The 64,921-nt window shown below is 53.3% G+C and overlaps 2 protein-coding genes across 3 annotated transcripts; one reads left to right on the forward strand and one right to left on the reverse strand.

Moving 5' to 3' along the window:
- Window positions 1-693: 693 nt before the first annotated feature.
- Window positions 694-22,590, forward strand: ALS2CL (ALS2 C-terminal like). 2 transcript variants are annotated; one of them, XM_044253717.1, is made up of 26 exons: window positions 694-735; window positions 4,501-4,626; window positions 5,330-5,528; window positions 5,850-5,915; window positions 6,356-6,521; window positions 6,998-7,129; window positions 7,767-7,886; window positions 9,355-9,413; window positions 9,552-9,618; window positions 10,076-10,272; window positions 11,303-11,368; window positions 11,769-11,867; window positions 11,969-12,130; window positions 12,862-12,973; window positions 14,085-14,162; window positions 15,022-15,152; window positions 16,429-16,602; window positions 16,818-16,914; window positions 17,127-17,284; window positions 17,826-17,894; window positions 18,791-18,964; window positions 20,192-20,234; window positions 21,042-21,103; window positions 21,194-21,343; window positions 21,568-21,664; window positions 22,086-22,590. In XM_044253717.1, the coding sequence occupies exons 2-26, from the start codon at window positions 4,524-4,526 to the stop codon at window positions 22,164-22,166; spliced, it is 2,862 nt and encodes a 953-aa protein (XP_044109652.1). In that variant the 5' UTR covers window positions 694-735; window positions 4,501-4,523; the 3' UTR covers window positions 22,167-22,590. The 2 variants fall into 2 exon arrangements, with proteins under 2 accessions (XP_044109652.1, XP_044109651.1); XM_044253716.1 differs by lacking the exon at window positions 694-735 and adding an exon at window positions 1,484-1,765.
- A 15,838-nt stretch (window positions 22,591-38,428) lies between these two features.
- Window positions 38,429-43,159, reverse strand: FAM240A (family with sequence similarity 240 member A). Its single transcript, XM_044254866.1, has 2 exons — window positions 43,011-43,159; window positions 38,429-38,561 (listed from the first exon to the last, which is right to left on the reverse strand). The coding sequence occupies exons 1-2, from the start codon at window positions 43,151-43,153 to the stop codon at window positions 38,429-38,431; spliced, it is 276 nt and encodes a 91-aa protein (XP_044110801.1). The 5' UTR covers window positions 43,154-43,159.
- Window positions 43,160-64,921: the final 21,762 nt, after the last annotated feature.

Consider the following 64,921-nt stretch of genomic DNA (forward strand, 5'->3'; position numbering starts at 1 on the left):
GCGCTGGCTTCTCGCTCTACTGGACCATGTAGAGACCCAGCAGTTCGGGCAGGGGGACTTCCCTAAGGTCACACAGAAGGGAGTGGAGGCTGGCCGTACACACCTGGCCCAAGGGACCACAGGGCAGCCTCGGTTTCCCCCACCCTCGGCTTCAAGTTTCTTGTGATTCTTGTGATTCGGTATTGGTGGAGGGGGTAAGGGGCTGCACTCAGGCCCCAGAACGTCAGAACAGGGGCAAGTGCACTGAGAAGGCTCTGGCAGGACCAGGAAAGCCACGCTGCTTCCCTGACACTGCTTGCTACGCTGGGAGACCTTCCCCTGGGGAAAAGAGGCTGGCCCGGGCCTGAGTAAGTGAGTGAGTGGGTGTATGTGTGTGTTTCAGGGGGCGGAGGAGTCAGTACCCCTTCTCTCACTCCCATCGGGTCCCAGGAAACTTCGGACCCCAGAGAACTCCGGGTAAAGGCCGCAAGAGTAAACCTCTGGCGGGGGCGGGCCGACGCCACGTCCCACCTCCTGCCAGGCGGGCCGGTAGGCGCCAGCTCCAACTTCCACTGGCAACTCCCGGAGGTGGGGCGGGGCGAGGGGCGGGGCTGGCGCCGGGGGCGTGGCGGGGGCGTGGCGGGGGCGTGGCGGGCGCCGGAACCGGCGGGCGGGGGGTGCGGTGGGCGGTGTGCGGGCGGCGGGCTGCGAGCGGCCGCGGCGACACTCCCAGCTCGGGGTACCGGCACCGCACAGGTAAGGGCGGGGCGGAGGTCGCGCGTCTGTGGCCTGACTCCTGTGCTCCGCGTTCCCTCACTCCAGGTGGGACCTTCGCCTAGCGCCCCCTTGGCCAGCGCGTCGCCGTCCCTCCACGACTCCTCGGTCCCAGGCGGCACTCACGCCGGGGCTGTCTGAGGTTGTCCCAAGGCCCCCTCCGTGCCAGCGGACTTAAGCCTCGTCCTCCCCGCCCCATGGACACCCGGCTCGGTTTTAGGGGCAGCGCAGGGACAGCCCCCGCACCCCCGTGTGGGGTGCGAGGGCCGCCTCCTGGACCTCACCCAACCTGGGGGACTGCCAGGAGGAGGTGACGCCTGCAGTGAGACCGGCATGGGCAAATGCCTGGTGGCTGGAACAGGATCCCATGTTTGGGAAACTCTGGGGACTGCGTGTGCCCGGACAGGGAGGGGCAGGAGAGCTGTGAGAGCCTGGGAGTGGGGTGGGGGGTGGGGGGCTGTCTAGGAGGAGAAATTGGGAGCCATGGAGGGCCAGAAAAGGGGTGCGGGGGTGGGGGGGAGGCCCAAGTGGTGACTGAGGGGTCAGCTGTGGCAGTTGAGTGCTGCCTCCCTGGGGCAGCCCCCTTCTGCTCTACTCCTGTGCTTGCTGGTTGTTTTAGGGGGCCTGGGCAGCCCAGAAAAAAGTCACCAAGCAAAACTTCCTTGCCTGTCCTGACCAGGAAATACCAGAGTGGGTGCCATGACAGGGTGTGGCCCAGGGGCCTAAGAGGCCTTGGAGAGGGTAGGGGATGTCCCAATGACCCTGCCTGAGACCAACCTGGCTTGGACAGAGGCCGGGAATGCAGGGGAGAGAGCAGGTCTGGCTGCTGGTTAGATCGGCACGGGGACGGGCAGCTGACTCACCTGGGCACGCCGAGACTAGCCAGTTCTGTCCTCACCCGCCCCACAGAGAGCTCCAAGGCTGCCTGAGGAGGTAGGAGGCTGGGCCCTGCTGGGAATTTGCTGTGTGCCCTGAAGCAAGTTGCCCAGCCTTTCTGAACTGCCTAGCTCAGGTGAGCCTGGTGGGACAGGGAGCCAGAGGCCTGGGTCAGACTGAGCCTTGCACGTGCTCTACAGATAGTGTCTGGCCCTCCAGTTCCTTTCTAGGCCTCAGTTTCTCCATATGTACCTCCTGTGCAGCCTGCCACTAAGGGACCTTAAACCTGGGTAGAGGGCGAGGGTAAGGAGGCCATGCCCTTGACCACAGGGTGGGTTGGGGGTATGATGGGATTTGACCAGGGATTACTCCTGCTGGGTCCCTCTCATGTTATGGCTTAACACCTCCCCTCCACCCCTAAACACACTCATGTCTGGTCTGCTCCCTGCTCTCACATCCTTGGTTGCCTCCAGGATGAATCCCAAGCTCCCTAGCCAAGGAGTAGGGTCCCATGGTCAACACCAGGCCAGACCCCCAACCTCATCTACAGCCTTCCCCCCACCCACTACCTCACCAGTCATGCTTAACTTCTGGCCTGTCCTCTGGGCGATATGCCTCAGTTCCCTAGGGGTGACATCCCTTTGGGGCCACAGATCTGGAAGGGTCCTAGAGTCGTGTCTGCCAGTCTGGGTCTGTAAGACTCATCCTGAGGGGCCCAAGCAGCTTTGAGCCGGGAGGGAAGCAGAGGACCAGGTCTCCACACCCAGAGCAGCTCCCCGCACCTGTTTGTCCCTTCTAGGGAGGACTTACATAATTTGAAAGCTCTGATCTAATCAGACCCCCATTTCACAGAGGAGGTGACTGAGGCCTAGAGAGGAGCAGGGCTCTGGATAAGCTGGACCATGACCGGCACTGAGCAGTGGTGGGTGGGGAGTCAGCAGGGAGTCCCTTTGGGGTGGCTGAGGTGTGGGCCAAGGGTGCAGGCAGATAAGTAGGGAGGGGTAGCTGCCAGCCCTGCAGGGGGGAGGGTGGGGAGTCTGAGGTGGAGAGGGATAGAGAGCTCCATGTCCTGGGTCTGGCGTGGCTGGGGTGAGTCCCAGATCAGTGTGAGTGTGGGGCTGCTTGCTACTCAGGACCTCCCAGCCTCCGGCTATTGACAACAGGTCCACACTCGCCCTCATCCGGTTCCTATCCGCTGGCTTCGGAGGATGCTGGCTGCACCCTCTTCCTCTGCCTTTATCCTGTGTCCTCACCTCTCAGTTCAGACCCCGACTGACTGGCTGCCCACTGGAGATGGAAAAGTCAGCCCCAAAGGGTCTTTCCATTCCATCCGTTTCTGGAGATAATGGGGGAGGGTCATTCGGTCCCCACTTGCTGTACCCTGGCCCCAGGTTGGGGGAGGGTGCATGGGGATTTATAGGGCTGTCGCAGGGGCCCAGAGGGGCCCAGGGAGAAAGCAGGCCACAGCTGGGTGTCTAGCTGCTTCCCCTTCCTGCCTGTCCCTCCCGAGGCCTCGCCCTCCTGAAGCAGCAGCAGCAGGAAAGGTGGGGCAGGAATGCCGGGGCCTGGGCCCTTGGCCAGGGCTCTGAGGCGCCTGCCCCCCCTTCCCCAGAGTTGCAGGTTTTGCCAGGGGCCTGAATGCCTTCTGGTGCCACAGGGCTTGGGTTGGGAGGGATGAGACCCCTTCCTCTCTGCTCTTTTTGGGCTGTCTGTGTTGCCTGCCCATTCCAGAAGCTTCCATTGTATCTCCCACTCCACCCCACTCAGCTAACTGTGGAGCCTCAGAGTGTCTGAGCCAGGGAGAGGCAGTGTGAGGGTCTGGGACTAAGAAACCCTCCAGCTTTCACCCCTGAGACGTCTGGTCAGGTCATTTGGGCAGATGAACTTTGCTTGGTGAGGGCATCCAGCGCTGGTGGGAGAGGGCTGTGTCTCTGGGAGGCTGTAGCCTGGCTGGGGGTGGATGGGTGGGTGTCTTGGAGCCCAGGCCCCCTGCTCCCCCTGCCTCTCATCAGAAAGCCGAATTCCCAGGGGATCCCCTGCCTGCATGGTGGGCCCCTCACTCCGGGGTAAGAAGTCCATAGGCTCAAGCCTACCTGCCCACCCCTGCAACCCCCCCCCTTTCTTCCAGGCACAGCAGGGTCAGCCGGGTTGAGGGCCAGGGGGGTCTAGCTGTTACCCACGCTGACCTCACCCCCCCACTGCTCGGCACTGTCATCATGCCCATCTCTGCAAGTCTGACTCTGGGTCCTCCCGCTTCCTTGCCCTGAGGTCCTCCATGGCTCCTCTGATGACCACTTAGGCCACTCTTACCCTCAGAGCCTGGACCCTCAGGCCCATGATCCTTTGCTCTCATGGTGTCCCACCTGCATGCTTTGTCCATCTCTCTGCCTCTTTATTTCTTGCCCATCTGTGATGGCTCCGGCAGGAGAGCACCTCCCTACTCCCCTAGACCTTTCCTTGCTTACACAGCCCTTTGGGTGACAGGGGGTCCCCAGTCATGGTCTTGAGAAAAAGGCTGGGTTCTTCTGACAGTGTGTCCTCGTTTCAAGAGACTCGGTGGAGGGGGAGTGAGGTCAGAGCGCCATTAGGTATTACTGTGAGCCCTGGGGAGCCATGGTGGATGTTTGAGCAGGGGAATGACTAGGCCAGAACTGGGCTTGAGGAGCACCTGCTTGGTCAGGTCTCTCAGCTGGGCCCAGGGGCAGAGCAGAACAGGGCAGGGGTCAGTGGCCTGTCCAGAAATTCCTCTTTGAGGCCGCCTGGGCAGATTGCTCACAGCTGTCATGGGTGGTCCTGGGCACATGGACGGAAGGCATGGCACTGACCCTGCTCTCGCTGGGGCCCTCACTCTTGCTTGTGTCCCTTTCACAGGCCCCGAGGGCAGTGCCCTGGCCATGTGCAGCCGGGAGGAGGAGGCCCTGCGGCGGCTGGAGGAGGTCTTCTCAGCTACCCTCGCCCGCATCAACAGCCTTGTCCTCCAGCCCCTGCTCGAAACCAGTGAGTTTCGGCTCTGCAGTGGCGAGGGTGGGGGACACTGGAACCATCCTGGGGATCCGAGCCCTATCCTGTGAGACCTTCCGAGGCACAGCTTTCTCAGCCTCAAACGGGAGTGAGAACACTTGGTATCGGCATCCTCTGACAGGACTGGGGCTCTGCCTGTGGTCCCTGGCTGTCCCCTTCTCCGAGGCATCGCCCGGGGCCAGACTGTGAACCCCTAGCCTAGACCCAGCTATACATAGAGTCAAAATCCCACCTCTTCCAGGCCGCGGGCCTCATTCTCTGCTTGGATTCTCATCCCACTCTCACCTGGGCCATGACCCACTTGGGGGCTCACCTGTGAAGTGACCTTGGTTCGGTGCCTTCCACCTGGGGGCTCTGACCGTGCTTCTGTGGGTACCAGAGGACCATGGGATCTTACGGACCCCATATCCCAGACCTGAGAAAGCCCAGAGTCTTGGGGGATTTAGTGTACTTGGTGCCCCTAGGTCATGAGTGCTGACCCTGTTTCGTGAGGGGGTGGATTGGTCCCCCCGCCCCCGATTCCTCAAGGGCACTGCCCTGCACTCTAGCCTGCCCGTCCCTGCTGAGCTCAGGGTGCCACACCGGCTTCCTCTCCTGTCCTAAGGACCCCAGCTGCAGCTCCTGGGCTACAGGGCGCCGCCCCCCTCACATTGCATTTGTGCTGCCCCCCTTCCTCCAGCCCCAGAGCCCTCCGACCCCCAGGTCAGGGAGTGCCTGCGGCTCGTGCAGCAGCTGCACCAGAGCTCCCAGCGGCTCTGGGAGGTGACGGAGGAGAGCCTGCACTCGCTGCGGGAGCGGCTGGGCCACCACGACGCCGTGGGTCTGGAGTCCCTGCTGTTGCTGCGTGATGCTGACCGTGTCCTGCAGGTCCACGTGGAGTAAGACAGCGAGGAAGGCTGGGGCATGAGGGCTCACCTGGCTTAGGTCAGGCTTAGGCCAAGGTCTGGGTTCAGTCTGGGGTCGGGCTCTGCTGGGGTCGGCCTCAGGGCCTTGGGCTTCACCCCGCCCCCGGGCACTGGCTCAGAGACCCCAGACCTGAGCCTTGGGGCCTCCCAGGGAAGAAAGACTAGGTGGAATTATCTGGTCAGGGGCAGGGCTGCAGCCAATCAGTGGGTGGGATCTGGGGATCCTGGCAGGGCAGGGGTTGGGGTGCAAAGCTGCGGGCTGGGCTTGCAGGCTGTCTCCTGTGCTGCTGGCAGGTACATCGAGTCCTATGCTAGCTGCGTGGCAGTGCAGGCCTTTCAGAAGGCAGCAAAGAAGAGGAGGTGAGCCCGGGACGCTGCAGGGTAGGGTCCCTCTGCGTGGACAGGGACAGAAGGTCAGGGAAGTCCCATCCCCAGAGCGGGTGTCAGAGCCCGTGATTCATCCTGGTTCTGATAGTTCCACACTGCTCCACACCGGAAGAGAGGGAGAGAAGTCTATGGGGGCTGTAAGCACAGTCCAGACATCCAGTAGCCAGACTTGACCCTGGAAAGGGGAAAGAGGGGCCGTCCTGTTCAGGGTGGGTGCTTGGACTCAACAGTCCCTTCACATGGAGAAACTGCCATTGACTCTGCAATAGGGCGGCTGTATTAACCTGACGGGAGAGCCTTCTGGGGTCTGGGATTGCCCCTGGGATCTGGGGGCTCAGCTGGGGGGGATGGCCGTGGGTTCAGGAATGGAGGAGGGGAGTGAAGGTGGTGTGTGTGGCTGTCCATCCACCCAGGGAGTTCTGGCGGGGCCAGCGCAAGGCCCTGGGGCAGCTCCTGTTGGGCGTGAGCTCCGAGGCCTCGGTGGGCACCACACTGACCCAGGCCCTCCGCCAGCCGCTGGCCCACCATGTGCAGCAGTATGTGCTCCTTCTGCTGAGCCTCGGGGACAGTGTTACGGAGGTAAGTTGCAGGGGTGTCAGGGTGGGGGCATGGACCGCTCACCGGGCCTGTTGCTTGTAGGGGAGCCAAAGGAGGAAGGAAGTTGGGCCCTGGCTCTGGGGACTCACCTTACTTGGTTTGAATAAGACCCAGCCACATGTTGGGGATCATGCAGTGTCCTGGGCCCGGTGGGGGGAGTGGGGGTTAATGGGGCCTAAGGTCCATGGCTGTGCCCTAGGGGGGCCGGCAGAGACCCAGGAGCAGATGGAGAGCCGTGTTACCGAATGTGAGGACTCCTGGCCCAGGCCCAGAGCCTCTTCTCTTTGGCCTCTCCCTAAAGGAAGGGCTGGCAGGCAGAAAGGGACACACTTCGGCTTCGATCCAGACCTTTCGAGCAGCTGGGGCCAAGCCGGGGCTGGGGCAAGCATCACAGGGTGGGGGAGGCTCTGACGAGTCCCCCATCTCCCCGACTCACCGGCTGCTCTGTGTCCCCGCAGCCTCACCCCGCTCGGGAGCTGGTGGTGCACGCGGCCACCCTCTTTGGGAACCTGCAGTCCTTCATGAGGCAGGCACTGGACCAGGCCCTGGCCACGCAGGCTCTCTGGCACTCCCTGAGCAGCCGGCTGAGAGTGAGTTTAGGGCCCGATGCGTGGTCAGGGAAGGGGCCTGCTGGACTCGCTGTGTCTCCATTGCCCCATCTGGGAGTGGGAGCGGGGGCCGAACCAGGTGGGTGGGACGTCTGTCCATCCAGCAGTCCTCAGGCGCTTGCGGAGCACCTCCCTGGTCAGGGGTCAGGCACCTGGTGAGCTGGCTCTGGGGAAGGGGAGTCAGAATTAATGCCACCAAATGATCCCATGGTGACGTCACTGCTCGCTGTGGCATGTAGTGCCCCCACTGGGGTGGAAAGCCCCCCGTGCCCTGGGAGGGTGTGACAGGCCTGGGGCACAGGGTAGACAGTTAGGTGAGCAGGAGAGGGGACATGACTTGCTAGTGAGAGGCAGGGACTGCAGAGCCCCAGTGAGTGTTGTTGGGGGCTTGGTGGGGGCAGTGGGTCGAGGGGCGGTGGGCGTCAAAGCGAAACTTCAAGACAGGCTGTGCTGCCCCTCCAGACCTTGGAGCCCCGGTGTCCACCACCAAGCTGGGGGCCTCCAGGAGATGCTCAGACTGTGGGGGGCTGGCGTGCCTGGCAGAGGCAGGTGGAGGAGTGGGTACAGCCACCGGGAATGGGGGGTGCCTGAGCCCCTACCCCCCTGCTCTGCTCCCCAGGATGTGCTCTGCACCCCTGCACGCCGACTCCTGCAGGACAGCCAGGACATAGCCGTGACGGTCACTCCGTTGCGGGCAGAGCGTGTGCTGCTATTCAACGATGCCCTCGTCTTGCTGCAGGTTTGGGGGAGCTGACCAGAGGTCCTGGGGCTGCAGCGGGGGCCTGGGGCCTGACCGAGAAGCAGGAGGGAGATAGCTGGCAGCAAGGGAGAACTCAGGCTCCCTGGGTTTGGGGGGGGGATGGGGAGCCGAGAGGCTGGAGGCCGGGGTGGGGGCGGAGGGTAGAGTCATTCCTTCAGGAGGGGGACGCTGTGGGGCAAGGCTGCTCCAGGTGTGTCCCAGCCTCAGCCCTTGCTGACTGGCATCCCTGCTAAACATCCCCTCGGTTTCGTCCTCTGCAAAATGGGACGTTTGGGAGTGAGTTTGTCCTTCTGCGGATGCTGGACAACTCTTAGTTCTCTTCCTGGGTGGCTCTTGGTGGCTGGGAGGGCTGGATAAAACCTCAGGGCACACAAGAGGCTTCTAGAGAAGAGTGCCACATGGGAGCAGTGCCTAGGATTCTGGATATCACAGGCCGGGGGTTTGGGATTGCTCCCTGGCCGGTAACCTTGACTGTGCCTAGCTCCCCGTGAACTCAGACTGCCCTTGTGTTAGCCAGAGCACTGTCTTCTCTGTCCCCTCTGAATGTCAGTTGGGACTCCCCTGCACACAGGAAGGCTGAGGCCTGGCAGGGAGGCTACCTGCCCAGACCCGTGTCTACTGAAACCTGGTTCTGGGGTTCTGATACACTTTGAACTCCCCTCCACTCCCGACTTCGCTGTCTGTGCTCCAGATACACTGATGCATGTCACTTACATGCTCTGTGCCCTTTCCTACCTCTGAACCTTTGCATGTCCTGTGCTGGGCCCGCCCTTGTCCCTGCCTGTGTCTGGTCCCCTCCTTCTGCCCTTTGGGCCTGGACCTGGACCCCCTTTTCCTCCTGGAGCAGTGAGGCAGTGATCAGCCTGCCTAGGCCAGGCAGGAGGTTGCTGCATGAAATTTTTTAGAAGAAGGGATGTTCATCAGCTCTCAGAGCGGGGACTTCTTTCCAGGTAGAAGAAGCAGCATGAGCCAAGGGTCAGATTGAGGGGGACTAGGGGAGGCTTGAGATGGTGTGAGTGTGGCAGGGCCGTGGTGCCTTGGTGTGGAGGGGACAAGGAGTGGGGACGTGGGAGCCAGGAGTGGTCTGTGTGGTCTCGGGGGTCTGGCTTAGCAGCGAGGTCCCCATCCCCCAGACGGTAGGAGCCTGAGAGGTTTCTAGCAGGGGCTGATGGTATCCGAGCTGTGGCCATGATGGAGCGGGATGTGGGAGCTGTGGGATATGGGGGAGGCTGCTCCCGAGGTCCCCACCAGCCCTCAGATGGGAGGGGAGACGGAGGAGCTGCCGTGGAGGTGGGGACCAGTCTCAGTGCTGGGCATGCTGGCCTGAGCAGCCAGGGGACACTCAGTGGTGTGGCCGCAGGTCAGTGCCTGGAGCAAGCCTGGGCCAGATCAGTAGGGGAGCGTCTGGGCTGGGCCCTGGGTGACCTGGTGCCCCATCTTCTTCCAGGGTCACAGTGTCCACACCTTTGATCTGAAGCTGGTGTGGGTGGATCCTGGGCAGGACGGGTGAGCAGCCCCCTCCAATGACACCCCGGGCCTTCTCTCCCTCCACCCTCATGAAACTGCCCGCACCCCAGGGCTGGGGCCTCCCGGAACACCCTCCTGGACAGAGTTGGGGCCTACTCGTCACCTCCATCTGTCTAGGTGCACCTTTCACCTCCTCACACCCGAGGACAAGCTCTCCTTTTGCTCTAAGAATGCTCAGGACCTGGTGAGTGTGGGTGGGCTGTGAATCAGGGCAGTGGGGGGGAGAGGAGTGAGGGGAGATACCAGGAGGGGTGGGGGAGGGCACTGGTGTGGCACCCTGGAGGCTCCCTGGGAGTGGCCAGGCCTCTGGGGTCATGGTCAGAGGGCGGCAGTTGTCAGCCTGGGGTCAGGCATCAAAATGCCAAAGCCCAGGGCATTTTCCCCCATGAAGCCGGGATTGGGGCCTATGCGGGTCCTGGTGGTTCTGTGTGGCCCCTCTGGGCAGACCCTGAAGCCACACAAGAGGAGCTCAGGTCTGGATGCGGGGCCCTGGGGTGCAGCATGCGGTGAAAGTTCCCCCAAGTGCCTGAATAGGTCAGGGGGTGGGGGAGGCAGTACTATCTGGAGCTACCCCACAAGGCTTCCTAGAGGGGCCACTGGCACAGCAGGGACCTCTCCTGTGTCTCCCCTGTCCCCACCAGATGGTCTGGCAGTGGAAAGTGACTCAGGCCGTGTGCCAGGCCCTACGTGGGAAGAAGGACTTCCCTGTGCTGGGGGCGGGCCTGGAGCCCTCCGAGCCCCCCACCTGCCGCTGCGTGGCATACACCTTCCGTGCTGAGGGCCGGCTCTGTCAGGCCACCTACGAGGGCGAGTGGTGTCGGGGCAGGCCCCATGGCAGGTGAGCGACCGGGGCTCCTCCTGGGAGTCGGAGGGGCGGACAGGACCCAATCACCTCCAGCCACCACCAAAGGCTCTTCCTTCCTACATGCGTCGGTCAACTCTGTTTGTCTCCCATTCTGTCTAACGCGCCGTCGGACAGGACCTGGCCCACAGTAGGTCTGTGCCACGTGGAGTGTAGATGCTGGTGATGAGCCCCGGGCACGTGGGACAGACTGTAGGTCTGCAGTTGCTGTTCTCAGGAGGGCCGAGGGATAATTTTCATGTCCCCGTGACACTAGCTGGTGATGGAAATGGTTGGCAGACCTCCTGTCTTCACCAGTCTTTACGAGAACACGCCGGGGGAGTGTTACTGCCCATTCTGTAGGTGCAGAAGCTGAGGCCAGAGACTGGCATGATTTGCCCAAGGCCTTAGGGCAGGTTGTAGGGTGAGTCCACAGGTCTGTGTGACCCCACGAGCAGGAGGGCTTTGGGAGCACATGCGCTCCCGCTCCCCGACCCCCAGGCCACAGCTGGGAAAGCCGAGGCCCAGAAAGCAGAAGGGACTTGCCCAGGTGAGCTCACAAGTGTGTTAGTCTCTGAGACCTTGCCTACTTCCAGAAGGGGCTCGAGGAGACAAATGAACAAAACACAACAAACAAGCAAACAAACAAAACCCAGAAAACATGAGGCCATATCAGAAGAGGAGAGGAGGGTGCTAGAAACCACTGAGGAGCGTTTGACTTAAGCTTGAAGTTTAGCTTGGACCTTCCTGTTGATCAAGGGGGGAAAGGGAACCTGGATGTTTCCAGAGCCCTCCCTGTGGGGTGTGGTGAGTGTGCTGGCGGCTGCTGGGGCCATTGTGTCAGGAGTCGAGAAGGACTGGGAGCCCCTGTGGGTCAGAGAAGGAGGCTGGGTGGGGGCAGAGAGTCCGCTCCGGGGGGAACGTAGACCTCTGAGGGAGCCCGCGATGGAGGTCAGCCGGGGGGCCTGTGTTTGTTGAAGGGTGGGCCTGGCAGGACTGATACGCATGGACCTCAACTGTCTTGCAGGGGCACCCTGAGGTGGCCAGATGGCCGGAATCACGTGGGGAGCTTTTGCCAAGGCCTGGAGCATGGGTAAGGCGGGGGGTGGGCAGACAGGTAGCTTTCGTCCTCGCCACCGTCCCCAGCCTGGCCCCATCCTCGATTCCCAGACCTCGGGCAGGAACTTAAGGCGATTTGGTCCGGCTCCCCTTAGTGCACAGAGGGGAAAGCCCAGAGAGGGGGCGGGCCATGGAGGGCGTGGTTGGGGCCGGAAGGTGCTCCGGGGATGTGTGATGGGTAGGGACGGGGGTGTCCCGAGAGTGGCCCTTGGGAAGTAAAGATTCCTGAGCACCTAGGACATTCTCCCCGTCGTCTGAGAAGGCCCTTTGGAGGCAGGGACACTCTGGGGCAGCATGGAGGGGTGCCGTGGGGTGTCCTGGGTCAAGGGGACAGCCAGGTGCTGACGGCACTCCCCATGCACCCACACTGGCAGCTTCGGCATCCGCCTGGTACCTCAGGCCTCCGAGGACAAGTTCGACTGTTACAAGTGCCACTGGCGGGAAGGCAGCATGTGCGGCTACGGCATCTGTGAGTAAGTGCCCCTCGGCCGGGCGGCAGGGCGGGTACGAGGGGCGGCCGCGTGCCCCGGGCTGAGCTCAGGGAGGCCGGGCCAGCTTTGGTGACCCTCCGCAGGTACGGCACCGACGAGGTGTACAAAGGCTACTTCTGGGCAGGCCTGCGGCACGGATTTGGGGTCCTCGAGAGCGCCCCGCAGGCCCCACAGCCCTGCAGGTACACGGGCCACTGGGAGAAGGGCCAGCGGAGCGGGTATGGCATCGAGGAGGACGGCGACAGGTGAGCACTCCGCTGCCGCCCCTGCGGGGTGAGGGCAGGGTTAGAGCTAGACCCCCACACAGACCGGGGTGCCTCAGGGTGCAGCACTGTCATCAGAGGATCTGGTCCATTTGTTCCCCCAGAGCCCCCCTGAAACCTCTCACTTCCTGTCCACAACCTTGGTTGATGCTGAATCTCTGAATGAGGGGGCCCTGAGCTCGCTGACCAAGGAGCGTCCCCGGTCTGGCCTCTCCTTGCACTGTCCGGGAGGAGTTTCTGTGCCCTGGTCTAGTCCATGTAAGGACCACAGCCCTTCCCGGCTCTCTGGGCTGTGAGACAAAGCCCAAGGCCCTCAGCCTGGCATTCAAGACTTGCCTGTTTCTCTGACCTCACCCCTGACATGCCGCCCGTGCACCCTGCCTGCCTTCTAGACCACCAAACGCCCCCTCGTACATCGTTTCAGTTGTAGGCTCCTACCTCCGTGACTTTGCTTTCCATCTGCCCTTCCTGCCACCGCTTCCAAGAAGCCTGCCAGGATACCCTCCCCCAGGCAGGCTCCCTCCTCCTCCACCCTCTTTTCCTCTTGGAGGTCTTGACCTCTCACCCCATTCATGAGTTGAGTGGGTTCAGGCGATGTCATTGCTCCTTACCTGCTCTCCACCCCCATCCCAATCCCAACCACACCGGCAGAGCACACAGAAGTGCCCTGTCGTGCCGGGAACGATTCTGACCCCACTCTGGCTCCTCTCCAGGGGGGAACGCTATATCGGCATGTGGCAGGCTGACCAGCGCCATGGCCTGGGGGTCATGGTCACACAGGCTGGTGTCTGCTACCAGGGGACCTTCCAAGCGGACAAGATGGTGGTGAGTGGGGTGACCCATGTGTGCCCTGAGCTACCCTCTCCCTACACTGGTGCTGCATTCTGGCCCTGCTCTCAGGGCCCCGATGTTGAGCAGAGGCTGGTGGGTGGGGCAGGAAGCTGGGTTCCTAGGTGCTGGAGGAAGCCAGAGCCTCAGCAGGAATGCAGTTCTGCCAGCCCCTGACACTGGCCTTGGCCCTCCCAGCCTCAGTTTCCCCATCAGCAACTCAGGTTCGCTACTTCCTGTAAACGCTCAGGGAAATTAGCAAGGATGAAGTGCACAGGGACGGTGATACCAGCCGCCTCTGCAACGGACATGTAGACACCCCTGCGTGGAGGCCAAGCTCTGGGCTCAGCTCCCGGTACAACCTCACAGGACCCTCCCAGTAACCCTGTGGATCGTTTCACTGTCCCCAGCGAATGAATGACACATGTGAGGCTCAGAGAGGTCAGAGAACCTACCTGGTGTCACATTCTATCGAGTGGCAGGGCTGAGCCTCGCTCATAGGTCTCCTGAGCCCTGGCACACCTGCAGCCGCCTCCTGCCTCCCCCACACCTGGCCATGTGCGTCGGCACATAGGAAGGCTCTGGCCTGGGGATTTTTATTGTTGTTCTGACTTGTGCTTTGGCTTGGGCTCCACTTTGTTCTGGAAAGGATTGAAGGAGGAAGAAACTATACGAATAGACATATTAAAGATTCAAGTAGGACACAAATTATACCCCACTGGGCCCTGAGCTTCCTGACAGCCAGTGCAACAAGGGAGCCTATTCAGCTCCACTGTCGCTGAGGGTCAGTGACAGGGGAGTGGGGTTGGCTGAGGAGAAGCCCAGCACTTCCTGAGCCATCAGTGGGGAAGGAAGGGCCCCCGAGAGAGCTGGAGCCAAGTCCCAGGCAGTTATTCAGAGGAACGCAGGAATGAGGTCTGTGGGGCTGGTGCTCAGCGCTCAGCGGGCCAAGGGCTGGCACCCACCTCAGTACAGTGCTGGGGGGTGTGACAGGGCTCAGGACTGCTCTGCCCCCGGGGTTGATGCCTACTTCCTGTCTTCCTGCCGTCCCTCTCCACTCCCAGTCTCCTGGCCCTTCCCTTGCTCCTACTCCTGCTTCCGTCCCTAGGGCCCCGGGATCCTCCTCTCTGAAGATGACTCCTTGTATGAAGGCACCTTCACCAGGGACCTGACCCTTGTGGGGAAGGTGAGGACCACTGAGACCCATTCCACCCCCACCAAGGTCTTGGGTGGACCCTGTAATCTCCCCACTCGGACCCAGGGCTGAGGGAGTAGGCAGTGGGTAGGGAAGGTAGGGGAGGGCCTCTCTCGTCTCCATGGCATCCGGTGGGCACCATGACGTCCTCCTGCTGTGGAGCTGTGATTCGATCCTGATGGGAGGCAAGAGGGGACAGGTGTACAGGGTGCCGGTAGCTGGGCTCTGTCTCCCGAGAGGCTCCTAGGTCAGAATCTACCCCTTCCACCGGCATCGGTGCCTTGGGCAGGGGCCCCAGGAGTAACTGTCCTTCCGCATCGTCCTGACCGAGCTGACCCAGCAGAAGACAGTTGGGCCCTCCTTGGGCCTTTGGAAATGTGGGGGCTGTTTCAGTCTCCTAATGACTGGGGGGCACTGTGGCATCAAAGTGGGGAGGCCAGGAGTGCTTGGAATGGGACAGCCCAGGCAGCAGGACCCTTCCCAGGGCCAATACAGCTCATGCCTTCCCCAGGCCTCTTCCTACTTCTGGACTTACCCCGTGTCCCGCCCCTCCCCAAGTCCCACAGTAGTGGTTCTCCTGACCTGAGAGTCCCTCCCCCTCTCCCTCCCAGTCTCCCACCTTTGAGGTGAGCTCCTGGGCCATTGGCACAACTCCTGATTGGGGGCTCCTGCAGGTGTGGACGATTAGGAACCCCCAGGGTGGGGCCAGTGGAACGGATGGTGGGAAGGCGACCTGTCAGTCCCTAGCCTCTGTGACCCAGGATGGACAGGCATGAGGCCTGTTGTGATTGGAGGGAAGGGCAGCTGGACGGACAGACAGGTGTCCCTGCCTCCTTTCCCTGGTTTGCAGGGCAAGGTCACCTTCCCCAACGGCTTCACCCTGGAGGGCTCTTTTGGCAGTGGGTCAGGGAAAGGACTGCATACCCAGGGAGTGCTGGACACAGCTGCATTCCCGCCAGATCCAAGCAGCACCAGAAAGAGGTGAGAGCCTGACCCGGCCCCTGGCCTGTGCATTCTGGAGTGTGTGTGTGTGTGTGTGTGTGTGTGTGCTTGAGCGTGTGTATGTGTGTGTGTGCACCGTGCATGTGCATGTGTCTGTGTCTGTGTCTATGTCTCCAGCCCCGGGACTTGGGCCTTACCAGAGGAGCTTTTCTGTACTCCCTCTTAGCTCTTTGGAGAGTTCAGCGGACTCAGGTCATACAGCCCTCGAGTCAGAGACTTCTGGGATCAAGGGCTATGGCATAACTTCACACACCATAAAACCAGAGAAAAATATTATGCAGAGACTGCTTAGACCCTGCTTTTTTTTTTTTCTTTCTGGGAAGGGTACACGGTCGTTTGTAAACACAGCACAAATAAGCAAGAATAAAATGGAAATAAAAGTATGAGTTGAATTTAAAGGAAGGGACGGGACAAGTAAGTCCTGTGATAGTGATGACTGAGTGTGAGCCTGGCTCTGAGTTCTCTGGCAGCCAAGGTAAAGAAGGCAACTTGCTAAGTGGTCTTACTGTCGCTATCATGGGGTCTTTGAGAAGGGGATTGACTTTTTCCCCATGGGGACAGAGTTCTTCCTTGGAAAACTAGTTCAGATGGTGACTTGGACCATGTCTGTTGAGGTACGGATGGTATTTCTGATGGTCCCAGGTAGCATTGCAGGTGTGGGGAGGGAGTAGAGTTGATTACTAGACCCACTGTCCTTAACATGCTTCTCCCTGACAGCAGGAGCTGGGAGTAGACGGCAAACCTCAAAAGCATGGCCAAGCCTGGGTGGGGTGCAGATGTAGGAAAATCTGTGAACCTGACATGGGAAGGTGGGGCTCTATTAGGCACACACATGGTCAGACCCCCAGGCCTGCTGGTCAAGACAGGATCAAGCTCAGGAAGGAACCAGGTGTGGTGACAGGGAACGTGGGCTCTCCAGGCAGGAGGATCCAGGACTTCGGGCCGTGTTCTCTCTTAGGCCAAGAACCTGCTGTCTGGACTTGGCCTCCAGCTCTCCAGAACTCTCTGTCTCCTTTCCAGGACTCTGTATGTCCCTTTCTTCTCCACTGTGGAGTAGATTCTCTCTCCCTTTCTCTGCCTCTCCTTTCTTCTCCTGGAGGCTTGGAGGTCAGCGCCCCCCAGTCCACCCACCATTCCTGGGCCCCGGCTCGGGGCCAGGCGGGATGTCCCCACCTCTCCAAGGGCCTGGACGGGGTCCTGCCCGCTACAGCCCCATTCCTACCTTCCCCCACCCCCCCCACTGCCTCTGTCGCAGGCAGCTAGGTGTGGGTGCCTTCCCCGTGGAGAGCCGCTGGCAGGGGGTCTATGGCCCCTTCCGGGACTTCATTAGTGCCGGCTGCCCTGGGGACGAGCAGGAGGCCCTGCTGGGCTTCCATGTACAGAACTCGAGGGAGCTGCGCAAATCCCAGGAGTACCTGTGCTGTGAGAGGTAGGTGCATTTGCGCGTGCGTGTGTGTGTGCATGGGGAGTACTTGCCTGTATGTGTGTGTGTGTGCATATGCATGCACATGGGGGCACCCACGGGGGCATCCAGAGAACCAGGGCGAGCATCCGTGGGGCTCCGGGTAGGCTGGAAGGAAGGCCTCCTGGAGGGGGCAGGCCGTGGCCCACGGGTAGGTGAAAGACGTGTGCCCGGTGCCCCAGGACCCAGCCCGAGGCCTGTGCAGGCAGAATGGAGGACGTCCTGGATGAGCTCTTGCTGCACCGGGAGCCCAGGGCCCTGCGGGAGTGCCTCGAGAAGGTGAGGGCTCTGGGGGAGGGGGTCTGAGGGGAGGGAGGTCATCTCACTGCCCCTTGTGCTGTCTGGATGGCCCAGGCCCGCGAACCCCTTCTCCTCTGAGGGTCTCAGTGCTCCCATCTAGGAAATGGGAGCAGCCTTGGGAGCCTTGCTGGGGCATGCTTTGCTCCAGCTCCTGGCGGCGAACACCTCTCTATTGCCTTTGCACCTGCCAGGCTCTGAGCAGCTCGCGGCACCCCTTGGGCAAGCTGCTGCGGACGCTGATGCTGACCTTCCAGGCCACATATGCGGGCATCGGGGCCAACAAGCACCTGCAGATGCTGGCCCAGGAGGAGGTGAAGCAGCACGCAAGGGAGCTCTGGGCCGCCTACAGGTGAGCTGCATGGTCCCTGGGGACGACCGCAGCCTGGTCTGTGAGCACAGGCAGGTACAGCTCCGCCCTTCCCCGAGGTTAGGTGCTCAGCCTAGCTCCCTGGGCAGGAATGGTGCGTCTGGATCGAGAAAGAACCAGAGAATGTGTTGGTCAGTGTTCTGCTGGCGAGCAAAGGGGTTAGAAGGTGGGAGATTATAGCAAGGACTGCCTGTAGCCAGAGTCCCAGCCTAGACCAGGCACTGGGCTGACCCCTGACCCCAGGGGAGCGCTCAGCCTTCGAGGGCTGAGCTTCCGTCTGGACTCACACCAGTCTGGGGTGAGCTGAGACCCTGTCTATTATTACAAATGGGGGCCCCAGATGCTGCAATTCCAGCATTCTGGGGCTGAGGTCCTGTGCTCCCGGCCTCCTAACTACAGAGGTCTGGGAGGCTGGGCTCCCCACGCTCCATGGCTCTGGGGGGCGGAGCTTGCCACCCTGGGCTTTGGTGACTTGGGCTCTGTGGGAAGTGGCAGCTCTGCCGTCCATGTCATCCATTTGCAGGGGTCTGCTGCAGGTGGCCTTACGGCGCAAGGGCCAGGCTCCAGAGGAGGACGAGGATCCGGAGGCAAGGTGACTGCTCCTATGGGGTGTGCAGGGTCCCCGCCCTGGGGGTAGCCAGGCTCAGGACCAGAGAGGTTGCCCATGTTCGCTTCTGGAGCCTCCCTTGGGGCATTAGGGGTGCTTCTGGGGAAGTGTTGGGGGCTCATGCTACTGACCGATGTTCGTTCAGCATCTGAGGATTGGAATGCCCCATGACCTCGTCATTGGGTCATGTGGGCAGGCCCCCCACCGCGAGGTATCAGGTGCATCTTTGTTGTAAAGTTCCTGTCACAGCCTCCTCTCTATGGTGCCCACCACCCCAGGTGCCCTCTCCCCCCTACATGCAGATAGGGAAGCTGAGGCCTGGCAGGGGCCAAGCCCGAGGCCACACAGAGTGGGAGTGAAGTGCGTTGTTAAATCTGTCTCCTGTCCTCCAAGACTAGACCTTATAGTTTGCCTTCCGATTTCAGGCCCAGAGATCCCAGTCAGGGAGGCCTGTGGCTGCATTGCTGGAGACATGGGAGATTGGGTTAGGTAGAGCATCCCCCATGGAGTGCTAGGAAGCCCAGAAAATGAAGAGGCAGCCCTGGACCAGCGTGACATGGCTGCCGAGTGCTTTGCTGCAAGTCTCTTGTCTAGCCGGGGCCTGGGTTTTGCTTTCGATCACATGGGGATCAAACCCTGCCCCAGCTGCCAGAGTGGTTCTTGGCATCCAGCGAGAGGATCTGGGGCCATGGATTTCAACCGAGGGAGTGAATCCCTGAGAACGGACTTCGGAAGCATTTTCTAGGGAGTGGAGGAGACAGGGACGCTGTTTGCTGTGGGACAAGGAGCTCTGTGGGCTTTTTGAGGGGCAGGCCAAGTAGGGATCCCTCCCCTTGGGGCCCCCCCTGCCAGCCCCAACCTGTTCTGCTGCTGTCACTCAGGGACCTGCAGGTGCATAGCCTCGTGCTGCCGCTTATGCTGCCCAGCTTCTACTCGGAGCTCTTCACTCTCTACCTACTTCTCCACGAGTCGGAGGACAGTCTCTACAGCCAGGGCATTGCCAACCTGAGCCTCTTCCCTGACACAAAGCTGCTCGAGTTCCTAGATGTGCAGAAGTAAGCCTTCCCTCCTTGCCATGTTTGCTGGGGCCCATGTGCATAGAGGGTACACACAGAGGTCAACGGTCTTTAGCAGCAAAGGGGGTGGTGTTCATTGGCTCACATACCCATGAACTTCTAGCTTTATGCTAGTGTGGCTAGCTTCAGGTGTGGCTGGATCTAGCTGCTGAACTACCTAGTGAAGGGAAGCAGCTTCTCTTTTTCTCTTGATGTATCTCTGGCTCCCATTTATGGTGCCAGACATGGTACCAGCCACTCAAGGTTTATACTTCACCAGCTCTGTCCCCCACTGTGCCCCAGGGAGCCTGTGTTCCCTTCCTCACAGTTCTAGCAGGGCCCCTGAAGTCCCTCACTGGCTTGTCTCGGTGTGTGAGACTGCCCCTAAATGCTATCTGTGGCCCACATAGGCCAATCTACTTCCATATCTACTACGGGGGCTGGAGTGAGGTGTCCTGTTTCCAGCAACTGGACTGAGAGTGGGGGAGGGGAGCTCCTCAAGGGGAAACTGAGGACTGTTCTGGGAGCAAGGCCCTTTTGCCCTCAGTTGTTAAAACATCCTTTCTCCTCAGTGCCCCTTCTGATCTCCTGATGCTAGGAGTGACCACTGCCCAACAGAGGGCATGGGTGCTCTCTCTCCCCCCATACCCAGTTTCCTTTGTCACACAGCTGTGGTGTTTCCCACCCACCTGAAACCCCGTTTCCCCTTCCATCGTGAATGTCTCCTGCAACTGAATAGCTACCAGCCCAGAGGGCTGGGTGCCAGCAGCTTCCCTAGTGTCCCTTCCTCCCCACCTCCTCCTGCCTCCTCTCTGCTGCTTCCTCCATGCTTGCCTCTCCACTCCACTCCATTGTCTCCCCTGCCCTGTGCTGTGTCGCGTGGTACCCACGTCCCTCCCCATTCACCAGCCTGTCTCGGCTCACAAAGCCTCCAGAACAGTCTCTTCCACTGTCATTCTCTGGCCCAAGCCCTGGGATTTTGCTCACAGGGTCCCTTGGCCCGCAGCACTGCCCTCTCTTAAGTTCTGGGGCTGTGTCTTCCCCAGGAATCTCTCCCATTCTCCCCCTGCCCTGGCCTCCATGCAAGCACTCAGAGAGGCCATCGTGGACCCCTGTCCTGTGCTCAGCCCTGCTGGGGGACATGGTGTACAGGGAATGTGCCCCCTGACCTCAGACCCTGCCCCCTCCTCCTCGTAAAGGCTCTTTGTCACTCTTGTTTCATTTCAGGCACCTGTGGCCCCTCAAGGACCTCACGCTGACAACCAATCAGGTGAGAAGGTGGGTCCGTTACCTGCCTCAGGTAGGGGGAGGCCTGAGCGTTGAGCAGGGCCCGCAGAGTCTGCTCACCCTCCGCCTTCCTGCTGCAGAGGGGCCCAGGCAGTGCTGGCCAACAGGTGTGGGGGACACCCACCTTTCTGGGTTGTTCTGATCTCTTGTGTGGGTGAGGGGGCGGCCGCTGGCACCCCCATAGGCGGGTGCAGACCCAGGTTCCACCCCTCTTCCTGGCTGTACGGCTGTGGGCAGATTACTTGTCTCTGAGCCTCAGTTCCCCCATGGGTGAGAGTACTCCCTGTTGTGGGGTTGGTGCTCCCTCATGAGAGTGTTGGGAGGGGGCGGTGGGCCACTACACACCAGGTTGTGGCCCTCCAGGTGTGCGTTCTGGGCCAGCAGCAGCTGGGAAGCTGTTAGAAAAGCAGATTCTTGGACCAGCCCCACCTGTGACCCAGACATACTGAGTCAAACTCAGAGCAGACCTGAACTCTGTGTTTCAACAAGTCCTTGGGTTGAGAGCCGCTGACTTAGGGACCCATCCCCAGTGGCTCCCAGTGGCCATTGGGATCATTATCTTCCTTCCCAACCCCCTGGAGACCATTATCCCACTTTCCAGTTGAGTAAACTGAGGCTCACGGTGGCACTGTGACTTGCCCTAGGCCACTCAACCCTCAGGGCGGGGCTGTCCTGGAGCCAGTGATGGGAACCGTGGGTGGTGAGAGTTCTGACTCTGGGAGGGAGGGGGTGACAGGGCTGGGGGGACCCTGACCTCATAGTCTGTTCCCCCTGCCCCCCACCACTGTAGAGACTTTCCCTGGTCAGGGACAAGTGCTTCCTGTCAGCCACTGAATGTCTGCAGAAGATCATGTGAGTTCACGCCCTGGGCAGGGGAGGGGGAGGGGGGACAGGAGTGTGGGGGCCCCTGGTTGGGGCTGAACATGAGGGCCCCTGCCACAGCACTACGGTGGATCCCCGGGAGAAGCTGGAGGTGCTGGAGAAGACATATGGGGAGATTGAGGCCACCGTGTCGCGTGTGCTGGGCCAGGAGCACAAGCTGCCCATGGACGACCTGTTGCCGCTGCTTATCTATGTGGTGTCACGGGCCCGGTGAGCCCCAGCCGCGGGGAGGGGCGCTGAGGGGTGGGCTACGGGAGGACCCCGTCCCATCCGGCAGAGAAACCCCTCCTAGGGTCCCGTGGGGGCCAGGAGCAGAACGGGGACCGCAGCCCAGGTAGCCAGCCATCCGGGCCAGGGCTCCGTCCCCCGCTGCTGGGGGCCTGTCGCGGATGGGCCCCTTTCTCCCTCTCACTGTGGGGCTGGGTATTCTCCAGAATCCAGCACCTGGGAGCCGAGATCCACCTGATTCGTGACATGATGGACCCCATCCACACAGGAGGCTTGTATGACTTCTTGCTCACAGCCCTGGAGGTGAGGGTCCGAGCTCTTGGACAGAGGCAAAAATACTCTGGCCCATGGGGCAGACACCTTCTCTGCCCTGGACACTGTTGTGGGGATGACCCCAGATTCACTGCTCGTATGTGCTTCTGTGGGGAGGGCCCCACGGGGTCCCTGGTCCTGCCCTTGTTAAAGGGGCTGGGGAAGGGCTCCCTACTTCATCCCAGCCCTTGGGTCCCTGGGACCTCCAGCATGTTCCAGGCTGTTCCAGGCTGCCTCCCTGAGCATAACAGGAGAGGGGAGGCCCCCTTCCTTGCAGACCATGGCAGAGGCTGAATTGGAGTCGGGGTGGTCCAGGCCGGGGAGATGGGTGCATCCCAGTATTGGGCCGTTTTTGCACGGGGCCAGGGGCGGGCAGGCCAGCTCCCCGTCAACCTGGCCTCTTTCCCACCAGTCCTGTTACGAGCACATCCAGAAGGAAGACATGAGGCTGCACCGCTTTCCTGGCCGCTGGGACTCCAAGGAGCTCTGGTAGCTGGGCCGGCCCGGGGCCCACTACAGAGCGGAGAGGGGCCGCCGTGGACATCCCTGGGGAGCAAGCAAGGCCAGGGCCTCATCACCCGCAGAGCAGACGGCAGACTGGAGGTGGCTCTCGGAGGAGACGAGCAATTGGTGTCTCCTGAGGAGATACGGCTGCTACCGCCCCTGAGCACTGATGGCAATGACACTGGAGCCGGGGGCTTCCCCTCCCTCTCGCCCTGCCGCTAGGTCAGTCTCAAGGATGACCTCCTTGACCTGCCTCGACTCACAGGTTTTTTGCCAACCAAGCCTCCCCAACCTCAGTGTTGTTGTCTGTGTCTCAGTGGCCCAGACGGTCTGTGACGGACCTTCCGCCCATCTTGCTGGATTCTGGAGTCCTTCTGGAAGTTTGCCATTAGTCTGCTGGGCTGATTTCCTCCCATCATTGTCGGTGTTGTTCCCTGTTTCTCCACTCTCGGTCCGAGGCTCCAGGTGGCTAGTGACCGCTCTGTGTATTAGAATTCTTGTCCACGAGCGGCCTCCTGGGGACCTGCCTCTTTCCTGACTCTGTCCCAGGGCAGAGCTGGCCTCTCGGGAGGCAAGGCGGAACAGAGTCCGGGCCCCCTGGCCTGCTGGGTGGCCTCTGGCCAGGCCCTTCCCCTTGGTGGTATGTAATCAAGCAGGGGCTCGGGGGTGTCCGCTGCAGCCGTGCCTCTGTGGGGTACATGGGAACGCCGGAGCAAGCCACAGGGCAGGATGAGGGCACTCGCCTTGTTCGCTTCGCCTCCTGCGGGTCCCATGTGCCAGCAAACTGCACACCTATGGCCCACGGGCCTGCATGCAGGAGGACAGCAGGGGTGTGGGGCCATCTGTGCCCTGTCCAGGTTTGGGACCCTGTGGGGGTGGGGGGAGCCCAGGGGGAGTTCAGGTGCCTTTGGGAGCAGAGGACTTTGCTCCCCTGCTGGTTCTTGTGTGGGACTAAGAGACACAGGAGCAAGGGCTTGGGGTGGCTTCATCCCTGTCCAGCCTCGTTCCTCATCCCCACAGCGAGGGGCTTGGACTGGGTGACCTAGACAGGCTCCCCCTGTGCTAACAGGAGATGTGCAATGGTAGGCAGGGTGACTGTGTTCTGAAGGGGTCCAGGGGCAAAGTGTGGGGAGAGGGTAGATTTATGCAGGAATGTGGCCCCAGAAGGCAAGCTGGGCCCCAAGGTGGCCACCATGGCCACCTTGCCACCGTGCCCTGGGTTGTGAGTGATCTCGTCACCATTCTTGGCTGTGCTTTCTGTAACCAGAGCGCTGACCTCAAGGCCTGTGAGGGAGGGGCTGAGGGAGGCTCTGAGAAAGCCCAGTCAGCCATGAACCCAAGGCTGAGTCCCTTCCTGGAGGCCCAGGGGTGGGGGACAGCTGGTGGTGGGAGGAGGTCACCCACAGATCCTCAGATGACGTAGGGCCTTGGGGTGGGCTGAAGCTTTCTCTGGCTGGTTCCACTGAGCGTGGCAGTGTGAACGAAGTCTTGGGCTCTGGTTTTGCCGGAAACCCCTGTGGGGTACTGTCTGGACCATGGAACAGTTGAGGAGGGCTGGCTCTCCTCCCAGAAAGGCGCCCATGGCAGAGAGAAGAGAAAACCAGCAAAGCCGAGTCCATGGCTACTCCAGAGTGGGAGCTGGGGGACAACTAGAGGGCCCCAACTCCTGACCAGGCCTCTTACTCAGATCACCCCCGAGGGTGCTAGAAGCCAGGGCACGGCCCAGACAAATCCCTTGCCCACTGCAGCCTTGGAGAAGACTAGAGGGAGTGGGGGTGGGGTGGGGGTGGGCAGAGGATTGCTGGAGAAGTCTCAGCAATGCTGTTGAGTAAATGCTCCCTTAGTGGGGATCCTGAGTGAGAGCCACCTGGCCTCAGCTGTCTGCTCTCCCAGAGGGATGGATGGATGGACACTGGAGAAGGGATAAGTTCAGGACTTGGGTCAAGGTCCATGTTAGGGATTAAGGTTAAAGTCAGAAGCAGGGTCAGTGTCAGGTTAGGGTTAGGGGTTAGAATAGGAGTGAGGGCGAGAGTTTAGAAGGAATGATGGTCAAGGTCGGAGTTCAGTCAAGGTCAGAGTGAGGGTAAAATCAGGTACTGGGTCCAGATCAGGACTTCTCCTGGTTGGCCTTGTCCAGGGTTGTGCAGAAGGGAGCTCTGGCTTTTATTACTCTTGCTAAGGGCAGGAATAGGGTGGGGGCCGGGCAGCCAAGGCCTTGATCTCTCTGTGACTGTGGCCCGGTCCTTCCCCTTCTGTGTCCTGTTTGGCGTCTGCAAGAACAGTTGCTGTGTTCTTCCATCCTGGGAAGGGGAGGAAAAGCTGGCAGGAGGTAGAGCTGGGACCCAGGTGCTGGGGAGGTCCCCATGTCATGACCTCTTCCAGGTGTGGTGCTCCTTGCCCGTAGAGGGAAGGGTTCGGTTTGAGTGTAGAACAGGACTCAAGCAACTACGCACATTGTTCACGACACACCTGAGGCCGGGGGCTACGTCCCGCCTCCCCTTCACATCCTGCTGCGATTTTAAAAAGAAACGTTCATTCCACGAGGCAGGCCAGGGGGAGAGTGTGGCAGGGACTCAAAACTGGGGGGGTAAGACCTGCTGGCCTCTGTGTTTGGGAAGTTCTGGCGGTGTCTGGGGACACCTTGGGTGAAAGCCGCTCGTGGCTGGGGACAGGGGAGTCCTGCCCTGGCTTTTCCCTGAGCCCCTGACACCTTCCCTCATTCTGCTGGCTGGGAAGGGGCCAGCCTGCCCAGAGCAGCGTCAAGGCCCTACCTCTGTCTTGAGGGGCAGGGCACACTGCACCCCCAGCTGCTGATCCCTCGGCGGGGCCCGGAGCTGGGGCAGCTGTGCCCAGTGCAGGGGGGACTTGGTCTCTGTGTGGGGAAGGGGGGAGGACATTCGAGAAGGGGCTAGCAGTCCTGCTACCCCCTGTGCAGTCCTTGGACTGTCACTCCCAGGCCTGCCTTCAGAAGCCAGTGTTTCCCCCCAAACTGCTGCAGTCCTCATGAGAAGTGTGGGTGTGGGGGGACCTTCCTAAAAGGAGTGGCAGCGGAAGAGAAAGCAAGGGACTATCAACGCACATGGGACCTCGGTCTCAGGAAGCCACTGCTTCATACAGAGGGATGCTGTTCATACAGCCACACCGGGCTCAGTGTCAGAAACCAGGTGCAGACCATCAGCTGGTACACCTGGCCCAAAGGGTGCAGACCAGCAGTCACAGGTTGTCTCTGAGATTTCCCAGACACCAGCGCAGGACCTTATTCATCACTAGCTCATGAATTTCATTTCGTTTGGCCAAGGGTCTGTACCAGGCTGCAGACATCCCCAGGGGCAAGAGGTGACAGATGGGCGGAGAGGAGCCGTGTACTTACACAGGGAGCATTGCCAGTGCTTCCGAGGAAAGGTGACCTTGGGGACTGGAGGCTGTCTGTGTCCCATGGGTCCCATCCTGAGTGGGGTCTTGCTCACTGCTGGAGAAAGAGCCCAGAAGACACTTGCCCTCTGTGTGGTCAGGACAGGACAGGAGATCTGTGTCCTGGCCAATGGCACCATGGAACTGGACCTTGAGGAAGTTGCCAGAGGGAGGGATGGCCAGCCTAGCAGGATGGAAAGGCAGGGACAAGGGCTTGGCTTTCCTAGAATGCAGAGGGTTGGGAATGAGTGAAGGAGAGGTCAGGTAAACCCAAAGTGAGAAAGGCTTGCCAAACTGATGGGGACCTTTTCCATTTCTTGATTTTTCAGCCTCCCATGATGTTGTTCTCTGTCCTGGTTGGTGGTTGGTGGTTATCAAATACCCACCAGTTCTTTCTCCCTCTTCCCAGCAAGACATGGAGGCAGGGGCCCCTCCCCTTCAACCTTCGCCTTTTGAGGCTGGGTTCCAGTAGCTCCCATGCCCTCTGCCGGTTCTCCAGGACACGTAGGCTGGGAGCATGTCACCACTGAGTGAGAAGTTGCCACCCCGAGCAGCCAGGTGGGGAGACCATGCGGGGACACTGAAGAGAGAGATGGATGCCCAGCAGACCCAGCTCCTCTGGGATCCAGTTGCTTGGGTCTCCCAGCCCAGACCCCGAGCAGGTGAACAAAAACAGTCTTGGGTGACTGCTGCCTTGGCCGCCATCTGGCTGGAACCTTAGGAGATGTCCCCTACCCCAAGCTGAGCTGCCTAGCCGAGCCCGTCCACCCCAAATTCAGGAGCAAACCGCATAACTGCTGGTGTTTCAAGCCACTGTCTGGGGGTGTCTTTTTGATGGGACAGCAAGTACACAGAATCGTCCTTTCTCCATTATTCACTACCTATCCTTTCATCAAAAACACTTCTACATGCTTCCTTTTTAAAACCGGAACGAATTAGGATGGAAAGCTTCATATCCCCATGGTACGTGGAAGTCCGCCATCAATGGCCATAAATGGAAGACAATTGTATAAAGCAACACAGGAAATGGAACTATGTGATCAGTTTCTACACAGGGACAGTGGCTGCCTCCCCCCCACCTCCCCTGGGTGGCAGCTTCCCAGCACTCGTAGAACCTGTTCTCGAGCCCCCTTTTAAGCCCCGCCACCAGCTGAGATGCACCCCTTTCTCAGAGGTCCGGGTTCCCGCCCCATGGGGCCCATCGTCCGAGCTTCTAAGTTTCACTATTTCCAGCCTCTTTCCCTTCTTCCTCCAGCCCTAGGGAGAGGGGCTGCTTTCTGTAATTCTTTTGAGAATTCTTGCTTTGCCATTTCAGTTCTTCAGCTACTGGGTGTGGAAGGCAACATCACTGTCACCCTAAGATATCCATGCTCTAATCCTCAGAGCCTGTGAACTAGTCACCTTAATGGCCAAAGGGACTCTGTAGATGTGAATAAGGATCCTGCAATAGGGAAATTATCCTGGATTACCTGTATGAGCCCAATCTAATCAGGAGGGTCCTTAAAAGTGGAAGGCAGAAGAAAGTCAGAGGGAGATGTGACTAGGAGATAGGGAACAGGACAGAAAGCCTCTAGAAGCTGCAAGAGGAAAAGAAATGGACTCTGCCGCAGAGAGCCGTCAGAAAGGAGCACCACCCAAATGAGAACTAGGTTAGATTTCTAACCTCCAGAACTGAAAGATAATGAATTTGTGTTGTTTCTAGCCTCTCCATTTATGGTAATTTGCGATAACAGCCATAGAAAACACACACACGGGTTAACACTTATGTATGAAATTCTCTCAACATAACACGTGGTCATCCTCCCCCGTCCTGGAAACACAGGTTCCCTCCCACTCCCTCAAGTCCAGGCTGCTCCCTGTCACTCCAGATGGTGGGCAGACCCCACTTCTCCTGCCACTGCCTCTGGGGGCTGGAGGGCTATGGCTCTCAGCAAGCTCTTCCCTCTGCTGTCTCTGACCTTATACTTCCCATCACTGGTACCCCGATGATGCAGAGTCCCCAGGATTCAAGGATCCCAGGAAGCCAAGACTCTGTCCCCTCCTCACTTGTGACATCTTCAGCTCATATATTCCTCTGTCATTGTGTAGGACCTTCTCAAAGCCAGGACTTTTGTCTCTAAACCCCCACCAGGCCCCCACTTACTCAGGGCAGGTGACAAACCTGCCTCCAGTTTTCTCTCTTAAAAAGGAGTGGTGTTGCTTCCTCCAAGAACCTTCGCAAAAACGAATACCAGATAAATTGAATAGTTAGAAGGTAAAAATAAGACTCTAAGAAAATTAGAAGATTGGAGAGTATGCAAATTAGGATGTGAAAGACTATGTTACCTGTGGACAAGCATCAACTTCTGTTGCTGCTGCCTAAAGGTTCTTTGGACAAAGTTAAAACAGTGGACAACCTGACCGGCCATACCACCTGTCAGAGCATAGGCTACAAAACTGATTCAGAAGTGGAGGGTCAAGTGAAGTCCCAGTGTATGTAAATAAATAATAGGTTTGGTGTTGGTGAGCAGAATATCCAAGATAGCCCGAAAGTTTCAGGAATTATTGACTGGGGTGGCTGTGCTCCTGATATGCCAGACGATATAGAAAAAACCTGTGTGGATTGAGAAAGGAATTATAAATTTAGCTTTGAACCACTGTCTCTATTTTAAAAAAGAAAAAAGAAGGTGATTTATTTTCATGTGTGTGTTAGTCATCTATTTAAAAGACAGGAGGTGATTCTTTGCAGTGTTTATTGACTAGGAATTGTTTCCTTCCTTCTCTCTTACAGGGTGTTCTTATCAGGCCTGGGAAGAGTAATAATGTAGCACCTGGGGGCAAAGAGGCAGCCTAGTAGCTTGGCACTGGGGGCCAGGATAGAAAGGATTTCCATGGCAGTGTTGACCTTCCCCTTGGTGCTGTGATGGACGGGGGGAAAGTGTCCCATGCACTGCAGGAGTCCAGCATGCCTGAACTTGGCTTCATCGAAGGTGTCAGACAGACTTCTGGACAGGAAAGCCACAGCGATGCTCCCCAAGGCCAAGGATCCCAGGTAGCCCTGGACATAGCAGAAGTCAGTGAGAGCCCTCACTGCATCCAGTGATGATGTGTGTAGACCCAGAGTGTGTGTGCATTTCAGTGAAAGGAGGAGGAGATCCCAACCAGATTGCACAAACAGTGACTTGGATCAAAGCACAAATGGGAATGACAGTTAGGAGCTCCTAATAACAACAGTGCCTTGTCCTCTTCCTTGGCACAGTCGTCTTGAAAGCCAAAACTCACATTGATGATTTTAGTCAAAACAGTCAGAGTAGCCACAGCGAACACAAATGCAAATGTCCTTTGTTGAAGTATGCAGGTGCCTTTGTTGGGAGGGGCAGTGAAGAAGAAGAAACAGGGGAAGCCCAGGAAAATGTTGGTGAGCAGGATGTAGCTGAGAGTTGGCTGTTGGCCTTGACAAAGGGACGTCTTGGTGCTTCACAGAGTCCCCAAAGACCACAGCCATGGGGACAGAGAAGCATAGATCTGTGCAGGCTGGAGTCATCCCAGTGGGTCTGGATGAGTCAGGAAGGTTGGTTTCTTTGGGAGACAGTGATCTTGATCTGGGCTTGAGTACAGATGATGAAATTTGTCCCTGATTTTCAGTCAAGTGATTAGTGGTCCTATCTTGGCTCTTGAAGATACTCAGGGCAGCCTCCGGTCACGAACCAGTCTGGTCTGGATGATGGGGTCTCCCTAACTTTCTCCTTACATGCTAAGGGGGAGACTGCAGTTGCTGATACATTCTACCAAACCCGGATTCATCCCTTGGGCCAAGGGGAGCTGTCAATACAGAAACTTAAGGAGAAAGCCACTTGGCTTTCTAAGGTAGAAAGATGGTTTGATGGGATTTGATTCACTGGTTGGATCCAGGACCCTAGAGGACTTGGCTCTGGTCAGTACTGCAGACTGGCTTCTTGCTGTGGCTTGAAGCCCTGCTCATAATTGGCATAGTGGTTGTATTCATCAAACTAAATGAATCTGGCTAGCATGTCAGACAGATGGATTGGGTCAAGAATGAATTCTTCTAAATCCTGTGCAAGTGCCTTTCCAGAAAACGACACCATCTTTCTCCTCTGTTTTACTTTCCTTAGTTTTGTCCTCTGCCTTCTTCATCTCCTTCCCTCTTCTTGTCTCAAGTTCTATGTAGACTCAGGAGCTGTCCTGACAGAGAGCCTTCTAGGGCTGGTAGGATCTGAATGGGGCCGCTGTGGTGACCGTGGGGCACGGACCACCCATCACTAAGGCCTCTCAGGGTGTAAGTGTACAGTTATGTTTATTATTAACCACGGGCCAAGGAGCTTCAGACCACAGGTGGAGAGGTTGTGGGAAGTTTCCAGAAGAACCACACCCTTGTAATGCCCTTCACTTTATAGGCCAAAGGGAAACATTGGGACAGTTATGAAATCCTGAAAAGTTCCTGTTCAGGAAATGGTCTTAGAAAAGAGAAAAGCATCTGAAACTTAGTGACTGACCTCAGCCTGTTTTATATTGATGGACTTAATACCAGCTGAGCTAGCTGTCTGCTAAAAGGGGGAGGAAGTAAGCCTGAGTGACATCCACCCTGCTTTGAATGGGGTGTTATTTAGAGGACTTTGATTTCAAGCAGCATGCTTGTGCTATAGGCAAATGCTCCATTCATTCATCTAAAAGAGAAGTTTTGGGTCTCATCACAGATGGTGAGCGTTGCTCCAGACCCTAGGGCTATACTGGATACCAAGGCAGCCAAAGTTTCTGCCTTCGCATTCATTCTCTGAAACCAACCCCACTCCTGGAGATGGGTCCTAGCCCTCCCTGGCCCTGGGCTAACTTATCTACCCTTTCCCCACAGCCAGACCATGTTACTAGAATCATCCTTCACAGTCTTCTCCCATCTCAGTTCTCAAGTTCTCCCAAAGTTGGCCTCCAGCCCAGTGGGTGCTTTATCCTGTTGATCCTTTCATACATCAGAGAGGAGGGAGGCTGTGTCGGCTCATCTCCAGGGAGTCAAGTTTTCCAAAGGGCAGCAATTAGGACTATTCAGATCTCTGAGAGGTGACCATGCCAATGGGGCAGAATGAAGCCAATGGGCTTCAAGGCCTGAGTCATGCTCTAAAGCTCTTTTTGACCTTGAACAAAGGAATCCTATGGGTTACATCAATTATTTTCCAGCAACAAACTTGGGTTCCATAGAAACATGTTGTTTTCTAGAAGAGAATTCCAGTAAAACTTTAAAAATGACAAGTTACATTCACACAGGTGGATATGAAAATTTGACTTGATATATCAGTCCTATGAGAGTAATTTCATACTGCTTGTATTTATGTGCATTACAAAAAAATCATCTAAAACACTTGTAGGGGTGTCTGGGTGGCTCAATCATTAGGCATCTGCCTTCAGCTCAGATCATGATCCCAGGGTCCTGGGATCGAGCCCTGCATTGGGCTCCTTGCTCAGGAGGAAACCTGCTTCTTCCTCTCCTACTCCCACTCCCCTCTGCTTGTGTTCCCTCTCTCGCTGTCTCTCTCTCTGTGTGTCAATTAAATAAATAAATAAAATATTTTTAAAAATAACTAAAACACTTGTAACCAAAACATACCAAGCAATAAAAAATCTGTTTAGGACAGATTCAGCCTGGGAATAAGATAGAGCCCAGCAAGTTAGCAGTGCTTGGGTATTTCAAAAGATAAACATCTTGGGGTGTCTGGGTGGCAGTCAGTTAAGCGGCCAACTCCTGATTTCAGCTCAGGTCTTGGTCTCAGGGTAATGGGATCAAGCCCCCTGTTCGGCTCCACGTTCAGCAGGGAGTCTGCTGAAGGATTCTCTCTCCTCTCCCTCCACCCCTCCCCAATTAGTGCATGTACTTATGTGTGCACGCTCTCTCAAATAAATAAATCTTAAAAAGAAAAGAAAAGAAACAAAGACATCTCTTTTTTTTAAAAGACTATTTCTTTATTTATTTGACAGAGATCACAAGCAGGCAGAGAGAGAGGAGGAAGCAGGCTCCCTGCTGAGCAGAGAGCCTGATGTGGAGCTTGATCCCAGAACCCTGGGATCATGACCTGAGCCGAAGGCAGAGGCTTTAACCCACTGAGCCACCCAGGTGCCCCAAGACGTCTCTTTCTGATACTCAGAGACAGGATGTTTACAAATGGTTTCACCTGTCAGCACACCCATAGTAGAACCCTCCCCATGGAAGTGGGGTCTCCAAATCCAAAACTCTTCTTCCTACTCATCATACCCTTGGCCGAGAGTTCATTATTATCTCTGATGGATCAGACGCATTGCGCTGGAGCCTAGCATGGAACCAACCAAGATTCCTGCCAAGTCTCTATCCCCCATTTAGAAGACTAAACAGACATCAAAACAGGCCCCGAGATGTCTATTTTTACTATTTTACTATCTAAACAGTGTCCTGTCTTGGGAATAGAATACCTTCACCATACTACACTCCATTTTTAAAATACTACATCCACCAAGTTTCTTGAGTGACCTTCTACAACCCACCAAGCCAGCTCTCTTGCACCTCTCCTGAGTAAGCCATCGCTCATGGAAACGAGGTGACAACTGTCCAGAGGAAGGGAGGATGGGGACTCTGAGCTTCTCTTATAAAATGAAGCAGTCTAAAGATGACACATTTTATTGCTTTAAAATTACCATCACCCTTAAACGAGGGTGTAGTGACCTGATGCTAAACCTTGTAAACTTCAGGAGGTGGAACCGACATTTTGAAGATGCACCCAGCGGATTGTGAGTGGCCTAGAGGGGAAGTTTTAAGGGAAGGGAGGGAGTGGGGTGACCGGGTTTTAGCGTGAGTATCTGGGCAGGTGGGGCACTGGTTACAATGAGAATGTCACTTTGGGGGTATGTGAAAGTTGGGGGTGGATATGGAGAAACTTTCTGGGAAAATCTCCTTAGAAGAAAAATTTATTTGCTTTTTAAAGTCTCAAGGTAGAGGCAGGCTTTAAGTGAGCTCATTGGATGGCCTTTGATGACTCTGAAGATTTTCACTCATAGAAACTTAGCGATCTATTCAGTTGTTTACCCGTGACTGTCACCGTCTGTTTGCATCCCTTAACCTACCAAGGGTCAGGTACCATACTTTGCTTATGAGGAACTGTGTTAGAAGATGATGCAGCTAAATCTGAGACCTAATACAACTTGACTGAGGCCAACCAGCTGCAAACATGCACAGTAAGTTCTCTTCCTGTGTATTTATATTGTATGAAAAGTCAGCCCAATCCAGTAGGTACTTTGTAGCTTCCAAACAAACAGCACCAACTCCATGGTCCTTGTGAAATGCCTGCTACCCAGAACCTTCTCCTGACCACCAGGGCCTTCCTCCAGTGAGGGCATAGTCCTGTGGACCAGCTAAGAGAAGTGAGTTTGAGGGCAATGTCTTTGGAAAACCCTTGGAACCCTCTTGGAATATATTTATGGTGACCCTATTTCTTCACCAAACATTTTGACACAGGATCAGATATTGGTAGCCCATTTGCAGTAGGGATTGCTCTAGAAGGTCCAGCTTATTCAGTTTCTCTGGAGACAGAACTGGGAGGATCTGTTTGCAGGATTTAGTCCCTGGAGTGAGTGAACTCTGGGTGGTTTCCTCCCAGGGAATAAACCCTCATACCAGATGTCTCAGACTGACACTTTCTCCTGGAGCTATGGCTTGGTGTTCTAGAACATTGTCCAAAACCCGGGGCCTCAGGCCCTGGCCAAAGTTACAGGGGATGTGGGAGACCTTGCTCTTCAAGAACAGCTTCACTTCCTGATCAAGACCCTGAAATCCCCTTTAATCTGTATGATTTGTGACTTTGGGAGTAAGAGAAATCAACTCCAGGCAGCTTAAAAGAAAGGAATTCATTCTATGAACACAGCAGTCCCTCATGGATCCCAAGGCCAGAAAGCAGCCAGACTCCTGGAAGGGACCAGCACCAGACTGGAACGTCGCCCAGAACCTTGGAAGGCACTTTTTCACTTCCTATGCTTATTCTCCAGGCGTCTGCTTCCCTCCTATTTCCAAGTGGTTAGACTTCTCTACTTTCCAATCAGAGTAGGCTCCAAAGCCCCCACTCCCAGAGTGCTCAGGTTTTCATGGTATTAGTTCAGATGCGGGGAAGAGAAAGGATTCTTTCTCGATCCCACCCCACCCTCTGGGGAAATGTCTGCTGGGTCAACACTGTGCTCTCTCCTGAACCCAAGTCAGGTCAAGGCTTGGTGGTTCAAACATGGCTGTCTTGGGGGGGCAGGGTGCAGATTTGGAGAGAAAGAGCCAGAAAGAACTTCTTCTCTGAGTTTGGTCCTGAGCAGTGAGGGTAGGAGCATGACTGGGTCCCATCAAGGAGGTCCGTGGATCTGGGTCCCGTGGATGCTTGCCATTTGGTCATAGTCCCCTTGGGTCTATGGAGACTGTCATTAGTTTATACTCAGTACACTTTCCACTATTTACTTCAGAAGCTGCTTCTTCTCCATTCCATGTAGTCCTGAGAGAAATCATACAGTATTTGTCCCTTTGTGGTTGGCTTGTTATTATTATTTTAAGCAGGCCCAGCATGGAACCCAACGTGGGGCCCAAACTCACCACCCTGAGATCGAGACCTGAGTTGAGATCAAGAGTTGGTCGCTCAACCGACTGAGCCACCCAAGTGCCCTTATGATTGGCTTAGCTTACTCAGCATAGTGTCCTATAGGTTTATGCATGTTGTAGCTTGCATCTGATATTCCTTCCTTTTTTAAGGCTGGATAATATTCCATTGTATGGATGCAACACAGTTTGTTTAATCATTCATGCACTGATGGACACTTGAGTTGCCTCCATCTTTTAGCTCTTGTGAATAATACTGCTAGGAACATGGGTGTACAAATATGTCTTCAAGATCTTGTTTTTGATTCTTTTGGGCGTATATGCAGAAGTGGGATTGCAGGACGCCTGGGTGGCTCAGTCGGTTAAAAGTCTGCCTTCAGCTGAGATTATAATCCCGGAGTCCTGGGACTATTAGTCCTATTAGTAGTTCTAACGTTTCTTTTGTGTGTGTTTGTGGGATCTTTTGCGTTTTCCGTCTGTGAGGTCATGTCATCTGTGAATAGGGATAGACTTTTGTTTCTTTTTCTTTCCTGATTGCTCTAGCTAGACTCAGCACTATGTTGACTAGAAGTGGTGAAAGTGGACATCCCCTCCTTTCAGGACCCCACTGACACAAAGTTTAGATCTTTTGTTATTGTCCCACACATCCTGAGATTCTGTTCCTTTCTGAAAGAAGAAAATTACTAGGGCATTTGGTGGCTCAGTCTGTAGAGTATGTGACTCTTGATCTTGGAGTCATGACTTTGAGCCCCATGCTGGGCTTAGAGATTGCTTAAAAAGAAAAAAAAAGAGAAAATTACTTTCTTCTTGTTGTCTAAATTAGGTAATTTTATTAACTATCTACAAGCTTGCTAATCCTTTCCTCTGTATTTTCCACTCACTGTGGGGATCATCCCGTGTTATTTTTGTTGTTTGTCGATTTTAGTTATTGCATTTTTTTTTAAAGATTTTATTTTATTTATTTGAGAGAGAGAGAATGAGCGAGGAGAAGGTCAGAGGGAGAAGCAGACTCCCCATGGAGCTGGGAGCCCGATGTGGGACTCGATCCCGGGACTCCAGGATCACGCCCTGAGCCGGAGGCAGTCGTCCAACCAACTGCGCCACCCAGGCGTCCCTAGTTATTGCATCTTTAATTTATAAAATTTCCATTTAGTTCTTTTTATATATATATATATTTTTCGTGTCTTTAAGCAAATGGGAGAAGTAAAAAAAAAATATATATATATATATATAATATATATATATATTTGCTTAAAGAGTGCTTGTAATTGCTTGTTGGAGCATTTATATAACTGCTTCAAAATCCTTGTCAGATAATTCCAACATCTGCGTTGTCTCAGTACTGCTATCTGCTGATTATCCTTTCTCATCTGAGTTGAGATTTTCTGGGCTCTTGTTATGAGTAATTTTGGATTATATCCTGGGCATTTTGAGTACGGGGTTATGAGACTCTCCCCTTTCTACATATCTATTTTAGCAGAGAGTCAAGCTGTTTATATTAAGAACGCATGTCCTGGCCCACTTCTGTGGGCTATATTTTAAATGTCAATTACTTTTCAAAGCCTTTGGCTGTTCATTTGTGGTCTTGCTCACGAGCTACCCGGAAGCCAGTCTGAAACCTGGGCAGGATTCCACACCATCATTGAGCTCCCGAAGCTTTTGCTGTGTTTATCATGGTCCGTTTTATAAATGGGGTGTGTCCAGGACTAGATACTTTTTTTTTTTTAAGATTTTATTTATTTATTTGACAGACAGAGATCACAAGTAAGCAGAGAGGCAGGCAGAGAGAGGGGAAGGGAAGCAACTCCCTGCTGAGCAGAGAGCCCAAAGCGGGGCTTGATCCCAGGACCCTGAGATCATGACCTGAGCCGAAGGCAGATGCTTTAACCCCCTAGGCACCCCAGGACTAGATACTTAAAGCAGCCCATTCTGCTATGAATTTGTGTTCTCTTCCCCTCCCTAACTCCCCAAATTCTTATGTTGAAGCCTTAACCCCTCCCGTGATGGGTTTTGGAAAGGAGCCCTTGGGATTTCATTAGATTTGGATAAGATCAAGAGGGTGAGGCCCTCATGATGGGATCACTGTCCTCCTAAGAAGAGGCCCCAGGGAGCATTTCCCTCCCACCCCACGCCCTGCGAGGACCACCCCATGCCCTGTGAGGACACTGAGAAGGTAGCAGTCTGCAAGGCAGGAAAGAGCCCTCACCAGAACTGACATGTTGGAGCTTTGATCTTGGACTTCCAGCCTCCAGTACTATGAGAAAATGGCCCTCATGCTTCTTTCCCCCTTTCTTCAGCAGTCCCTGCTGCCAGGGCACCAAGGCCTTAGTGTGTAGACCGTCTTGCCTCTTGGGAGGCATCTGCAGAGATTCCTGGCTGGCCTTCCCACCTCTCTCCTCCTACCTTTGGGTGTAGGGTAACCCTTCAGAACCCAGGCCATTGTGACCCTGCCCCGCCAACACCCTTCGGTGGCTTTCCATGCCCTTGGAAGAAGCTCCAAGTCTCCCAGCCAATGAGGCCCTGGGGGGTATTTCTGCAGACTCACACCTAATCCTCACTCCCACTCTTGTGTTGCTTAATTGGGAATACCCCCAAAGCCACCAGGACCAATCAGCCCTGAAACTTACCTTCACCTAGGTCACGTTTTCTTTACTAGCCTGCTCTTAAGAAGCACCCCCCTCCCCCCCGGCCACTAGACTAGAATTGTGGGGCAGCTTTGCCTGCCAAGGTTCCCAGTGTGAAAGTCCCTTATAGTCAATGGCCTTGAACTTCCTGCTATCTTTATCAGACTGTGGCCTCCAGAGCCAATGCTCTGGGTTTCTCTGCTGTCCTCTGGCTGTCCAGCACCGTGACTGGTGTGCGGCAAATGGGCCAATGAACGAATCTCCATCTGCACTTGGATCCCATCGTAGTTCATCATGGTGGGCCCATGCCTCCAAGAGTCCCTTGCCTGCAAGCCTTGGCCTCACTTCTCCCTCTGTTTAATTCCTATCTTCCTCCTACTCAGCAGGAATTCCTCTTCCATCACAATGCTCTTGCCTGAGCCCAGCTGGCCCTCATAGTTTATTATTTGACTTGAATCCCACGTTGAATGAGACACCATGGGTGGGAGGAAGGGCTCTGAGCCCTGTTTGCTGGGTCAGGTGAGCACGGGACCTGGGGAAATGCTCTCCCAACCCTTCTCATCTTCTGGGGGGCTCCCATTGCCTTGATGAAGCCTTCTGGGCTCCCTAGGGATATGGATGGAAGCATTGCCCTGCACACTGGGGCCCTTAGAGCACGAGATGGCCACACTTGCCGCTATCCAGAATCGCCCTTGGCTTTGCTGTCTGTGCTTGTATAGCCTACAGCTTCCAGATACTTTACAACATGGTCCTCGGAGCCTTTATCTTGACTGGAAACTGTTGCCAAGGTCCAGTTTCAGTTCGTGCTTTGGGAAGGAGCAGTCCTCTACTGGGGACCCAGGAGAAGGTTGGGGAGTGACCGTGACATTTCAAAGTCTAGAACATAGATGGCAAACACTTTGCTGGGGTGGCCAGATACATGTGAGCTGAGCTGACAGAGAGCTGGCCAGTGCAAAGCGTGTGGGGATTTAAAATAAGCCATGAAACACAGAGCGCACACATCCGTGGTTCCCGGACAACCAAGCTTTATTAAAATTATCCCGATCTGATCGAACAGTTACAGCAACCGTGCTTTGAGGGAACCAATTAAACTCCCATGAAGGAGCAATAAATAACATTAGATCAGTTTCTTGGCAAAACCTTATTTTTGCAGCTATTTACGATACAGCTACTTCTGCAGACGGGTGCGTTTCCCTTCTCATAAAAGGAAAATAAGAGAAAGGATCACGGGAAACTGTTTCTAGGAGAGATGTGGAAAGACACTGGTGGGCAATGTTTAAAGTGGGACCATGAAGATCAGCTCCCAAACTGTCCCCCCCCCACTGTCACCCCTGGCATGTGCTTAGAATTTAAAATAAGTAGATTTTAAAATTAAGAGGTAATTAATTATGTGGAAATAAAGAATGCTGCATGGAGCTCTGGTATGAAATAATCTCGTCTTTAGGGATACTTGGGCTAATATCCAGGGCCCATGTGGAACGGGCTGACTTGGCTGATCATTCCCACCTGGGGCCTGGGGCGGGGTGGGGGGCATGAGCCAGTAGACCCGTCACAGGTCGGGGGGAGTGTGACATCCATCTGGCATAGCTCAGGGATCAGGCATTTGCACTGATTTTTCCTGGTAGAACCACCTCAGGGCTTTGAATCCTCTTGTGTCAGTGAAGCAAGAAGCTCCCGGCCCACGTTTGCCCGCTTTTCTGTCTCATCTAGATTGTTCCGCAACCTCAGTTTTGCTTCCAGTCTCTGCCTCCATTCCTCTCTGAGCCTGAAAATAGAAAGCAAACAGCAAGCAGAGCAACCATGTCCATGGTGCTTGGTCTGGGGATGCCTTCCCCGTCCTGAGGGTGTGTGTGTGTGTGTGTGTGTGTGTGTGCACGTGTGCATGCATATTCAGGTTTTAAAAGGTATGCAGAGGACTTGAAATTTAAATATATGCATATTTTATATTTTATAGGTATATCATTAGCTCTCACTTCTGCCCAGCCTCGTCTAGTCTTAATCCTTCAAACTTTTCCTTTGAGAGTGCAATGTCTTTCAAATACAGGGACAGGGGCGCCTGGCTGGCTCAGTGGGTAGAACACGCAACTTACTCTTGATCTCGGGGTTGGGGTTTCAAGCTTCATGTTGGGTGTAGAGCTTCCTTAAAAGTGAAGGGGGGAAAAAAAACCCCACAAAGTACGGGGCGGGGCGGGGCGGGGGGGGGACCTCTGTGCCTCTAGAATTGTTTACTCAGCCAAGCTATCTTTCCAAAAAAAGAGGTGAAATAAAGATGTCCTCAGCCATACAAAAACTGAAAGAATTCATCACCAGCAGCCTGTTCCTACAGGACAAGTTAAAGGAAATCTATCAAGCGGAGGGGGAATGACTCCAGGTGGAAATCAGGATCTGAAGGATGGAGGGACGGGCCCCTGAGAAGGTGACTGTGTGGGTATATTAGTCATTTTCCCTCACAACTTGACTCTCCCTAAAAGGTAATCGGTGTCTGAGAGCAAACCTGTTAATGATGTTATGTGGGGTTTATGACAAATGTGGAAGCAGAGCCCTCTTTTGCACAAAGGCCAGGGGATGAGCAGTGGGGGGTTGTGTGGTTAGAAGCCTCTCACGCCCTACAGGGGACCATGTGGCACTAGAGGGCACACCGTGACAGAAACCCTAAAGCAACCCCTAAAATAACATCAGGAGATACTGTGGCAAAGCCGACAGAGGAGATGACATGAAATCAGGACAAATACTTAATTCACCCCAAAGGAGGCAGAAAAAGAAAGGAATGAAGAACAGACGAGAGAACAGGAGACAAAAAACAAGATGGCAGATTTAAACCCAATGGCACCAGTTAGCGTTAATGATGTGAGCCACTCGATTAAAATGCAGGATCATCGGGAGTGCTGGGTGGCTCAGTCATTAAGCATCTGCCTTTGGCTCAGGTCACGATCCTATGGTCCTGGGATCGAGCCCCACATTGGGCTCCCAGCTCGGCGGGAAGCCTGCTTCTCCCTCTCCCACTCCTCCTGCTTGTGTTCGCTCTCTTGCTGTGTCTCTCTCTGTCAAATAATCAATTAAATAAATACGTCTTAAAAAAAAAAAAGCAGGATCGTCAAATTGAATAAAAACCAATGTTGAAATGGATGTCACCTGCAAGAAAATCACTTTTGATATGAAGGTAGCAATAGGTTAAAATTAAAAGTGTTAGGAGTTAACTGGACACTTAGGGAGTTGGGTCCAGGGTCCCCAGCAAGAAAGCAAAAGAAGCTGGGACAGCTCAGACAAGACCACGCTAGCATCCTGTCCAGCAGCCTCTGTGGGAGTCACTTGCTAAACATCCTGAAATAAAACAACATTGGTCACTATCGCAAGGTGAAGCAGTTCGTCTCCAGATGTCAGCCCCAAAGACTTGCAACGCAGGAACAATGACCCCATAGGTAGACAGGTGCATGAGCAAAGCCCTGACTGGCACAGCTTAGCGGCCAATCCACAGGGACCCACACATAGGACGCTCAAGATAGTTCCTCAAAAGAGTTTTTTAACCCCGTAGATTTGAATGCCCAAACGGCAGCCCTCCTGGGCCCCCTCCCTCTCCGGGAGCTTTATACTATGGCTTAATAAACTTTGCTTTGCTGCCCACCAGTCTTTGCCTGATCTACTCCTTCATTCTTCCAGGGCGCATGACTAAGAACCGTGGGCACTAAGGGAACAGAAATCCTGTAGCAAAGGATGGAAATAGATTCCATCTTAAACCCAGTCAAAGAAAGCCAAGTAGTTGTAGTCAAGCCAGACAAGGTAGATTTCAAAGGCAAGAACATTACCAGAGAGAAAGAGGGGTTTTTTTTTGCAATAAGGGGGCCAATTTTTCAAGAGAATATAACAATCCTAAGTGTTTGTAATAAAACAGAGCTTCAAAATACACAGAGTGAAATGAGACAGAGCTGTAAGGAGAAACAGACCAATCTGCAATTGAGGCTGAAGATTTCCATAACCATTTTCCAGCTGTCGAGAGAACAAGCAGGACATAAGTCAGGCCATGGAGCACTTGAACAACAATATTGACCGCCTGCTCCCGTCGGATGGAGGGTAAGGACTCTCCAATAGCCCTTTCCTCTTAGTGTCTGTGGTAAAAGTAACAGGGAGAAACCAAGGCACAGGGAGATCTGTCACCCTGGCCTTCTGCCTCTGCTGCCTTTAATCCTGGACTAAGTGGCCGAACTGAGGATGCAGGGGAACAGACCTTAGGCGTGTTTTCCTGTCCCTGCCTGGCAACCACCTAATGAGCTGGGACAGTCTTTTCCATTTTGTGCAGGGACAAGGCGGATTAGTGGGTGAGAGCAGAGACCCTCCGGAGGGGGGTGCATGGTTCAAATGGGAAGGGGAAAAGCAGAAAGCTTATTTCCTGCAGTCTTGTGTCAAGTGCATGGACAGAACACTGTGCACATATATTTTCATATTTTTAATGAACTGAGGTTTGTTTCGGAGCTGATTTGCTCTCCCCTCAGCATGTCCCTCGCTTTCTGCATCTTCTTCAAACAGCTCTCCTGCACCTGAGACCTTCTGCGTGTTCCCGGGGTGGGGGGAGTGGGGGGGTGGGACGCAAGGCTATGCGCGGTGGGGAGGCACACCTATGGGCAGCGTGGGTGGCATGCTGAGCGGCCTGGCCTGGGGAAGGGAGATAGCAGGGACCATAGAAATGACTAACTGTCCATCCACCTCAGCTTCTTAGAGAATCCCTGGAGGATACTCCCTAACATGACCCTCTGGCAGCTAGGAGAGCCTGCTTCTCCTCCTCACCTGGGGCCAGGAATATGGCCAAGCAGGTCTCCACGTGTGGAAGAGGCCGGTTCCTGTCTAGGGCTCAGGAGGGAGTTTGGAAGGCAACTGTGAGTTTCAGTGGTGCGAACTGGTGCGTATCATTAGTCCAGCAAGCATGCTCGGGTGGAGTCATGGCCCCACTGTCAGGCCAGCACACAGCTGTCCCACCACCCCTGGCTGTGCCCTTTGCAAACAGACAGCAGCTGAGCCGTTCCATGAGGGCACAGAGGACCCAGAAGAGCTGGTCCCCCACTGGATCCCTGAAGTGGAGGCAGTGTGTGAGGGTGGTGGGCTGCCCCTGTTCCCACAGACACGGCAACCCCGGTTTGCCCAAGTTCGTTATTGCTCTACAGGGGGCAGACTGGCATGTGGCCAGCACAGGGATGGGCATTAGTGGGGTGACAGCTCATGGGCCTCCCTCAGAGAACCCTGCGGGGCCTCCTGTGTCTTCACCCAAATGAGCACTAAGCATCGATCACTCTCTCTTTTGCTTGGCTGCTTTTCATGGACACATCTGCTAACCTGTTCCCCAAATTCAGTGCAACCCTCCTGCCCTAGAAATGGGGACAGAGAGATTTTTCCATTTACAAAGATATGCATCAAAGTGTCCATTTGTTAATGTGCAAGAATGATTAAAATTATTGCCCACAACCAGAGGTGGTGGCAGGAACATATGTAAGGAAAATAGAAATAATTATGTCCTCTAAGACGCCAGTCTGGCATTCTTCCAGGGAAATCTGTTTTGTTCTTAAAAAAGAAAATAAACAAAGGTGGTGATGCATTTGTGGTTGGGGACATTGATGGCGGGGAGGTTGTGTGCGGGGGAAGGGGTGATCTATGCGAATTCTACTTTCTGCTTAATTTTGCTGTGTACCTAAAACTGCCCTAAAAAGTAAAGTCTATTTTTATTTTTTAAAAGATTTTATTTATTTATTATAGAGACGGAGCACCCACATGCCTGAATGGGGGGTAGGGGCAGAGGGAGAGGGAGAATCTATTTTTTTTTTGAAGATTTTATTTATTTATTTGTCAGAGACAGAGGGAGAGAAAGCGAGCGAGCACAGGCAGACAAAGAAGCAGGCAGAGGCAGAGGGAGAAGCAGGCTCCCTGCCTAGCAAAGAGCCCGATGTGGGACTCAATCCAAAGAGCCCGATGTGGGACTCGATCCCAGGACCCTGGGATCATGACCTGAGTCAAAGGCAGCCGCTTAACCAACTGAGCCACCCAGGCATCCCGGGAGAGGGAGAATATTAAGCAGACTCCCACCGGGGCTCCATTCCACCACCTTGAGATCATGACCTGAGCTGACATCAAGAGGCGGATGCTTAATGGACTGAGCCACCCAGACGCCCCCCAAATAAAGTCTATTTTAAAAAACTAATTTGAAAAAAAAGTAGACAAAGGAGCCACATACTTTCTCAGGGCACTTCTTCCCAGGCGATACTCCTCGTATTCCCGGTAGTAGGTCTGCTTGCCAATCTCCCGCTCCCAGAAGCGCTTGAGTTCGTGACAGGTGTTCCCGCAGAAGACCTCCCGGCGGACGTACTGATTGTTCATCCCCTGGAAAAGGAGATGTCCGTGGAACCCCCGTGGAACACGCTCCCGCAGACTCTGGAGGGCAGAGAGTCTGTGGACCCAGACCTATTGGAAGGGGACCCTGGCCAGCCGCCGAGCCTCACCTCGGGGATGACGTCACGGCCTCACCGCCTGTTGCCAAGATACAGGGATGTGAATGCCCACGCTCCCTGGAAATACCTCCGACCTTCCTTCCTCCTCCCTTTCTCCCCTTCGAGAAGCATGGGCCGTCTCAGCGTCCTACCAGCAGGTGATGCGCGCCAGGCATAGGGTGCGTGGTCTGTTTCATTATCTCAGCATCCCCGCGAGTAGGCGTTCCTGTCCTCATGTTAGTGGTGAGACGTGAGAGGAGTTACAGGACCTGCCTGTGGTTCCGCGACGTAGAAGTCAGGCCACACACTTATGTTTGAATGTTTTCTTGAGCCCTTCACGGAAGGGGTTTGTTACACAAAGTGATTCCCGGTGTCTGACGCCCTGGGAGCAGGTAGATTTGGGGTGCGTGCGTGCATGCACGCGCTCTTCTTTGGGGATCTACCTGTTAGACACTCCAGAATGCTCACCGTTCTACACAAAAAATCCCTGCCCAGCTCCCAGACCTCAGTGAGGCCAGCGGACAGGCCAGAAGCAGGGACTGGAAGGGCGAAGGGGGAAGGGGGAGGAGCAGCGGGCTATTGGAAATGTCCAGGGAGAAGCAGTGACCAGGCAGTGGAGGCCAGGTTAATGGAAAGTGGACGGGTTCAGGGGCATCTTGGGCGTGGCCAAGTCCACCCACAAGATGCAGGTGAGGGGGTGCCTGAGACTTGAATGCCTGTTCACAGATGGGAAACAGGGGAGGGGTCTTGAGCAGTGCTGGGCAGTTTGAACTGCCTGGGTGCTAACATTGTGTGTGGGGGGGGTGGTATACTGAGGGGATATCTGGACCCAGAGTCCAACACTCAGCCTACGGGTCTAGACCATAGCTCGAGGTAGAGATCAATGGGGATGCTGGGACAGGGTGGATGGAGAGGGCTTCAAGCCAGACACTGACCCTGGAACCTGTTTGTCCGTTCACTGGACACCTTCTGTTTGTCGATAAATTCTCCAGGCCTCAGTTTCTCAGCTTTAACATTTCTCTGAAGGGGTGCATGGGCAGCTCTGTCTGTTAAGCGTCTGCCTTGGGCTCAGGTCTTGATCCTGGGGTCTTGGGATCGAGCTCCGCATTGGGCTCCCTGCTCAGTGGAGTCTGCTTCTCCCTCTGCCTCTGCCTATTCCCCGGGCTGGTGCTCTTTCTCTCTCACTCACTCCCAAATAAATCAATAAAATCTTTAGAAAAATTTCTCTGAAGATGAAATTTGATCATAAATGTGAAACTATTTAGCAATGTATAAATTTCTGAACAAATATAACATGTCATTTGTAAACCTCAAATTGTACAGGGCATAATATTATAATTAACAGTGAGTAATAATAACCTCGCCCAACTTTCTGTAGAGTTGAAATAATTCCACTTCTCTTTCCTGCTGGATCAGTGGCTGTTGACCTTGGCTGCCCACTGGAATCTCTCAGGGAACTTTGTGAAAACCTGACACCCGGGCTTCATAGCAGCCTGCCATGTGGCCTGGGCATCTGGGTTTTTGAAAGTTCCCCGTGTAGCCAAGGTGAGAACTGCCATCTTGGATTGTGTCCTCTTGTGCGGTAGTCACGTCTGTGTCCAGTGTTGGTTCCAAGGTAGCTGAGGTGGTGAGGACTGAGCATAGAGGCATAGAGATGTCACAACCATCTTGGCAAATCAGGCGCTGTTTTCCCATTTTGCAGGTAAGAAAATTGAGGCTTGGAGGTAGTAGTTTGACTTTTTCAAGTCATTCAGACGGTAAGTGGGGCAGCTGTCACACTCAGAGCCCAGGCTCCATCCCCTGCCCCCAACTGTTCCCCATGAAGGAGGTGAGTGATTTTCTTACCTCCTGGAAGGGCTCAGTGATCTCATATGTTCCTGGCAAAACTGGAGAGAGCTCATTGATGGCAGCCAGCCCCCCAGCGCAGAGCAGATTTTTTCGGAAATGAGGATTTTTCCTGTTTTATTTCAATGTTGGGCGTGTCGCGGGGTTCAATAATTATCTGTTGAAATGAATAAATCCCCCCTTCTGCTGGGGGGATTTATTATCTCTCTCCGGAAGGGTTGGCCTGGGAGTTTGTGGAGTCCCTTTGCAATGCTGCAGACATTGAGGGAAAATTGTGTAGGGAAAGTGGGAGGGGCTGTCCCCTGTCCCCTTGCCCGCCCACTGGGCCTGGAGGACCTGGCAGGATGCTGTAGGGCTGTTTCTCTGGGGGTTGGGAGGTGGACGGGTGGGGGAGGGCAAAGGAAATAATTCTCTGATCCTGATCATTTTGAGTTTACCTGACGCTTCTGCATTCAGGAGGGAGTCACTTTGGGGAGGTAAATGCTCTTTAGATTTTTTGGTCCCCCCCCCCCAAATTTGGAAGGCTCATTTTACTCTGAAGGTTTTTTCATTTATTTAGGAAAATAGAACCCTGAGCCTGAACACAAACTGTGTCCAATGTCAGGCACTTTACAACCGCTCGCCTGGATACCCTAGCTGTGTTTGGGTCTGGGGGGTGCCAGAGCTACGGATGTAGGATACAGGTGAAGAGAATTGTTGAAAACAAGGGAGGCCTCCCACCAAGCGCATGAGCGCATCAAGGCTGGTTGGTGGAATGTGGGCAACAAACTGTGGAAACCACTCACACTCCATCTGCTCCAGGCCCCTTTTGGGCTGAGCTTCTGGGGCCCAGGCCAGGAGAGTCACTAAGAGCAGAATCACAGACCCAGCACCCAGGGCCAGGCGCGCATCACAGGGGAGTAAGACACCTGTGCCCAGCAGGGAGCCGGTTCCCCTTCCACCGTTGAGCATCAGAACACCTTCTCTTGGGCCCTGCTGGCCAGAGGAAAGAAGAGTTTGGGAAAAATTGGGCCGATTTGCAGCCATGAATGTAATGTACTTTACACCCCTCTCACAGATGTGGACCCACCCTGTGCCCCGGGGAAGGGCTGGCCTCCCAAACCGGCTGCAAATGTCCACTGGACTTCCCAGCCCTCCTCAGAGTGCCCTGCCCTCTCCAGCTCTCTCTCTGTCTCTCTCTCTTTGCTACAGAGAGACTCAGGGTCTGTTTGGGCCTCTCCCTTCCCCAAGCCACACCCTGTGCCTGGTTTGCTGCTCTTCCGTCATCCTGTCCTGACAGCTCCTGGAATTGGATATTTCAAGAAATCTCATCTTGCCTGTAGCAGCTATGCAGACACACCTGCCAGCCGGCGTAAGGTGGCGAGCTCCTGGCTCACTCTGGGGACCCGGAGTCACGTAACAACAAGCAGGAGGGTAAGAGAGAGGAGCTCGGGCACCCTGCTGGGGTCACCCAGAACTCTGGGATTCTCTTTAGTGTGTTCTGCAGCTCAGTTTTGTCATCTGTGAAATGGGATTGTTATGAAGATTAAATCAGATCACGTTCATGAAAATGCCTAATGCAAATGTATGTCAAACATCACGGTCTGTTGCTGGATGCTGGTGAACCCAGTCCTGGCCCCTCTGATTTTCTCAGACTCTGGTCTGGCACAGGGACATCACTAGCCGCAGCTAATAGACAATAATTGCCAACCCTAAATTAAGTGTCACTTTTCCTTATTTGTACATAATATTGAATGTTTGGCTTCTTGAGTCTGTGGCTGAGGTTCATTAAGCTTTGTCTCCGGTCTGCTGGGCACTATTTAGGAACACTTAGATGGGGGTTCCTGCGTGGCTCAGTGGGTTAAAGCCTCTGCCTTCAGCTCAGGTCATGATCCCGGGGTCCTGGGATGGAGCCCCACATCAGGCTCTCCGCTCAGCAGGAGCCTGCTTCCTCCTCTCTCTCTCTCTGCCTATTTGTGATCTCTGTCTGTCAAATAAATAAATAAAATCTTAAAAAAAAAAAAAAAGGAACACTTAGATGACAAGGCCGAAGATTTTCAGGTTTGGGGATTGGACAGTGTCCTATACAGCATCATACTCAGTGGAGAATTTGATAAAAGCTTTTTCTTCTTCTTCTTCTTTTTTATGAAAGCTTCTAATTGGTGTTATTATTATTTTTTTAAAGATTTATTTATTTCAGAGAGAGAGAGCACACAAGTGGGAGGGGCAGAGGGAGGGCGAGAGAAAATCTCAAGCAGATGTTGCACTGAGCAGGGAGCCTGACTTGGCTCTTGATCCCATGACCTATGAGATCAGGACCTGAGCTGAGACTGAGAATCGGATGTCGAACAGACCGAGCTACCCAGGCGCCCCTGAGTGGTGTCTTTCTTCTGTCCATTTGCCTCTGACACCTCAGAGATGAGCCTCACCACGCGCCCATTCATTGGGAGGTGCCCACATATGTAAGAAGGAAGATGTGTGTTTTCCCAAGGGGGTGCAGAGTTCCCAGTGGGGTGAAGACTGGAGCCTGTCTCCACTCCCATCTCCCCCGTGTTTGTTTACTACCTAACCAGCTGTTTTGCTGGAAAATGCAGGTGGCACCATGGTAAAAACAAGCAAGATCTACTCTAAGAAAAAGTGCATTTTACTGTTCGACAAATTACCTCATCTTCTTACCAACCTCTTCCAGTCATTGTCCCCAGTATGACCAGAAGTGGTAGCAGCTGCTGTCCCCAGTGGGATAGCATCAAGGAAACCACATCAATGACAACTTTTAGGAAAACACAGAAGTACAAGAGGAAAGAGGGCGTGTTAAAGATATTTGGGATTCCTAGGAGTGCCTGGATGGTTCAGTAGTTTCAGCCACCAACTCTTGGTTTGGGTCCAGGTTGTGATATCAGGATTGTGAGATCGAGCCCCATGTCAGGCTCTGCACTCAGCCAGGAGTCTGCCTGAGATTCTCTTTTTCTCCTTCTGCCCCTTTCTCCACATTTCTCTCTCTCTCAAATAAATAAAAATTTAAAAGATTTTATTTATTGATTTGACAGAAAGAGAGACAGAGAGTGTGAGAGAGAGCACGAGCAGGGGGAGATGCAGAGGGAGAGGGAGACCCAGACTCCTCAACGAGCAGGGAGCCCGATGCAGGACTTGATCCTAGGATGCTGAGACCATGATCTGAGCCAGAGGCAGGCGTTGAACCATCTGAGACATCCAGACGCCCCTAAAATAAATAAAATTTAAAAAAAGATATATGGGACTTCTAAGCCCCCAATACCCAAGGGCTGATATCAGCTAATACAGACTTCCTTTCAGGTGACTTCAGGTGTAACAGGGGGTGAGCGGAGCGGACTCATAAGACAGCACTACCGGTGACAGGAGCTGGGATGGGGGGGTGGGGCGCAGGAGGAGTCACCTGACCCGTCTCAGGGGAAGGGACCTGCAGGAAGAGTGGTTGGGTGCCCCCAGGGGGAAGGAAGCAGAGACACTGCAGGGGCCTCTGATTTGAGGCCTGCAGAAGCAGAGGGGGTGGCCTGGGGTTGTGGTGGAGGAGGGCACTGACTGCAAAGGGGTGCAGGGACTTTCTAAGGTCATGGAAACGTTGTATATCCTGTTTCAAGAGACGGTTTGCCAAAACGAATTAAACTGCACATGGAAATCTGGTGAATTTTATTCCCATAAGTGATATCTCCATAAAAGCAGAGAAGAATTGTCTTCTGTCTTTGGGCTAGAGAGAGAGTCATCCAAGTCCCCTCGTTCTAAGCCCTCTGGAGGCTCTGCCAGCCCCTCGGTGTGGGGTTAGCCCATTCCTCCACAGGTAACAGGTATTTCTGTGAACAGTGGTGTTTCGGGTCCCTGGCTTCTAAAATGAAGACAATTACTCTACTTGGCAGAATCGTGACGAAGATGTCAATAGTTGGAAACCCCTTTGGAAACAAGGAGATTGTCCTTGATAAACAAATGGCTCTGTTCTCTCCATCTCTCTGACCAAGAACACCCGCCACTAGTGTCCTCCCATGGAGAGAATCAATAGCACAGCTTCTGGCCCATGGTCACCAACTGGGAAAAGTCATAACCTCCGTGACAATGAGGAGGTCAACTTCACAAAAGCTATTAGTGTTTAAAGAGCACGGCAGCGCAGACCACGTTCACAGCAGGTCACTTAGACAGACACGGTTGAAGTTTGACCATCTGTGAGGTTTCTGTGCTGCACAAAGGGCCAACTAACATTACTGGGTCCACAAACCAGAGGCACACTTGTCCCTTGTGAGCCCTGATGTCATGGAAACCATCTAATTTTCCAGCTCTTACGCTACTCAGAGGATTAAACCCAAGTTGAGGAAAGTGAGGGGGGTTTTTTGGTTTGTTTTAAGGATTTTGGCTTAGACTGATCATTTTTTGACTCTCAGCTGGAGTGGCTCATTATACACCAACCGACCCCATGTGAAACCAGTTTTGCCCATCCAACACCTCGTAAGAGTGGCCATTTTGTGATGATTTTTCACAACATTCCAAAAAGCTTCATGGAGATCATGGCTTGAAATAGAACAGAGGGTTCCAGTTCCAGATAAATGGAGGAAGCATATGGCACACTCCACCCCCTTCTCTCCAAAGAAGGCAGCTCCAAAGACTGGACCCAGGCAAACAGTGACTGATCGAGTCCAAAAAAGGAAACAGTCACGGGTGGGTTGGAGAAGACCAAAATTCCCATCACCACTGTGTGGTGTGCTAAGTTTCCCATTTTTACTCTGGGATCCCCAGTTCAGACCCAAAGCAGTAGGGGACCCAGAAGCGGCACCCAGCCAGAGAGAGCTCCATGTCCCCTGACTCAAGGGAGAAAGGAGAGTCATAATGTTCAGGGAACAAGGGCAATCACGTGCTTTTCCTTTTTCTACCGTCTCTGGTCTCTAGGAAGTTCGGACTTTAGGGAGGCTCAGCAATGGAATTGACCCCATGGCCGCAGCAGCCCAGCTGCACAGACACAAAATCCCCAGGGCAGCACTTGCTCTGCAGGGAGGGGCTGTGATCTTCCTCCCTCCACTGCTTTCCTTCTCTCAGTACCCCTGCACTTGACCGCAGATGTGAATGCAGCACCAGAAGCACTCAGCAGACCAGGAAACCAAAGCCCTGGTTTCTGGCCAAAGGACTGCAAAGGGGAGTCCAGGGAACTGGAAATAACAGGGATAGATACCTCGGAAGGGGCAGACCTTGGGAATGAGACCGCTAGAAATTGCTAATGCCTAAGCTGGCCTCTGGGATGCACATGCATGGACCTGACCCTGACAGGGAACTAGCAGAGAGAAAATTGTCACAGATCTAGAAAAAATTGAATAGCATCACCAGCCAGCTAGATCTAAGTGTAATTTATCAATCTCTCCACCCAATGATGGCAGAAGACAGATTCCTTTCTAGTGCACCTGAAGCACATCACGAAAAAAATTCCTAGAACTAATTCCTAGCAAGGGTGAAGGACGTGAGAGCAATACATAAAAATCAGTGGAAGTTAGCAATGAGCAACTGGAAACTGAGATTAAAAACACAACACCGTTTACGATAACTCCAAGTGAAATACTGAGGTACCTATGTAGCAAAACTGCCAAAAACTGCAAAATGCTGGGGTGCCTGGGTGGCTCAGTGGGTTAAGCCTCTGACTTTGTCTCAGGTCATGATCCTGGGGTCCTGGGATCGAGCCCCACATCGGGCTCTCTGCTCAGGAGGGAGCCTGCTTCCTCCTCTCTCTCTCTCTCTCTGCCTACTTGTGATCTCTGTCAAATAAATAAATAAAAATCTTTTAAAAAAATCACTGGCCTTATCAAGTGCTGGAGAGGATGGGTGTGGAGCAACTAGAAGGCTCATACTCTGCTGCTGGAGATACGGAATACAGGTGTTAATCCAGAAACCAGTTTGGCACTTTCTTACGAAGTTAAACATACACAGCAATCCCACTCCCAACTATTTTGCCTGGAGAAAGGCAACTCGTGTTCCAGCAGAAACCTGCGCACCTGTTCACAGTTCTATTTGTAACTGTGAAAAAGCGGAAACAGCGTAATAGCCCTTCAGGGAATGGATGGGTAAGAACTGGCAGACATCCACACAATGGAATTCTGTGGGGCAATAAAAAGGAACAAGCTATCGATACATTCAGTAACTTGGATGAATCTCAAAGGCATCGTGCTGAGTGGAAAAGAGCCAATCTCAGCAGACTATACATTCTCTATGATTCCATTTATAGGACATTCTTGGAGAGACAAAACTATAGTTGCCTGGGGTTAGTGGGAGAAAGTGAGGACAACCACAGAGGCTCGGCACTGATGGAATTATTCTGTATCCTGATTGTGATGGTAGCTACACAGAACTCTACTTTTGATAAATTTCATAGAACCCAGCATGTGCATGAGAGTTCCTTTTTTTGCTGTATGTTCAGGTAAAAATACAAATTTTAAAATAGGACAGACTTGTCTTTAGTGAAACATACCTTGACTTTTTGCTGATTGGGTAAGATTCAGTCATTGATTATTTAAAGATTATTTGGGGCATCTGGGTGGCTCAGTTGTTAAGCGCCTGCCTTCAGCTCAGGTCATAATCCCAGGGTCCTGGGACCTAGCCCTGCATCAGGGGCTTCCTGCTCATCGGGGAGACTGCTTCTCCCTCTCACACTCCCCCTGCTTGTGTTCCCTTTCTCCCTCCCTCTCTCTCTCTGCCAAATAAATAAATAAAATCTTAATAAAAAGTAAAGATTATTTACTGTCCCCAAAACAACCCTGAACCCTGATACTCAGTTGTCCCATGAGCCAGCAAGGGCATCACCTAGAGATTATTGCAAGCATAGAATTTATCAAGACAGAATGTGAATCAAAAACTGCATTTTAGGGGTGCCTGGATGGCTCAGTGGATTAAAGCATCTCCCTTCGGCACAGGTCATGATCTCTGGGTCCTGGGATCAAGCCCTGCATCGGGCTCTCTGCTTGGTGGGGAGCCTGCTTCCCCCCCTCTCTCTCTGCCTGCCTCTCTGCCTACTTGTGACCTCTCTCTCTCTGTCAAATAAATAAATAAAATCTTTAAACAAACAAACAAACAAACAAACCCCTGCATTTTTACCTAATTCCTAGATGATTCACATGCGTATTAAAGTTTAGGAAGCTCTGCTTTAGAGTCCCAAAGCCCCTTGAACATCAGCCCTCTGAGAAGCCCTCCAGGTGGTTGAGCATCTCTGTTTAAACATTACCGGAAGGTATCGGTTCTGGGGGTTGTGCATCTCTTCCTCAATAGGCGCTGTTTTTCTTTCTAGTATTTCATCATATCAGAGTCATGTTAAGTGAACCCTGGCACCGATTTCTGGCTTTCTCACAGAGGTTAGCTCATTTTGAAGACATCATTTAAATATACATATATCAGATATGGAAAAGCCCCATTAAGATTTCTAAGTCATTCCCAAGCAGATGCGAAGTAGGGGGGCTTGGAGGGAAAGATGCATCCCAGGGACTGAAAAAGACAAAGACTATGTCCATTTCACGCGGCCCAGGAAGGGCAATATAAAACATCCATCCCAGGCACGCTCAAGTTCAACACCCTGTACCTTGGAGATGAATCTGCTGTGGTCTCGAGCAGGTAGAAGGAGGGCGAGTATTGCAGCTCTGGGGGTTACAGAGGCTACAGAGGTTACGGCCTGGTCCTGAAACCTCTGGGCCCCAACCCTTTATATGCAGAGAGGAGGAATTACAGAAAGGACTCAACCTTTCAAGGTTACATACTCCAGATTAGTAGCAGAGTCACGGAGGTCTCATTCCAGGGGACACAGTGGCGTCCTTCCTGGTGGAAAACAGCTCTTCTCCCCTGCTCCCCCTACCCACCCCAGGGCAGGCGAGCTTCTGTTCTGGCAGGCCCTGCAGGGACCATGACTTGGCTGGAAGCAGAGTGAGGGTTCAGAACATGTTCTGGATGATCCAGGAGCTCAGAGCTGCCAGGCATCAGGCAAAGCCGCCCTCCACCCCGCAGAGGATAAAAGAACCTAGGATGGTGTGACAAGTCACATTCAGAGGTCGCTTTACAGGATGACTTAGAGAGGCGTGTTGTCCTTCAGAGCTGCTAATCTGCTGATGGAGCTTGGTGACGACCTTTTACGGTCTGTTTGGTTCCCCCCCCCAGGAAAGCAGAAACTGGCCACTGGGGACTGCCTGCCTCTGGGTAAAGGGCACCACACTGGACGGACTCCTCAGTTGAAAAGGACCTTCACGCCATCTCAAGTGGTGTCCTTGCGTGAAACATCTGTAATGGTCCCTGCCTGAGAACAGGGTCAGGTCATTATCCAACTCCGATAGGTCACTGAGAAGCACGCTTACAACTCAGTAACCCGAGCCACAGTGTCAGAAATCAGCCCTTTGCTGTGGATCTTTGCAAAGTGAAGGCAGGTGGGATCGCTGACGTTGAATCTGCGGGCTATTTCAGGAAGACTTTCTCTCTGCCCGTGGATGCCTGGTTGGGGAGAGAGAAGGAGGGAGACCAGGAAGCTACCCTTCAAAGCACCATGTCATCACAATGTCACCAAGAGCAACACTTAAAAGATAAAAGGCCCCATTTTACTTTTTGTGTGTTTCTGCTGGTAAGTGTAATATGCGAGCGGAGAGGATAGGATAACAAAGCTAGTGAAATAGTTTTACTGCACGTTTTTAAAAAACGTGCCCTTTTGCCAAAAAAAAAAAAAAAATCCACAGTGGAAAGATTATCTTTTTTTTTTTTAATTTTTTTATTTGTTTATTTGACAGAAAGAGATCACAAGTAGACAGAGAGGCAGGCAGAGAGAGAGAGAGGGAAGCAGGCTCCCCACTGAGCAAAGCACCCGTTGCAGGGGCTGGATCCCAGGACCCTGAGATCATGACCTGAGCCAAAGGCAGCGGCTTAACCCACTGAGCCACCCAGGTGCCCTGGAAAGATTATCTTGAAGGATTTTTTAAAAGAAGATTTTATTTATTTATTTGACAGAGAGAGCGAGAGAGCACAAGTAGGCAGAGCAGTAGAGGGAGAGGGAGAAGCAGGCTCCCCACTGAACAGGAAGACGTAGGGCTGGATCTCTGGGCCCCGGGATCATGACCTGAGCTGAAGGCAGGTGCTTAACAACTGAGCCTCCCAGGTGTCCCTTGAAGGATTTTGTTTTGTTTCGTTTTGTTTTGCTTTTCACTGCTGAATGCTGACAAAGCCTTTCTGGTTATCTGGGTTCCCTCAAACTTTATTGAAGCCATTAGCATATCCTTTCAGAAGAAAACTTAGTAAGGGTCTGAGTGTTGCTGTACCTACCGCTGGGCTCACAGCAATCTGAAAACTGATTTAATCCCCTAGCATGGAACGTGGAAGTGTCCGTATTTTGCTTACTTCAAAGAACAGACATTTGTGATTTTCCCAATTCAACCGAACTATGAATTGACAACCTTCTGAATTTCCAAGCTTTCGTTCTGTGTTTGTAATTTATTTAATGGGGAAAACTCCTCCTAGAGGGAATCCTTCCCAATCAGATTCCTCATTCAAGTGAAAGCAGGTATCTTAACACGATGAGGGTGTACCCAGGATCCATGCCGTCACGTACAGACTTTCTCTGGGAAGCGTGAGATGACTTCAGAGACAGAAAGAAACTTGTCTTTGGCGAGCAAGGAGGGAGGCTGATTCTGGCCACGTGTGCATTTGGAACCAAGGTCACTCACTTGGACCCGCTGACCTGTTGTTGACGTTTTTTTCTTATGTTTTAGGGTGTACGGTCATGTGGGAAAGAAAGAGCGTGATTTAAGGCCAGGTCCTTTCTGCTCTAATACCAGTATTATTCATAATATAGGCTAAGAAATATTTGAAGTTGTCTTTAAGAAAGCTCACAACATAGAAGGGGAGTGGGGACAACAGGGCACAATTATTTTCCCAATTCAGCATACTTCTATTTTTTTAAAATTTTTGCAAAAAAAAATTCAATAAATTTTAAAATTTAAATTTGCATATATTTTACTTACTTATATTTTACTTAGTATCTTCCTTTTCACTTGTCTTGTCTTACTTTCTTTCTAAAACTTTTTTGTTTTGCAATAATCTCAGGCTTAATAGAATAGCACAGAGGTCTCGCCTACGCTTCACCAAGATTGACCAAATGTTAATTTCACTACATTTGCTATAGCATATCACACATCCGTCTATCATCTGTCTATCTATCATCTCGCTATCTTTCATCATTATCTCTCTACCTTACTATCATCTCCTTTCTGAACTATCGGAAAGTAAGTTGCAAACATAATGCCCTTTAACTTCTAATTACTTCGTATTTTCATGAGTCTTTCCCAAGAATAAAGACACTTACATAATCACCAGTGAGTGGCCAAAATTAGGAAATTTAACAATTATTATCTAATATACAAATGGTTTTCAAATTTTCTCAATGCAATTTGTAGCGGCTTCCCCCAGCCCCCCACCCCCGCCATGGGATCCAGTCTCAAATCACCCACTGTATTCCCTTGTCATGTCTCTTGAGTCTCTGTCAATCTAGGACATGTCCTCAACCTTTTGTTTGTTTGTTTTTGTTTTTGGTCTCTCATGACCCTGACATTTTTTTTTTTTTAAGATGATAGGCCTGTGTTTTGTAGAATGCCTCACTTGCTATTTGGCTTTGGGTGATGGTCTTTTTTCCTTAGGTTTCCTAGGGACCGCCATTCCCTAGGGACCCCCATTCCCTCCAAGAGCTCATGGTGCTTTACCCAAGACATGCTAGTCACCCCAGCACTTCATAGCCAGGGGAGTGTCAAATTGGTAAAAAGATAGGATGTTTCAATGTGCACATAGGTGACTGATTTTTTACGAGGGGGGAAGAGGAAGATGAAACTAATATTATGAGTGGTATACTGCGGAGCGTTTTGCCTTCTGTTGTGCTTCTTCACAGACGGCCTCTTGTGAGGCTGCCATGCTGTCTTATAGACCGGGAAACAGCGGCTGAGAGGCTGGGTGGTGAGCCCAGGGCCCCACATCTATGATGGGAGTGTTATGTCTGTGTGACCTCACAGCAGGCGAGTGCTCCTGAAGCTGGTCCGTTTGTATCTGGTTGAAATTGTCCCATATATTAGGCACATAAAACATAAGTTGTAAATATCCACATAATACATGATTAACATTGCATGGTTTGAGCCACATTTGACTAAGACATGTCAACATCCCTGGTTTTCATTTTATTTTATGTTATTTATTTGTTTTTTAAAAGACGTTATTTATTTATTTGACAGAGACAGTGATCACAAGTAGGCAGAGAGGCAGAGGGAGAGGGGGAAGCAGGCTCCCTGTTGACCAGGGAGCCCACTGCGGGGCTCCATCCCAGGACCCTGAGATCATGACCTGAGCCCAAGGCAGAGGCTTAACCCTGAGGCACCCACGTGCCGCCTGGTTTTCATTTTAATAGGGAGGAAGAGTATGGTGGTCTTCTTTTCTTCTTCCTCTTCTTTTTTCCCATGTGGTCAGTTAAAAAACACATGACTTAGAGCGTCTGCATGGCTCAGTCGTTAAGCGTCTGCCTTCAGCTGACGTCATGATCCCAGCATCCTGGGATCAAGTCCCGCATCAGGCTCCCTGCTCAGTGGGAAGCCTGCTTCTCCCTCTCCCGCTACTCCTGCTTGTGTTCTCTCTGCCAAATAAATAAATACAATCTTAAAAAAACAACAACAGATGACCGAACACATGATCAAGCAGGATGTGGCTGTTGGGGCTGGAGCAATAAGCAGTGAGGGCTTGGAGTCTCAGACGGTGGGTTCCGGAGTCCCGCGTATTCCATCGGATTCCTGGAGCTCAGCTCCATTCGCTGTGCAACGTGAAGCAGGTCACGTGTGGTTACGACGTGGCCAGGGACTGAACAGGAAACAAGAAACCCTCATGAGTGCACAGACCAAAGGCCATACCACTAAGCAGAGATGGTTAGGAGGTGGGCAACAGAGGTATAAGGACCTTCCCACCTGACATTGTGAAGACAGGCCTGACAGCAAATATTGCAGCCTGTTATCCCTGGAGGATGCCGCTGCTTGTAGACCGACATTCCTTCCTTCTTCCTTCCTTCCTTTCGTTCATTGGTAAAATGTGGCCACCACCTGCAAAGAGGTCTGCGCGTGGCCAGGCCAAACCCAGGGAAGTCTGGAGGCTGTGTTAGTAGTGGACACAGGCTGTGTTGTCCCTTACTCTGCCCTCTCTGATCTCTTCACCAGGACCGTGGGGGATGACTAGGAAGGTGTAGAGCATCCTTCATCTCCCCCATCTTCTTTCTGCAATTCCCTCCCCTGATTCCTTTCTTCCAGGTTCCTCTGGGACTGAGGGAGAAGTCCCGAGTCCCGAGTCCTGATTGTGATCGTGTGGAGCTCAAAATTGAATTCTGATTTCGTGGGATTCTATTTAGTTTACAAAGTGCTTTCACCTGCATGATCTGCTCTAATGAGTTATCAACGAGGGTGAGGAAAAGTGATAAGAAGTGCAATAAATACGATAAGAGACAGAAGTTGAGCATGGGAAGTCCCCAGATGCAGATGATCCCACTGAACCAGGTGTGATAAGTGAAGGAGGAGGTGTGTAGGTGAGCAGGTCCCCCAGGGCAGCGCAGCCGGGGTGAAGGCAGGACAACGCTTGCCAGACAGAGCTGCTGACCCACAGGCTCTGGTTCCTAAGACCCCTGCCCACCTTGGATCCCACCGACATGGAGCTGGAAACTGGAGCTTCTCTGAGACAGGTCCTCTGCAAACCAACAGAAGCCTCCCTCTGAGAACCTTCCTATGCCCAGGAGCGCTAGACATTTTGTGATGCACGAGTCTCTAGGGATTTGGAATCTTGTCCCCCAGAGTGGGAGGGTTTAACTTCAAGGACCTCATTTATTTTATTTTTTTTAATTTTAAGATTTTATTTATTTATTTGACACACAGAGAGAGATCTCAAGTAGGCAGAGAGGCAGACAGAGAGAGAGAGAGGGAAGAGGGCTCCCTGCTGAGCAAAGAGCTCGATGCGGGGCTCGATCCCAGAACCCTAAGACCATGACCTGAGCTGAAGGCAGAGGCTTAGCCCACTGAGCCACCCAGGAACCCCTCAAGGACCTCATTTAAAATCGTGCTTTACAACAGATAAGAGTTGCAAAAGTGACAGGGCCCTAGCTTGCCTCTCCCTGGCCTGACCTTTTCTACTCCTTATGAATCTGATCCATGTTCCATTACCTTCGGATAAGCTGTTCCTGCTTGATGGGCAGGGGCTGCCAGTTAGCAACGGCCCTGGATTACACCTGCATTTTCACCGGCCTTCCCGGTTGTTCTCCGAAGAAAAATGAGAACGGGGAAGATTCTCCGGCAGAGCCGTGGGGAAGGTTATTTTAAGCAAGGACTTTTTGGGGTCTTTACAGACACTAAGAACAAGGCTGCTGAGCCCAGTCATGGCTGGCCAGGCACGTCCTTACTGTTTCAAGGATACAGCTCTGGAAGGGCAGCTCTCTGGCCCAGTCCTGAGGCTGGCTTTTTGGAGGAGGGGAGGGCTGAAGTGACAGCAGGAGGGGACTCCTTCCAACTCGTCCTCTGTCCTCTGCCCTCTGGGAGACAGGGGAGTGGGTGAGAATTCGGGTGCAGGGCCCGGTGCCCTGACGCCCTGGGTCTGCAGGACGGCTGGTGGCCTGCGGGGACTATGGCACCCAACACGCTGTTCAGCATAGGACAGAAGGGCCCCCACTGTTGGGGGCTGTGCATAGCCTACGGGCTGTGCATTCCGGCACCTGACCCTCTCCTATCAGTTGAGGCTTCCCATGGTGTTAGGGGACGATCCAGGTCTGTGTCGGGGCCAGGTGGGGGTGAGGACCGGACAGACAGGTGGGAGAGTCCAGAGTTAAAGCCTGCCTGTACCTCTATCAGATCTCGTGGCCTTGGAAACTCCTGTTCTCCCGTGAAGTGAAGCGTTTCAAGGTCATGTCCGGCTTGAATACACAGTGATTTTTCCAGGGAGAGTTCTCAACCCAGGGTTAAGGACAGGCTTCAGGGGATCTGTGAAGGCCTTTGTGTGGACATTCGTATGTGCATTTCTTTCCGAACAGAGGGCACAGCTTCCTTAAATCCGCAAAGGGCACAGTGACAATGGCACAGAGCATGCATTCGAGGCCAAGTACTGTTTTCCTTCTATGTGCATAACTCACATCCAGGCCTCACATCAGTGCTCCGGCACACAGAGAGGGTAAGTGATTTGCACGAGGTCACGCAGTGGGCACGGGGGGGCCTAAAGGCCAAGCTCTTGACCATTATGCTATGTTGTGGGTAGGAAATGATCCTCCCCAAGGAGATCCGACAAAACGCCTCTCCCGAGAGAGGGGTGTCTCCTTGTCATCTTTCTTGGCGAATGTAAAACTTATATGTAGATGTAAGAAATGAAATGTTGTATGTGTGTGCTTTACCTTTAAGATCTTTGCACGTCTGTACACACAGTTTTATGCTCTCCTTGTAACAGGTGCAGAACATGCCCATAGGATATACTACTATACTTTGTTTAATTGTTCCCTTCTTTGTAAGCATGTAGATTGTTTCCAGACTTTTGCTCTTATGAATTATGTCACCTTATCTGCACATCTTTATGCACACGTGCAGTTCTTTTCATGGGATAAGATCAAAGGGAAGCCCGCTTAAATTGGTGACAATCCAGCCCAGCTGTCCTGACAAAGGCTCTAGGAACTTACCTTCTCACGGCAAACCTCTGAGAGGGCCTGCTTTTATAACTCAAAAAATATATGTTTAAGGACACTTTGGTACTTTGTATCAAAATTTTACAATCCTACCAAAACAATCAAACAAGTGTACCCCTATGCAGGCATAAAGGTAAAATTTCCAGAGGTGGTAAAGAGTGAGCAAGGGACGGGACGCCCAGCGAAAGGTAACCGGTTAAAAACTCCTGTCTGCTTCATCCCGTGTGCAAGGTGAGTGTGGTTAGATATGCTGGGAGAGTCCCAGTGTAGGGAGGATGTGTTTAAAGCTCATAGAGTTCACCCTGGAAGCTGGTGCTCAGCTTCACAGAACCCCAAACCCAGGTCTCTCTCTGCACTTGTCCAGGGCCCCCCATGGTAAGATGGGGCAAAAAGGCAAATCCATCTGGATCTTACACCAGCCATCTGGAGCCCCTGGCTGGGCTGGGGCTCAGGGAGATACAGCCTCATGGGGGTCAATCTGAGAATTGCAGACTCCCCACAATGTAGGAACAAGTTGAGCATCAACTCAGGGGAACCACTGGTCCTATTTTGATGCCCGTCCTTGGGCTTTGCTGCAGCAACATAGCTGGGGAATGGGTGAAAGGAGCCCACCAACCCCAGTTCTCCAGGAGAAAGGCTGTGCAACTTTTGGAAGCCTCCTAACACCATGGCTCATGTCCACCTCAAACATTACTGTAAACTGCAAATGGTTTGGGGCAGGTGCAAATTACTTTTATAAGTAAAAAAAAAAAAAAAAGTAAATGAAGTAGGAAAAAAATGTAGTAGGCATGGAAAGAAAGCCCTCACCCTGAGAACAAATAAATGGAAAAAAAAAAAAAAGAAAAAGAAAAAATAAGTCCAAAACACTTCACATAGTCTGTGAGGTTCTAACTTAAAATATTTGGGGAGAAGAGAGGGTGTTAGGAATATATATAATTGGTTTTTATTCCCTGTTCACGGCAAGGACTGGGGGTGGGGGATGGGAGCAGACCATGTATGAACAGATACCTGGGCTTTCCCTGTCCCAAAGAATAAAGAGAAGGCCAGTCATGCCGCGTAGTCTGGGAAAGGCAGCTGGGTGGTGAAGAGGGGAGGGTAGTTGGTTTGTCCTGAAGAATCCAAAGGACAGCACTGGATCCTGGGAAGATGGTGATATGAATGTGTTCTCCTGCCTTCCTGTCCTCTTGATGCCTTTTTGAACTAACACTCCTACCCCAAAGGCCATCTGAAGCATCGAGTTCTCCTGAGACTTACAAGGGAGGGTTGGATGTGGGGCTTCCTTCCCCAAGCTTCCAGGTGGAGGCAGGGGACCAGAAGCCAAGGGGAAGTCTTGCTTCTCCTCTGGGCAAGGCCATCTGAAGCATCAAGTTCTCCTGAGACCCACAAGGGAGGGTTGGATGTGGGGCTTCCTTCCCCAAGCTTCCAGGAGGCAGGGGGCCAGAAGCCAAGGGGAAGGCTTGCTTCTCTTCTGGGCATAAGGCAAAGTCCAAGCTGGCCACCCTTCCTTCCCTACAGAAGGCAGACTGTCCGTTGCCAACATTGGGGGGCCGTGGAGGGGCACCCCCAACTCGCTGACTGTTGGGGAGCTAGAGAGATCTGCAAGGGTGGACTGACTTCTTCCAGAACCTCACAACTAGGACAGGGGTCCCTGGTCCTCATGCTCAGGGTGCTCTTTCCATCCCCTCAGCCCATGGCCACAGTTTGCAAGCCCAGTTCCAGCAAACCTACAAATACAGAAACCTGGGAGAACGACAGACCACAGAGGAAAGGAAATCATAAAAGCCATTCGCCAGCAGACCCCCTTCGAGTTCACGCTTCAGGGCACAGCTTAAAGGAGTCTGTGTGGAGTCTGAGAAGCCTCAGCATGGTTGAATATCGGTCTGAGTGCCAGGCACTTGGAGTGAGGGGCACCAGAGGGCTGGGACTGTGGGTTCTGGGGGCAAGAACAGCATCCCAATCTCGCTATGAAAAGAGGGGAGAAGGTGTAATATGGACAGAAAATTCCAATGAGAGAAGTTGGGTTTGTGAAGGTGATGAGTTTGGGAGAAGCACAGCAAGGAAAAAAGCAAGCAGCCTAAGAAGCCAGGCAGGAAGCAGGAAGGAAAAAAGCCTTGAGAAGTGGCCAGAAAACATTATCAGGTTCAGGACGTGGGGGAGAGTGCAGAGAAAGGGGATGGCATCTGCTCAGTGGTCCTAGGCTACGAGTGGGAATTTTTCTTGCACGTAGTTCCAACACACTTTGAGAAGCAGGAGAAGTCAGGGCCACCAAGGTTTTGGAGCTGGACCATCAACCAGTCTTGATTCATTGGTAAGTAACTGACTAGTTACTCATGTGCCCCAGGCCTCATGGCCAGGGAGGGACAGAGGGGACATGGACCCTTCTTCTGACTTCTCTGGGTTTCCTTCCACTTCTGTTTTCCTTGCTGGTGGGAGGCTCATCCCTGGGCATTATGGAGCCAGCTGTCTCTGCAGTGCACTGTCCTCCATCCTGACTCCGAATGCCGCATCTGGTTCCTCCTCTTACCTGTGCAATACGCCTCGTTCTATATTGGTGAGCTCACAAATTTTATTCATGGTCTTTGCCTCTTAAAGACTGGTTTTCTAGGTGCCTGGATGGCTCAGTTGGTTAAATGACTGCCTTCTGCTCAGGTCATGATCCTAGAGTCCTGGGATGGAGGCCAGCATGGGGCTCCCTGCTCAGCAGGGAGTCTGCTTCTCCCTCTGACCCTCCCCCTTCTTGTGCTCTCTCTCTCTCTCTCAAATAAATAAATCAAATCTTTAAAAAAATTTTAAAAAAAGACTGGTTTTCTGTGCAGGGTAGATAAAGGGAGGCCCACGGATTTACCAAGGACCAGGGCTCTGACAGGCACATTCCACCTGTTTCTTCTCATTCTCATGCATGTCCTGCCAGGCAGGGTCCTTTTAGCATCCCTTTGCAAGTGAAAGTGTTACAAGACTTTTGTTCCCTAAGTGCCCGTGGCTCTTGGTCACACCACCCCAAAGAATGAAGAGATAGACCAGATGAAGAGTGGTGAGCAGCAAAGCAAAGTTTATTGAGCATTATTAGTATAAAGCTTCTGAAGAAGAAGGGGACCCGAGAGGGTTGCTGTTTTGGTGTTCAAATCTAGTGGGTTTCATAGGCTTTTTCGAGGAACTATCTTGAGCATATCTTGAGTGTGGGTCCCTGTGGATTGGCTGCTAAACTGTGCCCATCAGGGATTTGCTCATGGGGTCATTGTTGCGGGTCTTTGGGGCTGACATCTGGAGACGAACTGCCTCACCTTGAGATAGTGACCAATGTTTTATGGCTAATTGTTTTGTTTCAGGAAGTTTAGCAAAAGTCATGCCCATAGAGGCTGCTGGACAGGATGTTAGCATGGTTTCGTTTATGCGGTAAAACGGAATTCTAGCGTGGTTTTTGTCTGAGCTGTGCTGGCTTTTTTTTTTTTTTTAATATTTTATTTATTTATTTGACAGAGTAGGCAGAGAGGCAGGCAGAGAGAGAGAAGGAAGCAGGCTCTTCACGGAGCAGAGAGCCCGATGTGGGGCTCGATCCCAAGACTCTGGGATCATGACCTGAGCCAAAGGCATAGGCTTTAACCTACTAAGCTGCCCAGGTACCTCTGTCCTGGCTTTTTTGCTTTCTTGTTGGGGACCTTGGTCCTGACTCCCTAAGTGACCAGTTAACTCCTAACAAAAACAGCAACACAGGAAGGCCCCTGAGTTGCTCAGTTCAGAAGCAGGGACAGAACTAAGTCCTCGAGGCCAGGCTCACCCTCCTCTCCAGACAGGGGAGTTCCTGACTCCTTACCCTATGCCTTGGTCTGGGTCTTTCCTGGGTCTGGCGGGACTTGGCGGATGCTCTGTCCTTGCTGTGTTGGTGTAATGACAGCAGCTGCCAGAATGTAATGTGGGGACTCTGTGTGTGACCTTGGGCCACCTGCCTCCCGGCTTCCGCATGCTTAGGGCTCCGGGAGGGGAGGGGAGGCAGTCTAACACGGTTTTATCATGTAGTGGAATAAACAATTGGAAGCCTGATTGAAAAAGTAAAGCTCTGTAAACATGGAACCTTGAAATAACAACAATCTAAGGTGGGGCTCATCCACTTACTCTTTTAACAAAGGTTTGCCCATCCCCTACTAGGTGCTAGGCATATTTCTAGAAATAGCACACAAGATATAAGACCTCAGCTCTCATGAAAAGCTGGTGGAGGGACACAGACAACCAGAATGTGATGATTTCCTATAGTTGACCCACACTAGAGAGAAGGTGAGACCCTGGGCTGGAAGGTGTCTCTGGGGATGGGCCTTAGTGCAGTGGTGGGGGGGTTCTGAGAAGAAAACAGCTCACTGGGGCTCCAAATGGTGAGGAAGGGTCCTTGCTGAGGGGGACCCCCACCCCCACGTCTGAGTGGGAAGCCCACAGCCAGGGTGCTGAGTTCAGGGGAGGAACGTCTGGAGTCAGGGAGTGCAATCCCAGACAGCGGTAGCTCCCCCTACCTCCAGCTGCAAGGAGAGGCCCACTGAGTGTCCCTGGTACCAGCCTGGTTGACAGGAGCCAGGAGTCAGGCTCGGTGTCCACCCTCATCTCGGGGAAGAACAAACCCCCATCCCTGCCTGGGCTGCGGGCTTGGGCAGGTGCAAACATTGTTTTTCAGCAAAAGCCGCAAAAAGTGAGATATCCCCCAAACCGGGAAATCATCTATCCTTTTTTAGTCCACATATCTACTGAAGTGGAAACCGGATACAGAAAAGCCCACCGGGTCTGCCACAGCCTGGGTCAGACGGGCCATCTCCGGCCTTTTTCAGGTGTGGGGCTGAAGGGCACAGGACACTGGATGAGCTGCCGGGAGAGGCTGAACTCAAGTTCCTTAAGGCTACTGTGTGTGTGTCCAACTCTGAAAGACTTTCACAAAACAACTGCAAGAGAATAAATAAATAAAGGTGAGAAAAAAAAGAAAAGATAAGCTCTCTGAATAACTTAATCTTTATGAAACCTCAATCTCTTTCCCAAAGCCGTTGCTTTATTTTACTTTTTTTTTAAGATTTTATTTATTTATTTGACAGAGAGAGATCACAAATAGGCAGAGAGGCAGGCAGAGAGAGAGAGAGGAGGAAGCAGGCTCCCTGCTGAGCAGAG

Source organism: Neovison vison, chromosome 6, assembly GCF_020171115.1.
Source record: "Neovison vison isolate M4711 chromosome 6, ASM_NN_V1, whole genome shotgun sequence".
Taxonomy (NCBI): Eukaryota; Metazoa; Chordata; class Mammalia; order Carnivora; family Mustelidae; genus Neogale; species Neogale vison.

Excerpts from the sequence above, each read along its gene's own strand:
- ALS2CL (XM_044253717.1), top strand. The coding sequence starts at position 4,524 with ATGTGCAGCCGGGAGGAGGAGGCCCTGCGGCGGCTGGAGGAGGTCTTC. Across the intron at positions 15,153-16,428 it reads CCAAGCAGCACCAGAAAGAG|GCAGCTAGGTGTGGGTGCCT; the intron begins GTGAGAGCCTGA and ends CCTCTGTCGCAG. Across the intron at positions 21,344-21,567 it reads TATGTGGTGTCACGGGCCCG|AATCCAGCACCTGGGAGCCG; the intron begins GTGAGCCCCAGC and ends GGTATTCTCCAG.
- FAM240A (XM_044254866.1), bottom strand. The coding sequence starts at position 43,153 with ATGAACAATCAGTACGTCCGCCGGGAGGTCTTCTGCGGGAACACCTGT. Across the intron at positions 38,562-43,010 it reads GGAAGAAGTGCCCTGAGAAA|GCTCAGAGAGGAATGGAGGC; the intron begins GTATGTGGCTCC and ends TTCTATTTTCAG.